The 72,089-nt window shown below is 43.5% G+C and overlaps 1 protein-coding gene and 1 non-coding gene across 2 annotated transcripts; one reads left to right on the forward strand and one right to left on the reverse strand.

Moving 5' to 3' along the window:
* Positions 1-1,591: 1,591 nt before the first annotated feature.
* LOC146185804 (uncharacterized) lies at positions 1,592-59,027 on the reverse strand. Its single transcript, XM_084606740.1, has 4 exons — positions 58,909-59,027; positions 57,486-57,631; positions 32,304-33,295; positions 1,592-3,549 (listed from the first exon to the last, which is right to left on the reverse strand). Exons 2-4 carry the CDS (start codon positions 57,494-57,496, stop codon positions 2,975-2,977), a joined length of 1,578 nt encoding a protein of 525 aa, XP_084462866.1. The 5' UTR covers positions 57,497-57,631; positions 58,909-59,027; the 3' UTR covers positions 1,592-2,974.
* On the forward strand, positions 20,120-20,192 carry TRNAL-CAA (transfer RNA leucine (anticodon CAA)). The gene has a single exon. It is a non-coding gene; the product is annotated as a tRNA-Leu (tRNA).
* Positions 59,028-72,089: the final 13,062 nt, after the last annotated feature.

The raw sequence follows: 72,089 nt of genomic DNA on the forward strand, positions 1-72,089 counted from the left end.
CCGTTCTTTACAGCATGCTCAATTTTCTCCATGTTATACTTCCTTATATCGGCCACCTTGCGCTTATTGATTAGCTTTGATATCTCGGCCAATTCGATCTGGTCTGTTGGATTGGAAGCTTTCATACTCTGGCGTTTCTTAATCAAATCTTTCGTCTCCTTAGACAGCTTGCCGGTATCCTCTCTAACTATCCTACCGCCTACTTCTACCGCGCACTCAGTTATGATATCTCTGAAATAATAACAGTTAATAATCCTCCTTTTGTGCTCCCTCGAATACCACTACCTTCGTTATTTTTGTATTCTTAATCTCAGCTGTTTGAAAATTTACGCTTTTCTATTTGCACTCAAGCGCTGTTGTTGTTTTCTGTTTTGTTTTGTTGTGTAGTACTTCAACAATGGTGTTTGTATTTTTTTCCTCTCTTTTCTGAGCCTGTGATTTAGAACGAGGTATCATCAAAGTGCGTCGTGTGTCCCCACTATGTAATACCCTTCCCTTGGCGCCTTTAGGATATTTGAATAAATAAATAAATTCCCGTAATTCGTATCAGGCTGTTATTCCATGCTTATTACCCCGGAAATACTTGTTCAAATTTTTGTGCATTTCATACACAGCTAAGAGGAAATAGGGCAGTGTATTTTCAGGTTACAATAAATATTTCATTGTAGATAGAAGATCATTGCCTTTACAATACATTATGAAAGCACAATTCTTGAACGCGTCAGAAATAAAGCTTGGTTTAAACCCTTTGTGTAATATAATATAATATGATAATATAACTGGCCGACCTTGTCAGTAATCAAAGTAAGTTCAAACTCTTTTACCCTACACTGAAACTTTAAAACAGCATGCCATATATGGTGATTAATTTGTACTTGATGCTTCATGCAGCAGAATTATTTCCAAGTTCTTATCAGAAAAAGTCAAACTGGTTGTCTTGTTGCAGATTTGTCTAAGAGAGAGGAAGCATTTAGAATTTTCGCTTAGATCAGAGATATGTCCCTTGAAGAGCCATGATACGAATACTCCAAAATGCAAATGCCATTTCTGTGTGCCGACTCAATAGTCGGCTAGTACGTAAATGAAGTGACGCATTTATACCTTAAAGAAACAGATGTCCTCTAGTTCAAAGAGCTTTGTCATTTGACATCAGTTGTAGCAAATAAACAGGTCAGTAACCTTCTTACTGAGCATGTCGAATCGTTCACTGCCAATATTCCTTCCAGCATTCCTTCAAGCCAGGTATGGGCTCAGCGACTAGGTTTAAAATATTGGGGAACATTCGTAATTATAGTGTCACGTGCGCAAAAATAGGAAGAGGAAGAAGAAGAAGCAGTAGTGAAATGGAACCCCGTTTCAGGATAGTAGAGGCACTTCTTAGGTATTGTGTGTGGGATTATTTTGCTCTCTTCGAGCTTACTATACTCGTCAATAGGTACAGGTTATCTTATCGTGTTCTTGGAAGCAGTACACATTGCTCGCTGCTTGCTAGGTTCCAAAGTTGTCGCATATTTTTGTCTTATAACACACATCCCAGCACAAGTATTGCAACGGCTACATGTTCCACAAGTCAAAGCACACACGCAAAGAAAACGTTCTCACTCATGTTTATTGTAAACACACGACATCACATATGCAGCAGTTGCTTTTTGTTTTCAAACACAACCGGTGTGTTTTCATTCAAATCACCTCAGCACGTGCTGTTGTCATTTCACCATGAGACTGCCCGGCCTATTACCTCCTAAAATATCCACGTCACAACACTACGTTTATGCAACATACTCCTCATTTTTTGTGCCTAGTAAACGGATAGTAAGTTTCGGCAGGAATTGTATGCTTACGAACTCATCTATCGAATAGTTGAATCACTCAGTGGTCCATGATATCCAACGTCAAATCTCATGACAAAGCTGAACCCCTGAAAAATAAATACATATCCTGCAAACCAATATTTCCTTCTTTGCTCTGGATGTAGGCCCCTAAATCTCTAAAAAGACGTCAATGACTTTGCAACTTTGCACAGAACCTATGAGCGCTAAACTTGGAAACAGGTTCAGAAGAAAAGACGGTCTCCGCACCCAGAATGTATACGCACGTGTTTCATATTTCTCAGATATTTACCCGGATGGCACACAGACCAGCTGCGTATCCGTTCAACGTCTACAGAACTACGTTCAAAAGTTAAAGCGAAAATATCTGCCATCAGAGGCCTGCAAAGTGCTGCAATGCTTACTCCTAAGGTCCTTTGCGATTGCCTAAAACGGAGATAGCGCGTTTTTAGACAGTGACGAAACTATGGCAGTATACAAGTGTTTCAAGGCCTACAAGTGTTTCAAGGCCAGGACCCACTGCGATTACCTAAAACGGAGATAGCGCTTGTTGTGGCACAGCCTCAACTATGGCAGCATACTGTAATGCCACATCGCCTTTTGGCAAAGAATTAGGTAGATATGGGGCCGATCATATTTTGAAGGTCTCTTCTGAAGCTGCTTTTGGCCTATTTGCCGTAGTTTCTAATGGCTAACAAATGTGTGTTCCAGTAAATGCAGGTTACTAGGGGCGTTAAAACATGAAAATGCCTCGTTCCTGGATAGCACATCGATTAGACCTATAAGTCGATGAATTTCTTATCTTGATGTGTGCAATAGCTGCAACTAAATTAGGTATGTCTCGTTATCTGACGAGCTCTGAATTATTAGAACGCTAAGAGTCAGTTTAAGAATCTAAAGTCGAAATACGCCACCACACAAATAACTTCCGGAAACAAGCAGGGAAAAGTATTTTCTTTTTCAACCCACATTGTTTATCAATGACGATATTAAGGGATGGGGAAGGAAGCAATGCCAAAAATTAGCTACTCGCGAATAAGGCTGTGGCCTACGATGTGCGTCCCAAGTGTTCGCTTTCTACTTTAGATTTTTTACTGGGCACGCAGGACGAAAGATCATCACTTCACGGCATACATTCGACCTAATCACCTGTAGAAACTACACGTCGATGCCCACAACACCCCCAAAAGCGACACAATACTAGACGCTACCGCATGCTGCACGCCTTTGGAAAGTGCGGAGTCCCGATGAAGCCTAGTCGAAGAGGCGGACGTTTCACGGTCGATAGCCTTCCGCTGGCTCAAGATTGGGTCCACGTCGTTCTTTGTAGACGTCGCTTCTTCCCCGTAACCGCCATGTTCGGTGGGGTTGGAGTAAACCTTATCATCGGCGGCAGCACCAAGTTCGTCGTCATCGTACCCGTAGTCATCATCGTCACCACTCTGTGGCGGTAACGAAGAGTCGGGAGGAGTAGGAGTGGCAGTAGTAGTCGTCATTAGGCGTCGCTCGCCAATCGCCGGTAGCTTGTAGTCATCAGCGCACCCTAGCTGTTCTAGAGTCAGCCGGACTACTTTGCTGCCGGCGTTGTTTTCGGTTGCATCTGTGGCTTTTTGAAAGTCGCACTTCACGTGGCGCAGCTCCCGCCTGAACTTGGCGTTACGAGTGACGTTTTCCAGCTGAAGTATCCAGGCCAGCTGGCAGTCGCATTTGAACCTGTTACCTGCGAAGGAGAAGAATAAAGAGTGAAAGAACACTTTTTGTGCAATTGGCAATGTCTATCTCCTGTTGTTCGAAACTAATGATTGAGCTAAAACCTCCTAACAAAAGTATCCGTAATCAAAAATTTTCTCTGGGAAGAAATCGTCTGGATGAGACAACAAGCGCTTCTTCTCATCATAATTGAGAGACCAGGTTTTATAATCTGCTTTATTACGCAGGATGTCCCTTAGGGATGTATATTAGGACCCGTTGTGTTCATGACATACATTAATGACTTCTCTCAGATACCTGAATCACTTGACATAGCAATGTATGCTGACGACACCAATGCGTCTTTACAGCCCTTTCCTTGCCTGCTCTAAAAAAAAGTTATCTTGAAAAGTTGCAATTCTAGCTACCGGCTAAGGTAATTAACTTAAATGTTTCTAAAACGAATTATAATATATTCCGACCAATTAATATTGTCGATCGTAATCTCTTAAATGTGAGATACGAGCGAACACAACAACGCAACTAAAATAAGTCAATAACCATAAATACCTCGTTGTTTGGTTTCATGAAAATCGCTCATTGAACACTCACATTTCCGAACTAGCTGATGGCATCAGCAAAGTTGGCGATTGCCTGTACAAGATCGCTGGTTTAGTATCGGTGTGTGTCAAGCATTTAGTATACTATGCGTTGTTATATTCGCGGCTCACGTTATACATCCTCATTTGCGGCACGATAACCCACTGAAATCTTGAAAGAGTAGTGGTCGTTCAAAACAGGGTCCTGAGAGCGACTGAAAGGTATTATGGTTGACCGCAACATTTGTGAACTGCAGAGTTATTTCTTTGCATAGTACGCTAAAAGCCGATCAGATTTATTACTTTCGCTTGCTACAACGCATACACCGGCACAGGCTGCATAAATCAATGCCAGATCGTAATTCAGTGAGATACGAACTTCGAACCGACAAACACTTACCCCCAAAGTTCGAACAGACAATGGCAAACAAACACTAACCTATCAGGTTCCCACTGTTCTCAACAGGCACAATCTCATTGATGACTTCTTCGTTATCAGCATTACATTCAAACGTAACTTTGAAGCATACCTCATTGCAAATAATATTGAGTTTTCCCCACTCCAATATTTCAAGCTTTCTGTGGATGTATCTTGATCTTAACACGTTGGTTCAATTTTCTTGGTTGAGGCGATTGACTAAATCGCCAATGTTAGCAGCTCTTGACTGGTTGGCCAGTTATGATTTTATTGTATATGTTTGCACCTCGGTTCATTTTTGTTTTCGCTGTGCACTTTTTGTGCTCCTGAGGTTCTCGCGTGTGTAACAAGACTTTTGTGGAATACGCGTTTAATATTGTGTTCGGCTGTGTATGCTTAGATTGACAATGCATTATTTCACTGTTCTGTCAAACTGTACTTGGGTGCCGAGGCCTAGTCGGTTTTCAGCCTTTTGTCTTGGCTGCCCCTTTCTGTAGAAAGAAAAAAAAAATAAATAAGAAAAACACAGCGAGATTCAGGACGCACATATGTTGTGGAAGATAAAGCGTCCACAATGCCAGTTCTTATTGAATAGGACAGGAAATGAAATTTCATCAACATAGGCAATATATCAAATTTCAAAGGCACTTCGCGCAGATGCTTCTTGATTTAATCTTCACTTCTCGTGATCAGAATGTGCCAGCACAGTGCTGTTTCAGTGTCGTCGAAAGGGATTCAATTTTGTTTCAGATTTAACTATTTCAATATTCGCCGAAAGATATAGCATTACATCGACGGGCCATTAGACGATTCGGTAAAGGTTGAGCTTTTTGTGATCTGGTATTTTTGTCACTGGTTTTAATTTATAGTACTGCCAAAATCTACTTCTGCTTTATTGATTATGCGAAAGCGTTTAATTGCGTAGATCACAACAGATTGTGGCAAGCTCTCCAAGAGATGGGAGTTCCAATTCATCTCAACTGTCTGCTCAGGAACCTGTATGAAGGACAAGAGGTCACAGTCAGAACTGAGCATGGTCTTACTGATTGGTTCCCGATCGAGAAAGGAGTGAGACAAGGCTGAATACTGTCGACCTGCCAATTTAACATATATGCTGAGTGCATCATGAGGAAGGCCGGTCTGGACGAGTCTTCAGTTGGAGTGAAGATTGCTGGAAAACTGCAAGGGCGATATTGAACGTGTCATCACGCTCTAGTCTTGAAGACATCTAGGCGGTTGCTCAGGCGCCGGCCTTTGTACTAGCGATGCCCCAAGAACCGCCTGGATCGACTTCGTTCGGGCTACCGGGCGGTACTCCTGCACGCCTGGGAAGTCGGACATGCTTTGCTCGCTGTGCTCGCTTATACCAGGCCAAGTGCGAAGCTACCTTCGGGATTCCACAAAAATGTCTGCTGATATCCGGTACCTTACCTATCTCACTTCTGCACGACGTCTCCTATTTCCGGCACGGAATTTGCCTCATCGTCGTCCCTAGACTGAATGATCAAATTTCAAACAACTGTTCGGATTCTGAATCCAGCAGTGTTCAAAGTTGTCCTGACTGCAGCCAATATGTATATTTAAAAAAATGAGGTGGTGTGCTCATCAGCGCTAGCCATGTCGTCATTGGAGTATACCCATGGCTGTAGCTATTAATGTCACTTTCCGGCACTGCTCGTTTGTCTGCGCTTGGAAAGCACGGGTGTGCGAAACACAGACATTATAAATTTGTTTTCCCAAAAGCCAACTCAAACAAGAAATAATTATAAAAGTATTCACGGTATGAAAAGGCCGGTTTAACAGCGCTTCCCGTCTACACTTAAGACGAAGATTTAAAGAATGTGTTATCAGTCAATAGCTGTCATTGTGAAATCCATGGTCATTTTCGTTTAGACCACTGGAGTAAAATAATTGCACGAAATTTTTTACACAATTGATTTACTTCCGCTCGTTCACGTTTAAATTTTCGCGAAGGTAACATGGTGTAAAAATGCGACACGTGCTGTACCGGGATATTAGATGTTCTAATCACCAAAATGATCTTGAGATTTCTCTAACGTCCTCGCATGGTGCCAGGAATGGGGCATGGTCATAAATAAAGAAAAAATAAACTTCCTGCGTGTGATACGTAAAAAAAAAAATAATTTCTTCACAAGTATCGCCTTTGGAAATCACCATTTCATGAAGAATCCAGTTTTAAATACCTAGATGTAACATTAACTAACAACCTGTCCTGGAATTCACATGTTACAAATATCTGCTCATCCGCATTTCGCAAGCTATGCTTTCTGCGAAACAAAGTTTCGAAAGCTGCAGCTGAATTTAAAAACGCGCCTATAATTCATTAATCAGGCCTAATCTCGAGTATGCATGCGTGGTGTGGGATCCTTATACTAAAACCGATGTTAAAAAACTTTAAAAGAATTCACAGAAAAGTCGCAAGATTTATTTATTCCAAGTTTTCGCCGTTTAATTGATTCCCCATCTGCGCTAATGAATGTGAACAATATCCAACCCCTTGAGACCAGAAGAAAAAAAAGTATCCGCCGAAAATTCCTTTCCCTGCTCATAAATAACAAGTTGGCGCTTGATCCTGCATCCTGCGTATTCTTTTTTAACTACACGCCCTACACGTCATTATCATCCTAGTGCCCTTACTCCATACTTCGCTCGAACTGACACATTAAAATTTTGCTTTTTCCCACGTACCATAGCAGAGTGGAATCTTCCGGCACAATGACTGACAGCACACAGTCATGCTGCATGTTTTATTTTGTTTATTTTGCTCATTTTACTTTGTGCCTTTGTAATTGTATATCTACTTGTGTATTTGTCCTGCTTAAATCTGTACATTGATCTGCAGTATGAAATAAATAAATATATTGCAACAAATAGAAAACGCACCTCCTAAAGCGATGTAAGGAAAGTAAAATATTGCCGCGCGTAATTGAATTTGAAACGTACACACACACAGGTTCCGCGAGACGTGCTAACCTAATATTGCATGGAAAAATCGGCTGAGTTTTAAGGGAAGAAAAAAAAAAAATATCCGTGACACAAACGTACCGAATGCGGTCCCGAGGAATTATACTGGAACCAACATAAGTAGTGTGATGCTGAAACCCTTGCCAAATTAAATTTTCTCCGCAGAGTGCGGTTCACTCGCTTGATTGATTCACTATTTTACCAAACGTTTAACCGGTTTCATTGAGCTTTATTTGATCCATAAAGCACGCTTCCGCAGACTAAGCCCTTCCTGCTTCTAACGCGGGTAACTCAGTTCCAGAAGTATTCAGCCCTTTCTTGCAGAAACTTGAACCGAGTTCAGATTGCAAAAGTACACAGCTTTTGTTCCCTGCTCCTTATAAGACATATATTTGGCATTCTTGAGTGAACGCGTTTAAAATTGATTTGGTTGTAATACAGACTTCTCTTCAGCAAAACTTTCTCTTTCTTTTCCAGCCCCAGCATTATTTTCATGGACCTCTGCACCTTTTTCATCTTACTCATATTCCAACGTTAACGCGGCATTTTTACCCCGACTGAAGCTATCCTGGTAACGAACGATTATAGCTCTTGTTTTTGTTTTTGTTTTCCCGTTTTCTTCCCCCCCCCCCCCTCCTGCTTTTCCTTCTTGGTTTGGTTTCTCTCTCTACGCATGAATGGGCGCTCCGCGCCTCCCCACTCTATCCCCTTTCCTGTGCGTTGGTGTTCGTTTTGTGCATGCCGGGGCTGGTAAAATCTCTGCCTCGCCTGTTTCCTAGTCCTCTTACCCTCCTCTCTGCGAAAGTTGTTTTTGAAAAGAGATGTGTAACCTCCTGCACGTTCATTCTTAACAAATATCGGTCTCCGATCGATACGTTAAAATAAATCCACGATAAATCCACGATGATTCATTTTTACATTTAATAATCAGCTGCAATTCCCTGTTCGTGATATATAATGCATGCATATGTATGTATGTATGTATGTATGTATGTATGTATGTATGTATGTATGTATGTATGTATGTATGTATGTATGTATGTATGTATGTATGTATGTATGTATGTATGTATGTATGTATGTATGTATGTATGTATGTATGTATGTATGTATGTATGTATGTATGTATGTATGTATGTATGTATGTATGTATGTATGTATGTATGTATGTATGTATGTATGTATGTATGTATGTATGTATGTATGTATGTATGTATGTATGTATGTATGTATGTATGTATGTATGTATGTGGGCTTAAGCTCTAGGCTATCTGCTACATAGTTAGAAATGGTTACAAATGGGATGTACACGGACGAGGCTCCCGAAGTGATGAGAGCGCACAAGGGCCATCGGTTAGTCGGCACAACCGGTGAAGATAACAAGTGACATAGCAAACTTTACAAATTCGAAGAAACATAATTTGCGCGAAAGTCTAAGCTTTACGCAACAACTGCTTTACTTCGCAATACATTTCTTGACAGATTGGTTAAAAGGCGTATCTCATAATTCCAATAGCATTTGGCATGTCATGCCAGACAAATTCGAGTGGCTAAGTCAACATTAATCTTTTTGTGGGCAGAAAAACCAATGTGACGGTATTGATCATCGCACAAAACTAGCCCACTAAATTCTTGATTTGTATGAAGTAAAATGTATTTTTAATTTAAATACCTACAGCGACCGTAAGCATTATTGCAGAAGGATGCAAAATAAACACACACACACACACAAAAACACACACACACACACACACACACACACACACACACACACACACACACACACACACACACACACACACACACACACACACACACACACACACACACACACACACACACGCACGCACGCACGCACGCACGCACACGCACACACGCACACGCACACACACACACACACGCACGCACACGCACACACACACACACACGCGCGCACGCACGCATGCACGCACGCACGCCTGCACAAGAAAAGAAGTACCACTGGGTCGTGAAAGTCGAATACTGAATGTGGACCAATGGGGACCAATACATACTGATACACATGCTACATAACAAGGTGCGGAACATAGACTCAGACCTGCACTTGATCTGTTGAGGTAGCCGATTTCACTAGTGAATTACTGAAAAAAAATGCTTTGATAATTGTTAGTTTCGCATTTCATTTCTCTAATTTTCTATCCGTGATCAAGTCAATTTGACTGGAAATGCGGCGAAAGCAAAAAAAAAATGTTTGTTTATTTTTCCGTGATAAATTTTGCTAGCATTTTTAATCCAGTTTGCTCTTCGTGCCAAAAAAAGCACTCACCCGAGCGTTAATTTAATGTTCGTATTACTACTGTTGCAGTCATAATTCTGGACAACAAATCGAGCAGAACAGTTCTGTACACATTTCAAAACGTCAGTCAAATTTAAAGTTCGCAGACGGGAACCAACACTGGCATACTCCAATAGTGGCCTAACATAAGTGAAATATAAAAGCCCTCTAACTTTGAAATGTGCCCGTTCAAAATTCCGTCTAAAAAAATTCAACGTTCTGCAAGCTCTCGAAGCAACGTGGTCGACGGGCTTGATCCATGCTTCCATGCATTTCATGCCGAGGTAGGAGCGGAGCGAAACTTGACTGTAATTGGGGAGGCTTGGCGTGTAGAGGCACCAAAATGAACATATTCAGTGATCCATCAAAGAAGCCATATTTCATATTTTTGCCCCCCCTGAAGACGCTACTCCCCACGCTTCCGAACCACGTGTTCTCCTTTTAAAACGTCTGAAGTGCCGGACGTGGCGTGTGTACCGATGCACTTTCTTTGAGGCCCTCTTGCGGAAGCCAGAGCACTCCAGCCGGAAAAAAATTTTCTTTCGGCCCAAGTGCGCTGCACAGGCATGCGAGCATAAAAGCCTCCGAGCAAAAGGACGCGCCGATGGAGCAGCGACAGAAACAGGATCTTCGTGTCATCTCGTCGCGGCGCCTCACATTCTGCCGAGGCTTGGCATGGCTGGTTACGGCCGCACATTGTGGTCAGCGTTGTGTGCTTCTTTCGTTTCTGTTGCTCCGGCGTCTTTCGAAGCTAAGTCGACTACGCTTGAAGCGCGAACTGTCCTCGTGTATGAGAATACATAGCTGCGTTGCGGAGGACAGCCCATATTTTCGCTTGAGTTTCTTTTCAGGAGTAACGGCTTCTTTCTCTCTGGCGCGATGTGTATGCGTTAGGCACCGTCCAGCCAGCCGTTCCGTTTTGCGAAATATTAGTTTACTGTATCGCCGCTACGCCTGAATAAAGTTCTCGTGTCTCCACAAGCTGAATGCAAAAACTGCATCCAGCGTTCAGGTTTTCGCAAGCCGTGGCCACTTGGCTGAAAGACGCGGGCGGGGGCGACAGAAAGAACAAGGAGTGAGGATAAACGCGAAAGGTAAACTAATCAAAACAGAGTAAGCAGGAACCACGCCCACCTGTTCCTGTGTTTTCATTGCAGGGGAAATTGTTGGATGCAGGGAAGATCGATAACTAGATCCTTTTATCTGGCCGTCCACATACCACGTAGACATCTTCCTGCTATCATTAAAATATACATATTTCTCTAGTCGTGCTAACACCGCTTTTTCGCTGATCATATATGTTCCTTCATTCGTGATCCTTCCATGATTGATTTGTCCAATAAATAAGAGAGGCAGTAACGTGTTCATCAACTTGTTAGCTCGTGCGAATGTTATTGTATTCTGCAGATGAGAATCGGTCTCAGGCTCGACTCCTGACCATTCGGTCGCGTTTCCCAGAAAATGAGGTAAATAGACAAAGTCGAGTTACTGATATGAGCCAGTATCTCATTACTGCGTCCTGCGTCGAAGGCCAGGTCATGCCTTAGCAGATAAGATTCTACATTTTTGCAGGTTACGGTGGCTTTTCAAGACAGCCCTCGTCTTATAATATACCAGCATTACAGGCCTATTTGCACTCGCAGTAGGACAAGTGTTTTGCCTACGTCGCATATCATCGTATACCCTTTCAAGATACGACCTCACTGTCTCCGTAAACTTGCTACTATCCTCTGCCCCCCACCTGACTTTCTGACTTCAACGCTTCCTTCCTACCAGATATAAGAACATTTGTCTATATATACGTTATTTATTTTAGTATACTGTGTACAAAGCTTTATCACTTTATGAGGTTTCAGATCTTTGACGTCGAAAAGTTAGAGTCCATTTCGAGCCTATAGTGCCTCAATTTTCGCTAAACTGAAGTAACATGTGGAAAGTAATTGGGGTGATAGCATTCACTGCGGCACAAACTGTTAAAAAAGACACTTTTACCCTGCAGCACAGATGGAAAAAAAACCCAGAAAAGTGAAGGATACAAGGCAGAAACTGTGTAGGGACTAAGAAGAACGCAGATTGCGTTGACTTTCGGGCTGCTTCCCTCGTACCTTCTGCCACGGGCTCAAACCGTAGCATAAGGTCAGGCCACTCGCTTAGCAAAGAAAATTTTCTTCAAGACAGTGAAGAGAAAGGAAAACGGAGACAGCAGAAGCCTTAACCTTAAGTCGAAGTGAATGCGAGAGTGCGCTTTGTTGTCGGAAAGTGCCAAGAGTCAAAAACAAAGAAATCTCCGAACCTCTTTACGCAAGGCATTGCCTCATTGTTGAATGTTGGCCTCAGTTCTACGCACCGTCGCCGTTACTAAGCCCCGTACGGCATGATACAGACAGCGGGGTTTTATAGAACCCTACATCTGGCATATTTATTGCATCTTTGCATTTTGACGCTGCTCCTTCTCGAACAGACAGCTTAGTAGGAAGTCCTTTACCTTCCCACGGTCTTATTTTTTGCATGCATCGTAGCGCACGGCTATCGTTCAAAGCTGTGCAACTGAAACGCTGAACGGAACTATAACGCGAGAATGCGTATGCATGCGTTTCGTGGGACACATTTCGCGGTAGGAGAGTTTCTCCGGTCGCGTCTCGCGCATTATGCGGTTGGTGTGACGTTTTGTTCTCAACAATGCAGTCATGTTTTTCTTTCTAGGAGGCAACGGCGCTATCGCTTATAGAATCGTGACGAGGCAGAGATAAGGATTTGAATTGCTAATGCCGGGGTAGAGGGCTGCGTTTCAAACGCTTCCATGCGGACGCGGAAAGACCTTCGATACACGTCGAGGTTGGGGACAAAAGGTGGCTCTGCTGTGTGGGCAAAAGGGAGACATTCTATGCACCTATCGCGCAAGTGCATCAAGCTGCATTTGCTTTTCGGCAGATGCCAGCAGCCGACGACGAAGCGCAAATGTATGGGAGAGATGGAAGAGGCCAGACAGGGGCATTTCGTCGCAAGGCTTACGTTCGAAATGCTCTTGCGCAAGTGCTCTATGTTGGAAACTGACTTATACGCTGCTTCCTTTCTTTTTTTTTAATTTTGCATTTTGTTTTTTCTTCTCACTACAGAAGGAATGCTAGAGACTTGGGTCTGTGTCTATATTCACTGTCTTTTAGTCGTGTACAGGGGCTCCATTGTAGTAATGTCATGACCATCGCTCCTCGAGCCCCCACTTGTAAATCTTTGTGGCCGAGGCAGCGACGGCCCCACAATTGAGCCCTTTCTCCCGTGCTTTTTTTGCTGCCGACATAAGGCCACAGAGTTAAAAGCACCGTTCTTCAAAACATCCAGCCTGGGCGTTGTGAGCGAAAAATTCCGGACATAGCCTTGGTAGGTGGTAGTTGGCTGGACACATGGCCTTGCACTGATTGGTCTTCGCATTGTGTGACGTCACGGGAGCTCATGCCATGGCCGTGTTAGCAGGCGCTACCAACTCGGCCTTCGCTTTTGAGATGGGACGTTGAAGTCAGAGTCTAGCTTTCCAACACGTTGTTCCTATACATCACGCAGACATATTCGCGCAGCGGGGGATTCATATTATTTCATGTTATGTTCGGTGTTCATGCACACAATGGTCTGTCTTGGGACTGTATCTGCAAAAGAGTATCTGTCGAATAATTAAGGCCAAATAAATTATTATTGATTAAGTGAGTACTCGTGCGAATGGACGCGAACGGGGATCTGAAAGGGAGCCAGCAAACTGGAGCCATTGAGACTGCCGCCTCACACCCTTTAAGGCGGAGTCTACGAATCCATCAAATTTTTATTGCGAAAGCAATACTACGACAGCCAAAGCGGGACCTCGGGTGACCGCAGCTACGCCGTGAAGAGGCGTAGCTACGGTCTCCTCATAAACAAATCTGCCTGCCATGGCATTTGAATTCACGTTACCCCTGTGCCAAGGGCAGGAGCTGCCAACTCGGGTCGCTCCTTTCATATGGGAGGGTGAGATCAAAATCAGCCTGCCAGAACCATTTGCATTCTCGTTACCCCTACGACACGCAAGCACGTCCACGTGGCTTGGTTGAAGCGTAACTTTATATGGGATCTGGTAGCTTACGCTCTCGCCTCATAACCTTAAAGGATGTGCTTAAGTGTCCCCAATAATCTAGCACCTTACACTGATAGGGCGTGATAGGGGAACAATGTAGCAGGCAAAAGAAGCTTCCGCCGTCGCTTTCGCAATTCAACTAGAGTTAACCAAAGCTAAACGACAACTATTTTTTGTCGATTTAAAATAAATAAAGGTACAAGAACTGTTCCACACAGGCTAGCTATCCGCAGTGTCTTAGGGAGGGGGTGAAGGATACAGCGGAACGAGAAAAAAAGTTCACTCGTATAGGAAGAACGATGTCGTAGGCTCTGAGTTAACCTCGACCGGCTGAGGTTCTCTAACCGGCACTGATGTCGTACAGAATACGGCTGTCCTTTGCCTCATCATCATCATCAGCCGCACTATACTCACTGCATTGCGAAGGCCTCTCCCATACTCCTTCATTTAACCTGGCCCTGTGCTAGCTGCGTTCACTTGACCCCTGCTAGCTTCTTAACCTCATCCGAACACCTAACTTTCGGCCGCCCCTGCTACGCTTTCCTTCTTGTGGTATCCAATCTGTTACCCTAAGCGACCATCAGTTGTCCTCTCTCCACACTACATTCCCTGCCCATGCACGTTTCTTCTGGATTTCTACTAGAATGTCATTAACTCGAGTTATTTCTCTGGCCCCCTCTGCGCGCTTCCTACACCTTAACGTTACACCACCAATTTTCTTTTCATAGCCCTCTGCGTTGTCCTAAACTTAAGTAGAACCCTTTTCGTCAGCCCCCACGGTTCGGACCCATAGGTGAGTACAGATAAGATGCAAATGTCGTATACTTTTCTCTTGAGCGATACCGGTAATCTACTAGTCATAATCTGCAAATACTTCTCAAATGCGCCTCATCCCAATCTCATTCTCCTAGTTATTTCTCTTTCGTGGTCTGGATCTGCAGTTACTACATGTCCTAAGTAGACCTATTCACTTATCCCTTCCTTTGCCTCATAAAATAACATAAAATACACTTCACATGCAAGCATGACCTTACTATAGCTTCATTTATATTATTAGTAGTCGTGCCGAACACAAACTGCAGACTGTCGGTTGGATGCAGTCTTTCACGGCCTATTGCGCGTCCCAAAACACATATGATTCTTAGCTCACTCCCTCATTGTGGTCTACGCTCGCTTCACGATCATGTTTCAGGGCCGCAACATCGAAACATCGCGCAGTCATCCATTTTATATATTAGCCGGAGTTTTAGTCGAACGTTTTTTTTTTTTTTTTTTTTTCATTTTGTTTGGGAAGAGGGGTTTGCGCCGCATATACTGTCACGAGCGGTGTCTTTCATTTTGAAAGGTGACCATAAACGGTTGCTAGTTTGAACATCTTCTGGCAATGCACTACTTTTTTCACTTCCGTTTCTTGGACACAAAAGACTGGTTTTCTGGCATCCATTTAGATTTGTTTGAGTGTGTGACTGAGTCCAGGACATTTCAATAACTTCGTTTTGAATGTATTATACGCTCGAAGCACAGCTCGCAAAATGTCTCCGAGATGCTGGGCGCACGGTGCATGGGGTATGGTCCGTTTTGATCAAATCTAAGTGAGCAATCGATTTCTTGAGATAATAATAGATCACCATGCTGGCAGTTGTAACTGTGGGGAATTTAAATCGCTTTATATGATAGACGGCAACAAGACTCGAGCTTCAATTGACGATGTACCACACAGGCACATATAGTCGGATACCCTCTTTTTGACCAGCTGCCGAATATTTTCTATGAATGCTTGGCTACTCACCGTTTGCCGATACAGACCTTTCATGCATAGAACGAGGGTTGTCAGACCATCGCAAGCAGTAAAGGTGATATGTATTTCCTTTTCGTGGAAGCCGTCTGACAGCATGTACCGTTGCAACGATGATGTAGACAATAGCTCAGGAGAAGGACGGACAGTTTTATAGATAAGTGTGTACAATCTTCTAGATATTTGTCTGTCCGCGGACCGCACCAGTCAGACGTTGCAACAAAAAGTTCGAAGAAGCATGTTACGAGTTTTGACAGATCATCTTTTTCCTTGTTAGAGGCGGGCGACACGCGCGAACCAGAACCTTGTAATACGCTGTGAAGAGGTAAAAAAAAATGGCAAAAAGGAGTCACAGGTAGGGAGCTTCATGAGCGCCGGCTGTGTAACGCTCCGTTCCATCATGGCGCCACCAACGACATGCGGAGTATACGTGCCCGTGACAACAAAGCACAGGACGCACGACTAACAAACGCTTGCGAGGCAGCAGCTGTGACACTCTGGACTACCAGCGGGTGGCTAGCTGCTGATGAATTACAGTCGGCTGCCTTGATAACAAGAAAGATAGAGCCGTGAAAGGCGAGCTAATCAAAATGGAGTACTGCAGCCTGTACTGCACGCGCCTTCTCACTAAGTTAAGGTACCTTAGCGCCTAAAGAGAGACCGTATCCATAACTCAACATCTACAGGCTCAGTAGCATGAAGGGACAGATGAAGGAAGAATTTCTTCTGTAGCAAAGCAACCTCCGCAGTGTATCGAAGGCACGGTGCAAAGAAACGGTCATGCACTCTGTTGCGCTTTCGTTCGCTTCGGCAATTGATAATGTTTTATGGGGTTAACAAGCGAAAGTCTTCATCAGCTTCACCGCCTACAGCTTTATGAGCCGTGTAGTGAAGAAACGGACGTTTTTGTGAAAAGACTCCGTTTCGTTACAAGAAAAAATATAGCACCATGATTCTTCATCCCCTCTTTTACACTCGTCGTCATTTAGGCTACTGTGACGAAGGTATAGAGATCAACACTGTTCTCGCTATCGCTCAATCCACTTACATTCAGTACCGACGGAAGCACCTGCCTTGACCCTTTAATAGCCCTGTCCTCTGACAGCGCGGCCGCACACTACCCTAGTGAATATTCCTGTTTAATTACATCATCGGTTCAATCCTGGCCGCTGCACCTTATTCTCGGTGGAAGCGAAAATCCAGGGGCCATGCACTGGGCTATGTCAGTGTACATTAAAGAATCCAAATGTTTAAACTCTCCGGAGCCCTCCACTGCGGTTCTCTCATAGGTAGATTCACTTTGGAAGGTGAAACTGCACAAACAAAAATAAAATGAACCAATAGTTCGTTGTTGCTGCATTTTGATTCTCCTGGAGCCCATACGACAAAGTGCTAATGCGCAAAATATTAAAAGTAAAATTGAGTAAAATGTAAGGAGCTAGATATGTGGGGCAAAAAATACAAGCGGCTGTGTTGATAAGCCGACTTGTTTCTAGGCCATCAGCTTAGGCGCGCCTGGATCAAAGGGCTTTTTGGTGTTCTAGCGTCGAACTGGTTTTTCAAAAATAAATTATTTCCTTCTGTTTGCATTTGAAGCAAAACACATCGCGGTCATAAAAGTGACTGAGACAGAGACGAATAACAAACATGTTGTTCGTTAGTTGTCTGATTAGAAGTTGTGGTTCAGGTAATTCATAGATGGAAGCAGCCACGTGGCGCACCTCACTGGGCATGAAATAAGAAACGTCGTTTTTTTTTTTGTCATTTCTTTTTCAGAGTATCATGCTATCTCAGAAGGCCGTGACATCTCTGTTTATTTCTAGCACAGAGCGGGGCAGTGCTTTTAATCTTCTTTCTATTGCCATTTAGTCCGCATGTCCGCATTCTCTGTTTCTACATTCGATAGGGGTCGCATATAATTGAAGAGACGGAACGTGTGCATCAGTCTTTGTAATTTTCGTTTTCTTGCGGATCCAGAGGTAATGCTCTCTTTCGAGCTTGTGACTAGAAGATTAACGCTGAAATACGAGAAGGTTTCGAAAAGTTTTGGATCTTTTTATGAAACTATCAGACCTTTAAAACATTTCTTTTTTCCCAGAACATAACCTCCTGTTCACTAATGATCTTCTTCGGCTTAATTTCCTAAAAAAAAAAAAAAAACAAAAAACCTTTTTATATCCAAGACAAAAAAAAATGAAAACCTACTTCTGTTTATCAGACCAATATTTTGTGACAGATTGAAATGAGTTTAGGTCTTCGCAACTTGTTCTCTTCATGCTTGGAAATAACAGTAAAGATGGCTCAGCTCTTAGAAACCGCACTCTCAAATAGCGGCGGCGGCAACGAGAGAACTATAGAGCACTGTCGTGAACGAAAAGGAGGCCGCCTATTACTAGTTCTCGACTTTTCGCCATGATGGCTTCATTCAGTTTTCGTTGAAGGTTTACTATTTCCGTTTTCCTGTCTTACTATTTTCAGGAGCAAGGCAGGAAGAGGAAGTCAGCCCTCTCCCCCACCTCCCACATCTGCCACGGGAAAAGAAAGAAGAAATGTCGCCATCGCTCTTTTATTTCATCTTGGCCGTTGGAAATGTTTTGGAGAGGAGGAAGCCGAATGCATCCTCCCGTGCTCTCTTTCTCGGCCCCACTTGAAACACCACTTCTCATCTCCAATCACAAGCGCGATAAAACATCGAGGTCACTTTAATATAGATGCAAGAACTCTGTTGATGAATGCGCGTGGCCATGTTGATCTTGCTTTAAGGGGCTTCGTGGTACCTGTGCGGCAGAAAGCTTCAAGATATTGAAAATGTAGGGGGTGATAGCGCGACCAATGCTTGCAAAATGAGAAATTCTGGCGGTTCCTCATGACGTTGCCTCCCGCTGAGATTCTATCATCCAAACCGATTCAATTTTCTGAACCGTTCTGCACACGAGTCAGTCTTGCTCGTCTAAATGCCGTGTTTGAACTTCTTGAGGGGACGGGTGATTGTAGCATACGAAGGGCTTTTACTCCCATACGCATATACCAGTCTACTGAGAATTCCTTCTGACGGAACTTCCTTTTTTCGACAAAAACCGCTAAGCGCCGGTACTAAAGGAGAAAATAGTGTGAAGGCACCATTTTTTTACTGCCCCTGCAGGCCGAAAGGAAAAGTAGAAGCTTCATAATAGGATCTTCCTTCTCTCGAAGGATAATCTAAACAAAATGTAGATGGAGATCACTGTCAGACGTTTGGTTTCATCTAAGTTCGAAAAATTCTGATTGCCCCCTAACAAGAACTGGAACAATGTCTTCCGTTGTATCATCATCATCATCATCATCATCAGCCTGATTATACCCACTGCAGGGCGAAGGCCTCTCCCCTATTTCTCCACTTAACCCGGTTCTGTGCTACCTGCATCCACTTGATCCCTGCGAACTTCTTAATCTCATCCGCCCACCTAACTTTCTGCCGCCCCCTGCTACGCTTTCCTTCCCTTGGAATCCAGTTTGTTACCCTCAGCGACCATCGGTTATCCTCTCTTCGCACTACATGTCCTGCCCATGTCCATTTCTTCTTCTTAATTTCCACTAGAATGTCGGTAACTTGAGTTATTTCTCTCACCCACTGTGCACGCTTCCTATCTCTTAATGTTACCCCTACCATTTTTCCGCGCTATACCTTCCGTTGTATACCTTTCTTTTGTTCTTTTGCTTATTTCCATTTTACACGATGCAGAGAGGCCGAGATAAAAGCTGCTATACTGCAGCTTGAGGGGACCTCGACCCCCTTTACACGCGCAATCGCGGCAAAGCACAACATATAAATGCATATAGTGGTACTTCCCCACACAGGTATAACGCAGGCGTAATGGAACAGCACGGGTAACCTGTTCTGCAAAGGTAGTCATACAGGCACACATTAGATAAATGAAGGGGAAATGAGGGTACTCGTTATAATACATGGAGGAAAGAAGCCAACAGTCGGCGAGGCCAAGGAAAGCGTTGGGGATTGTACTTTGTCTTCTTTTTTTTTTTTTACTTCTCATGACGTTTTTCTTAAAAAAACAAAAACAAACAAAAAAAAGCACAATCCCCAATGCTTTCCTTGGCCTCGCCGACTGTTGGCTTCTTTCCTTCATGTATTATAACGAGTACCCTCATTTTCCCTTAATTGATCTGCTTGTAGCTTACGGGGGTCTCGGTTCTGGCAGTCTTGAAGCCATAGGTAGCGTAAGAGGGTTCTAGCACAGCTTTCGCCCTAGCTCTTGATCACGTTCTACGTGACGTTGGCGGTAACACAGGACGTTCCACGTCCACCGCTATGGTTGAGGGCGGCGCTGGCGAACACTCTCAAGGTTCGTATACAGACAACATAAATACCCAAGAAAGTAGCAGGGGGGACAGCGGCCGATGTAGCTCAGTTGGAAGAGCATCGAACGCAATATTCGGAGGTCGTGGGTTCGGTCCCCACCATCGGCACGTTGTTTTTCTTTCTACTTTGTGTTTATCTTTCCCCTCGACAGATTACATTCCTACTTTATGTAATTACAGAAGGAAAAATTTAAAAAAAGACATAAAGTACAATCCCCAATGCTTTCCTTGGCCTCGCCGACTGTTGGCTTCTTTCCTTCAGGCATACATTAGGGATGACAAGAACAATGTCTGTCAGAAAAAACTACACAATCACTCTGAAGTACATGAACTCCAGAAAGTCTTAAAATCTGAGGGGCTCATATTTTTGGTACTGATGCCAATTTCATTAATTGATTAACCGCGGTAAATTGCTCTAAAGCATTTGTTTACTCTAATTTGTCTTATGTGTTGCAGCCTTCCACATATAGCAGCGCCGCGTACTCTAAGCGGGTAGGTCTTCATGCAGATTAGCGATGTCAAGTGATGTAGAATTATGTTTCTGCTAAAATAGAATTCTTGCAGGGTTCGCTATGTGTAAATATCACGCACGTTTTACACGGGATAACTCTCAAAAAGAGATTCACTACGTCCAGCGTAGGATGCATTGTAATGACGCGCAAAGCCCTTTTCTAAACGGGGGAAATATTCTCAAGATTTGATAGAGTTGTCAAGCCCCAAACCAAACAGCAATAATTCATGTGCGAGGCAGACAATGCATACCTTATCTCTTTTGATCGCATGCATTGTTACGATGAGAAGTGAGAAAAACGTTCTAAGTTTCTAATATAAAAGAAGATCCCGCACAATTAACATGTCTGTTGTTTTGCTCTTTCGGCGTCTCTTGCCCGTGCCGGTTTTCTAAAATGATAAATGTCAGACTCCATTTTTGAGCATGTGCGACGGGAAGTGCCAGCTATACAGGATCAATAGAGCCAAGCATGAAATGAAAGCAGTTCAACTGTTAAAAAATGAATAAAGATAATAAGGGATGAAAAGCAGACGATGGCGAGTAATCCAAATGGCACTTGCTTTCTCTTTGAAGGGCACCACACAACCACACATGTCGAGACGCAAAGGAACGTTGGACAGTGTTTTCTTGGGCATACTGAGAAGAGTTTTGTTTTGAGCTAACACACGGATTTACCCATATGTTTCGCGCACGTAGACAACCCAACTGAGGAACATTGTTAACAGCAGCGGGCGACCGTCGACTGTCCGATAAAGCGGCGCCAAGCGAAGTAAAGTGGAAATCGGGAGAGGGAAAGAAAGTGGGATGAAATCATGCTATTTCAGCGAGTGCGATCTGTTTGGCTGTTCTACTCTGTCGAAAGCAACCCCTCTAATCGAGGTTTATATCGGAGTTCTGAGAGCACCTCTATATCTTCTTTGTGCTTGTGGCTTTGATTGGTGCTAATTTGTAACAATCCAAGTTCTACACTTGTGCCCAGTTCCATATTTTGCGTGTACTGTCTCGAGGAGGTTTCTTTGAAATAATTGTGCCGATATTTAATGCCCTCGGCAATGACCTAATAGCTTGCGTTTCATGTGAGGATTTTTTTTTTTTCGATTTTATCATGTCACGTTTTGACCTCGCATTATATGCGGATCCGAGCAAATTTCAGCACAAATTTACATTTTCGGTCTCTTTAGTATTCAGCGCTATCAACATCAGGCTTCCAGCGAGAGGAGGCGCAATCTAGCGGTGGCGTCGATCGACTGTTGCTATAGTTTCAGTTTCCCGACGCTGACCCCGCGAACCACGCGACCATAGAACCACCCCCGCTGCTCGCGATGCGCACGCTACCGGAAGCAGGTCGGTCGCACTTCGAACGATGCAGTAATGGTGAAAGCAGGACTCGGAATTTTGCACGGGTCTCTCACGGGCCTTTCCAGCCGGGCTGGCAGCGCCTTATAGCCGAATCGCGGACGCTTGACCAGCATTCCCGGGGCCCCGCTTTTGAGAAATGCGGGAAATGCAAAACGTCTCGAAGAAGACTTTACACGCAAAAATTTCTCTAGCAAGGGGCTCTCGGCAGACAATACACCAGGCAACGACGATCGCGAAAATACCGAACCAGAAAACATTTCCGGGGTGAAAACGCCGTGCGTCTACGCGCAGTGCTAGTCGCGAACAGGCGCGAGCGCGGCGCATGTTGACCTGCCCTGTTCGCGAGCTACCATTCCGCGTCCCAGCTGGAAGCGGCCTGCTGGTTTGCAACAAGCGGTGGACCATACGTGGCTTCTGCAATTGCCAAGGCGAATTTGAGCTGCACTCCTCCTCACGGTGCATGAATTTCTTTTACCAAGCGTGTCAGTGCGGTGTTTCAGAAGCCCTCCACTACGGCACCTCTTTCTCTCTGTTTTCACTCCCACCTTCGCGATGACGCGATAGCGTAAGCTCCCAGCCAACGTATAAAACCCGCTTCAACCGAGCCGTATGAACGTCCCTGCATGGCTTAGGGATGATGTCAATGCACGGGTTTTGGCAGGCTGATTGCGATATCACCCTCCCATATAAAAGGAAAGGCCCGAGTTGGCAGCTTCTGCCAAAGGTAATATCAGGAAGGCCTACGTCCAGTTAGTGCTCGGACATTGCAGCTGCCAGCTACCGCCTCCCACGTAACGAAAGCGTTACGCACGGACGAACACGATCCGCGAGCATGAGCCATTAAATACTATGGCCTAAAAAACATGCTTCATTCAACATTCAACATAGGTGTATCTCTTATTAGGTTAGAGGGGATTGGACTACCTTAAACAAAAGTACACGCTTATTTAATAAAGCCCGTTATCGCTTGCTTCATTGCGCACGCCCCTTTCGAAGCTATATCTTCCCGAGAAACGCTATTAAAGAGAACAGTGCGTTTGTTTGTTTGTTTGTTTCCTCCTTTCTTTCTTTCTTTCTTTCTTTCTTTCTTTCTTTCTTTCTTTCTTTCTTTCTTTCTTTCTTTCTTTCTTTCTTTCTTTCTTTCTTTCTTTCTTTCTTTCCTTTCTTTCTTTCTTTCTTTCTTTCTTTCTTTCTTTCTTTCTTTCTTTCTTTCTTTCGTTCTTTCTTTCTTTCTTTCTTTCTTTCTTTCTTTCTTTCTTTCTTTCTTTCTTTCTTTCTTTTGCCTCTCAAATCTACCACAAATCAACGCCTTCTCACGTAATGCATTGAGTGGCGAGCTAAGCCTGCAGCCCTTCAAGCGTGAAATCACAGTGTGGCCTCTATAACGGGCTGCGCTTACTTCACTGAAACGGGGGTCTAGTTCCACCTCGTCAGTGAGTGGCTGAAGCTCTAACAGCACAAGTAATTACCACTCGCAGTGTTGTTTCCTTTTTTGTTTTTTGTTTTTTGTTTGAAGGAACCTTCTTTCATTACATTGCCATTGGATGGCCCTTGCGCAAGGATTCGCATCCGTCGAGCGTGACACCCTTTTTGATCGCTAATGACTCTTCTTTCTTCCTTTTATATACTTCTGCGTGCTCTACGTTTACGCTTTTGTATGACAAATTATAATTTCAGTGTTTTCTTTCCTTCACACCTAAGATACATTTCTTTTTGCTTTGGTTGCGTCTACCGACTGAATTAAAAGTTACAATTTCAGTATTTTCTTTCCTTCACACTTGGGATACATTTCTTTTTGCTTTGGTAGCGTCTACCGACTTACTTAACTACCATTCTCTTTACTTGCGGGGTGCTAACTAATGCACATTAAGAGCTCTTGTGAAAGTTGCCGACAAAGGTGCTCATTACAGTGACTAAAGCGGCATGTGATAGCGATAGATGTAACACAGTACGAGCTTCTCTTCGTCTTGACATAGTTGAGTTGAGTTGAGTTGTTGTATGCTACAGGTGCGGTTAGGCTTGCTTATTCTGCCGGAAATTGCTCCACCGTCTTGACATAGACCGCAACGGTGCTCATTACCTGTAACGTGAACGCCAAAGATACCGACTGAAGTATGTTTTTAATCTTGAGCGCAAGCCTGACTAATGAAGCGAAGGATGCAATGAATACGCAGCCAGCCGGTACTCATCAAGAGAGTATGAGGCAAGAGAAAGAGGGAAGGAGAGAACAGCAATCTACACCTGCTGTCGACGTGTTCAAATGACAGCGCAACGCAAGATCCAACAAGTGCGGTGCAAGTGCGTGTCTATGCGACTAGCACCAATTGATTCCTAATTCAGCTGTCCTTATTCCACCTTAAAAACGGCAAAATAAAAACGATTACACCAAAACACCACTTTCTTTTCGCGGCGCACTGGGAGAGGCGTTTCGCCGCGTCAGTATCGCGCCTTTCAACTCGCGCGCACGAAATCTCTGGGACTGAAACGCATGCAGCGGCTCCTGCAGTGTCTGGTGACAGGAGGGCTGGCAGCTGTCAAATGAGCGTCGGCGTAACTTTTGACTGCACCAACCAGCTTCCTGCGGCTGGTGTTTTTTTTTTTTTTTTTTTTTATGTGCGGAAGAACCACTATTATTCATTTTATCCTGCAACAGAGAGATCACTGCGCTTCCGCTGTCATTCTGTGTGAATGCCACTTGTCAAATGTGTGAATGCCTCTGTCTAATAGTACTAACTACAATGATACTAAAACCAAACAACTGCAGTTTAATAAAGACTGATGTTTACGAAACAAAGGCCAAAAAGAAATAGAGGCACTTATGAACAGGTAGAAGGGCTGGTACGATAAAGTTCGCTATGGTCTGACAACGAACGTCAATTATGGCGATTAAGCGACACAATATTAGTTGGTATCCCAAAGCATATTCGCGCACAAGCACCCATGTTGATCGGAAATTTTGCGCCTCAATAAACTGAGATGAAACATTTTGAGGCAGAGCTTTAAAGCAGGCCTTCCAAACCCGAAGAAAAGCGGAAAAAAGAAAAGATTCGAAGCGGCACATTGATTAGTACTTTGTAACACTAACCGAAGAACCACAAAAATTATTTCATGAGATATAAGCACTCATGCTTTTTCATGGCACCAAAGTACTATTATTCATACATTCTTTGTATGCCGACGAAAAAACTACAGAACCGTGTTACAAATAAGACAAAATTTTCCATAGGTCTGCAGTAACGTCAGACGTTTCTGTAATTATGTAGACTTTTTCTACAGAACTTTGTATGTAGTTCTTTAGTTATTTATGTCGTAACTACACAAAATTCAATATTCGTAACTACACAGGTTTATGATCAAAAACTGCACAGAAATTCACTTGGGACAGCAGAATGTTTCTGTAGTTCCTTCCGACCGGGTACGGACCAAACGTTTATTGCTAGGACTGAGTGGCGCAACTTGACTCATTTAAGAAGTTATTTTTTATTCCAAGTGCAATACTGTATCAGAATATCACGAATTGCTATTAAAGGCTACATACTACTGCAAATCCGATAAAGACGTCGTAACGCGAGCAAGATGTGAAAGCTCCGCTATTCCCATTTGTGCCTACAAGGGCAGCTACAGCCCATAAGAAGAGACATGAATAACAATTTTGAATGCATTTCTTCAATATCACACTGCAAGTATACAGTCGTGTCATGGTTAACTAACGCAAAAGAGGGCAGCCCAGAACAAAGTGTGGAAGTGTGCAACGTAGTTTGGAGTCGAGGCACGTTAAAGATAGTACAATATGTCGATCCTCGTATTACCCCAGATTGGGAGGACTGGATGCGAGCGCGGCCAAGTGAAATAAGCTTAAACTGAACATTACTGAATATTTTTTCTCATAATAGTAGTAGTAGTAGTAATAGTAGTAGTAGTAGTAGTAGTAGTAGTAGTAGTAGTAGTAGTAGTAGTAGTAGTAGTAGTAGTAGTCGTAGTAGCAGTAATAGTGGTGGTGGTGGTTGTGGTGGTAGTAGCATTAGTAGTGGCAGTAGTATTAGTAGTATTAGTAGTAATAGTAGTGGCAGTAGTAGTAGTAGTAATAGTAGTAGTAATGACAGTAGTAGTATTGGCAGTAGTAGTATTAGTAGTATTATTAGCAGTGGCAGTAGTAGTAGTAGTAGTAGTAGTAGTAGTAGTAGTAGTAGTAGTAGTAGTGACAGTAGTAGTATTTGTAGTATTAGTTGTAGTAGTAGTAGTAGTAGTAGTAGTAGCAGTAGTAGTAGTAGTAGTAGTAGTAGTAGTAGTAGTAGTAGTAGTAGTAGTAGTAGTAGTAGTGACAGTAGTAGTATTAGTAGTAGTAGTAGTAGTAGTAGTAGTAGTAGTAGTAGTAGTAGTAGTAGTAGTAGTAGTAGTAGTAGTAGTAATAAAGACTTTAAGACTCAGTCGAGCAATAGTTATAGGCCGAGAATGTCCACTGCCTGGGCGTTTCTTAGGGCACCCGTGAAGTTGGTCCTCGGCTAATCGCTGTCGGCCATTTTTAAACCAGCATAAATAGTATGCAACCTCACATCGAAGCTAATATCTCTTCAAAACCTCCGGAGAAAATATTCGCTCTGACTCAGCGCGCATCCCGCCACTAATTATAAGCGATTAATCGGTTGGGCGGCGTTTTCTTCTTTCCAATCGCCCACTCTCCTCGCGTAGTCCGAGATCCTGGGCTGTGCGACGGATTAGCTCGATAATGCACTCGTTCAAGCTATGAATAACGTAGTCATGACAGCATGGCAGGAATTTTTCAAACGGCCTGATAATAGGACCACGCATCGGGTGATGCATACGCTACCCTCCTTCGCCTCCATCCAAGCTTCAACCGCTAGTCATTTGATTTTGTAAGCACAGCGTTGGTCGGCAGTTTGTTTAATGGACAGCCGATAAAATTCAGGAACATTTGTGACCCTAGCTCTTCATGCAAACGCTGATCTGATGTAATGAAAGGTTTCACCGGGTTCATTTGTAAATAACTTCAAGCTTTATGTTTTCCCCACATTTAATCTTTTACAGATGTCAAAGACGCATATGCAGCTTATAGTCTATCTCTACCCCCTAGACTTAGGAAGATTTTAAACTGAATACGATGTTACCTTCCATATTTAGTCACATCCAGTTCCAACATGCCATGCCTGCTCTTCTTACCAAAGCCGATTTCGAAAGCACTGCTATTTTCAAGCTTGAATTAAGGTGATCCGCCCAGGCACACGTGCCATCCCAGCAGCAGCGTCTGTCCTGTCGCGAAGATATCATCAGCGGAAGGCGGCACATGCGTATACCAATCATCAAAGCTGCTTGCAAAGCAACGCTTGGCTGAATGACGTGCCCGTACGCTGGGAAATCGACATCTTTGGCGGGTGTTTGAGGTCATATAAGGCCGTATTAAAATTCGTTGATTACAACAAAAGCATTCGCCTCGCTCTGATTGTGGATGAGGCTTCATTTGCTCGAAAAGCAACCAGCCAGTTCTTTCTACATCATGTCTAGAGTAACATCATTGCTCCTTTATTGTTAAAATTTCTGAGCTCCTTGATGAGATTACTACAGTTAGTAACATGGCATAATTTATGACCTTCACATATCTTCTGTGAAAACTACTCCCGAACACGACGGTATACCTAACTCCTGGTTTCGCAACTTGGAAGTGACAGCTTGAAAGTCCCTGCTTGATGCATTCAACGAATTGTGGCATTCTATTCCGAGAAAACGGAAAGGTTGTGTAGTTGTTCCAATACCTAAATCAGGTCACCTGCCACTTTCTATATCGTCCCTGCAGCTTATTTTCCTCGCGCGTGGAATCTGCAAATATTATGAGCGCATCCTCGCCGCATGTTTGCCGTCGTGGTTGGAAACGAATGCTCATTATCTAGAATTTTGAATCGGTTTCTGCACTCAAATTGGAATGGAGAATGGTCTTATTGTTTTGGCTGCAGGCGTACATTTGTCCCAAAAGTCGTCTGTCCGTGCTGTGATCGGAGCGGACATTAAAAAAACATATAGCAACCTTCATTCTGCAATTTTTAATAGCTTCACGTCCTTACTTTCTCGCATCGATTTCTCCTCTTGATTCCCTCATTCTTAACAAAAAGAACGTGCATTGTACGTTTTCATGGAAAGCTTTTCGTCACCTTCCCTCCAACTGAGGTAGTGTCCCAAGACTCCGCTCTAACTCCCACGTTATGTAACATGACCTTTAGTCCTCTTCCATCTAGAGAACATGCCTTCTGTAAACGTTTTGCACATACCGACCACATAACTTCTTGATTCTGTTACACATATGTGTATGAAAACCAGTCGGCGCTCCAGCACGCGCTGAATGCTTTAACAACTTGACTTCCTCCTTTGAATGTTGAATTAGTTTAATAAATGACGTTCATTCGCAATGTAAACAAATCCCGCTTGGTGGAAGAAGCCCCCTATACCATCACGCTAAATAATTACCTGCTTTCTCAAATTTTAGGGGTTAGTATTATGAGCCTTCTTTTTTATACATCTTAGAATGGTATTCCATGGCTCGACGCTTTCTTTGGTAAATGGGCCTGCCATGGGGCATCGATTACGACTATCGAAAGTGGACCATGAATAATCCCTTCATCGGGAACTTTTGCGAAGTTCTAATCATTCCTTTTTATTTCTGCCACATTCCCTCCATCTTCCTCACTGTGCCTATTGACGAAACTCTCGAATGAAAACAGAAAAAAAGAAGAAGAAAAAGAACTGCCACGGGGATCCGTAGGTAGCTCCCTTTAATATCAGCAACAATCCCAGAAACATGTATTTTAAAGATAGTCCTATAGCTGGTCTCTTGGCGAACATCGCAATATGTTCCTATATTCCTACCTGTTACAGCATAATGTCTGGCTGCGAAAGATGTGAGATCTTTTCCGAGGGGCACTCCCGTTCATATAGGTACTTCACCGTCGCCACGATGAGGAGCTGAGAGGAGGTGAACGAGGGCGGCCGCCGTATTTTTCGAAAGCCGTAATTTCTTTATCGAAGCAGATCTAGACGACAGAGAAATACCGATGCAAATAATGATCTGCTCCTATGAACCCTAGAACAGCCCGAAAACATGGCAAAGCAGCTTCTCGGGGCAAGATTATCGTGATCTAAAGCGCGCAGGGCTGCTAGTTATAAGCTGTGTTCAGAGAGCCGTTTAAAAAACATACACACGGGGAAGCAGCTTTTTTTTTTTTTCGGCACAGCTTTGTTTATCTGTATTTTTTTAAGTGTATATTTATTATAAGGTTGAATCGGGGTCAATGACCAAGAAATATTTCTGGTGCGCGTCAATCACTTCATTTTGATCTGGAGAAAACAGCCTAATATCAGTTGCAGTCATGGGCGGCACAATGTCTCATGTATGAACTATTTGAATTGTGAAAATGCATCTACTAGATAACGTATGCGTGATTAGAGAAATCACGCTGCCCAGGCTTCCCACGGTGATGCCTTTCCCGCTCCAGCGGAAAAGCCAGATAACAAGAATACGGCAAACGAAAAAAAGTGCAGCGCATCTTTGGTAATATGCCCACACCCAAAACATATCAAGGGAAAAAAAAAATCAACGGTCGGAGAATTCTTCAGCGAGAAACAAATTGCGCGACAAACGGTAATAGAAAGCTGCAGCCATGGCGGACCGATGAGAGGACAGGCGGGTTGAGCGTAGACCCCGCTTCTTTCCTCCGTTGTTTATTCTACAACGTATATACCAAGCCCGGCTGCATCACGTCGCGACAGCGGGGGTGTAAACAGCTGCAAGAAGGGGGAGCCGGAGGGGACGGGGGCTCCAGTGTCGATCGGTTTCCCTCATGTGGCGCAGAACCAGTGAAAGGCCGCCGAGTACGCCGAGCAGCTGTACTCGAGAACACGCCTGAATGCGAGCCCTTGCTTTGCGGCGCACTGTCTGGACGTTGTCGTATACGGCATGAACCAATAATGAGACAAAGCGACCATTGCCGAAAGGGAAAGAGTGCATCAAACAAGAAGGGGAGAGGGGAGTATTATCTCTTTTTTTTTTTCCTTTGTCGCGGCGTTCAATCAGTGGTGCGGCACTGTGCCGACCCTTTGGCCCGTTTATACACAAAACATACCGCGACGACAGATATAAAGAAGCGGACTGCAAGCTCTCGTTCACTCACTATATACTTATATTGGCTACCGATTCCTGCTGAAAAGGAGGGGCCGAGCTGTATACCAAAGACAGCGGTCGGTACGGTGCGGCTGTCTCCCATTTTTATTTTAATATTTTTTTCTTTTTTCTCCCTAGCGTTGTTCTGTGCCCAGAAGAAAAGATGTTCCCTGCTCTGGTCGCTGTCCCCTACACAGCGGGAGACTAAAACCGAGGGCAAGCAGCTGGAGGTGTCTATGTGTCGTGAAGGGATAGGCGGCCTTGCTTTGTGTACAAGCGTTTCCCGCACTGCTGCGCAGTAATTCGGCTCGACGAACTGCTACCATGAAGTTTCCTGAACCGCGCTGCTCCCATCTGGGTAGACTGTATCAAGGTCGAGCGAAAAAGACGAGTTCTGTGCGTCAGAAATGCTTGCCAAAATGACCGTGCCTCTTACTATAAATACTGAATATTCCCGACCCTATGTGAGATATTAAAATTTGCATTCTATAGAAACTCGATGAATGCTCGGTCGAGATCGCAGTTCCGCATAAGCTGAGCACAAGCGCATCCACAAGGTTGCAGAGAGTTAACAACTGACACAAATTTTGTCAGATTAAGGAAAATTGCATTGTTGGAACACGAACGAACCTCACTTGTCTTGGGCGGGACACGCCAAAAACCTAAATGAGGAGGACTAGCAGTTGGCAGGGTGAGACCTACTTTAATGACAGCTCGAAGAGGGAACGATATTAGTAGTTCAGAGGTACACAGAAGTTCTAAGAAGTGAAATAGGTTTTTTTTTTTTTTTTTACTAATCACGCTATTTATTGCCTCAGGGCATTAAGGAATATGCAAAAGGAAAACATGTGTATTAAATGAATGAAAAAAAGGTTGGCCGTTCTAATAAAGTCCAAGAGGGAACGATGATGAAGCCCCTGCGTCCTCATGAAGTTCAATCGATCGCAGTGCAGCATTAAGAAAATAGCTATGCATTTTTTCAAACCCGTCAAAATTGAGAGTGAAAATTCGTCCTACTTGGGTATACTTCGTGCTTAAAATCTCGGTTATCATCATTCTTATAAGATTTCCTTAGATTATGTCAATTCCGTCCATGGCAGTTCATTTCAGAGATGTTTAAAAATATTTTTACACTTAAGTTGAAGTTTGCAGGCTAACAAATGGTTCTTAACTACGTTCGGAGAATCAATGTACTCAATAGACGTCCGTGAGCTGAAAACGTAGGAACTATACGCGGTTTGATCCAAGTCAGGGCACGCGCATCTCGGTCACAAGGTTTTTAACTTGAACAAGAGGTTCCATCGAGCGGCCGTGGCAAGAACACTTGGGACCGAATCACGAACTGGAAAAACAAATTACTTCAAACATGCCGGATAAGATGTAAGGTGTACTCTACATTTTTGAAAGCCGTCCTGAGGTCTTTTCGTTATGCCGCCTTTACCAAATGTTAAAGTTGCGCAGCTTCACCATCTCAAGGCCAGAAAGTGGGGCAAGTTACTAATAATACACGGTTGAAAAAGCGCGTAGAAGCAAAACAGACATGTAATTACAAGGACAAAAGCTACCACTGTAGCGCTTTACAAGTGCAGTAAGAAAGATGTGTGATTTTCGTGTACTTCAGCAAAAAAAAAGAATTGTTGAAATATCCAACAAAATATTACTGTCAAACTGAAAAACGTCGCAAAATGCTATCACCTACGTTAGCAAGATGTTCTGTCAGTGTTGTCAATTTTTGATCAATGAAACATTTGCGCACACTGTACGCAAGAAATAAACTATGTTTCCACATGCTGACTGTTTCCATCGATGCATCAATACCGCACAGAGGCTAATCTTGAACTAAAGAGGCTGAGGATCTCATTACGGAGTGCGCGATGGCAGGAAGTCGTAAGATAGACATCACGCCAGTAAGCTCTTTCAGAAACAGTAATACATGACTGAGAAACGACAAGGCGCGGAAGCTTGAGCTCAATAGTCTGCCTGATGTCGATGATAATGAAGGATACTCACGTTCCTCCAGATGTTGCACCACTTTCTCTACGACACTGGGTTCTTAATGACATAAATCTGAATTTTCACTATTCTGTCTCTAGACTGAGTGGTTCACGTAGTCAGAGCTCGTTTTTTGTTTCGCCATTCAATGAAAGACTGTTAAAATGGCAAAGCATAACGGAAAGTCTCTCACCGGTCAGGCTCATGTCGAAGGACTCGGCATCGATCTTGGCCAGATCCTGAACCGTCCTCCAGGTAAGTGCCAAGAGCTTGTTCTGAGAAAGGTCCACGGAGACCAAGTTGGGTGCACCCCGGAACATGTGCGCGGGCAACACATGAAGTAAGTTATATGACATGTATAGCACAGTCAGCTGCGGCAGACCCTCGAAAGCGAGAGGGTCCACTTCAGTCAGGGCGTTATATTTGAGGTCGAGCTCCGCCAGCTCAGGCATGCCGCTGAAGACTCGGGCCTCCAGGCGAGTCAGCTTGTTGCGGAACAGGTCGAGACGCGTGACGTGGGAGAGGCCACGGAAGCTCTGCTCTGTGAGTTTCTCGATGGAGTTGTCACTGAGCTCCAACTCCCTGAGGGAGCGCAGCTCCTCCAAGGCGCCGTCATCGATGGCCTCCAACTGGTTTCGCTCCAGAAAAAGATGCGTCAGCGATGGCAGATTCTTCAGCGATCCTGCTCGAAGTATCCTCAGCTTATTGTCCGCGAGCTCGAGCTTCTTCAGTCGTGGCAGGTTCGCGATTGACTCAGTGTCCAGGCTAGTGATCTCGTTAGAGTCCAAAGACAAGGAGACCAGTCGTGAGAGGTTGTGAAAAGAATGGCGCTTGAGGTCTCCGAGATCAGCCTGTGATATTTTCAACCTCTCAATCTGTGGTGTGTGAAGAAGTGCGGTGGTGGGAACAAAGTCAAGTTTGTATTCGTTGCCGAACGCATTGAAAGAGACGACGGTGATTGCGGGCTGCCGCCTGAAGGATTGGAAGACCACGTGGTTTGGAACTAGCTTGTGGCCAATGTAGCAGGTCACATCTGTCACTTCCTCTGAGAGGTCGCTGCTGTCGCAACGACAGTACATGGGTTGATCGATAAGGTTACAAAGTTCGGGCAAAATATCCTGAGATCCCACATGAATCAAGGAGGTGGACAGCCAGAATGTCGCCAGAAGCGAAAGCCGTGAATACCTGCGATAAAGTAGAACAGAGAGTTTTCAAAATTCAAGCCATCATATACAGTGTTCGTGCAGAAATTAGAACACTGGAAATCATGCCCTAAGTGATATATAAAAAGAGTGACCAGGTTCAGATGGCCAGAAAACACACCAGACAGCTCCTATTGAAGTGAAAGTGAGCGCAAATATTATCTGGCACTGTTCGACGATCAAATGTTTATAACCTGAGCGCACCTAACTAACACTGTTTTCAAGAAACGTTAAATTACACATCCGCTTCTCGAACTATTCAATTCTCTCGCATGCACCAACACTCACTATGCATTACTGCCGTTAACTACCAATAGTAACCTAATAGATGCGATCGTATATTTGAGTTACTCCATACTCATAGAGCGCGAATTCCGATATTTGCCTTGAAGGTAACCTAGACATCTTCACATTTTCAATGCCGTGGATTACTTAAAGGCAGAACTTTCTTTCTTAAAATAGCGTCTGTGGGCAATGAACAGTTTTATTTGGGAATGATGCTGCACTCATACCTGCTCTTCTCTATTATCGAATTTAAAACCGTGTGTTTTGTCACAGTGTACAGCGAGGTATAGTCACCATTTGGAAAAATCCGGACCCTATTGAAAGAAATTACCAGGGAAGTAATTACGCAAGGAAGGGAGAACTGATTGACGAAGAAAAATTCAGGCAAAATGAGGAAGCGAAAAGCCTGACTTTCCACACGCTTAGGGAAGCAAACTGTGCAGCGTCGCAAAATGAGCTAAGAAGGACATCGTTATCCGGCCCGCGCGTCAGTGCTTGCATATTGCACCCCGAAATTGCCGCAAGTTTAGATGCATATCTCCGAAGCGCTGCAGTGATAACGGTTGTCACGGTTTGTCACGTGGAACGTTATAATTGCTTTTTCTCACAAACTTTTCATTTAATAGCGTTCGCTTGATCATTTACTACGGAATAAAGAGCATCTGGATGAATATATTGGAGAGATTTAGCACACCGTGATCCGCGATCCGCTACCGTGATCCGCCACCGCGCGTTCCATTGCGCATGCCCAGATCACTTTCACACCGATAGATGGCGCCACATACTTGATGTCGGCACGTTGACCTGCCGCATCGGAACCAATCAGCTTGTGCGCCCCGCCCACGTGCGGTAGAGGGTTACGGTGGCGGATCGCGGATCACGGTATGCTAAATCTCTCTATTATATCTCCCTTTCAAACCGCATACGCAGCAGACGAAGGGCTTGGCTTCGGGTTAGTCAAATCTGAATAATCTCTGCTTACTCGTAGGATATTCTTACTCGTAGGATGTTTGTCCTTGTGGAACATGGTAAGATTCAGTGGAAAGAAGCTGACTGCTATAATTGCATGGATATAAAATACGTGTTTTGCCTTATATTGTCTAAGTACTGTTAGATTCAAACAAAACGCGACCAAGGTATTTGCAGCACGACGAAAACTAATATTAGCTACTGCAGACAAAAAGACGTGGAATCCTTTGACATTTCTAAGCAGCGACATCAGTTGTATCGAATTACAGACGAAGTGCAAATGCATTTGTCTTCCTTCTAATAAAATATGCTGCTTTTCTTGTAATAGTTGAAACATTCATGTTGTAGTTGGGCGCATATGTGTAACGCGTGAACGCCTGGACGATGCACAACTGTGTACAAATAGTACAAAAGAGCAAGAAATATGAAACACAGATAGCGTGAAAACCCGTCATAAGCTCTCTCTCTCTCTCTCTCTCTCTCTCTCTCTGTCTCCAGATTTAAATGAAACTATTTTCATCCCATAGCATAGCGAGAAAGCCATTTTGAGCGCTAAAATTGACATAACCAGCGTCATAGCGCATATGGGATAAATCATGGCAGCTGAGGACGAGTATGTGGATGCTCTAGGGGCATCGATATAGTTGTAACAAAAATTAAGGCCATCTTAATGCGTTGTCGTACACAAAGCATAGGGTCACTTATAGTGTACCATGGGCTAATGCGTGCAGTTTATAGTTACGAGTGGAAATGTATATTGCGCATTGTGTGATGCCTATTAAAAAAAAAACCCTCCTCTAATTTATCTAATAACTTTAATCAGCTTGATTTATTATTATTATTATTATTATTTTTTTTTACTTTTTCCGGACCTGGCTGCTCAACAAGGAGGTGATTTCTTAGGTTGTAATTTTCGATTCCCTACTCTCGTTTGACGCAGAAACCGCGAAGCATAATAGTTGCTTGGATGACAGGTTGCCACGTTATGTCGGTTAAAACATCGATGGAAAGCATGCCATCCATTTAAAAAATACAAATGCATTGCATATTTCAACGAATAAACCTTTAAACTTAAAGTATAAGACATCATGGTACAAGTTTTAAGGCGAACGTGATGGCGTTTAGAAAACAATTTCGAGAAGAAATACGCTCGTATATCTGAACCGGAAGAAAGAGCTCGAAGCGGGCAAGCGTGTCTGCCGCTTCTTCGAACGAAAATTGCTCTCGACGCGCCCGGGAGGTGCCCGTGAGGAAAATAAATATTTAAACGCGGCCGCCGCGTCGCAAACCGCCAGGAAAGAAACTAGAAATACGTTAAGTGGTAAGCAGTCAGTATTGTATCCTTTCTGATGTAATCTTCGAGACAAGCCGTGTGTCTGCACACGGCAAACCCTCCAACCGCAGAGGCATCTCGGCATAAGCTTCCTTTCTTACTGCTACACACACTCTTAACGTGTACGTTTGTTCTTGCGCAGCGCTTGAAAGGGGACCGCGGGCATTTGTACGTTACTTAAATAACACTCGACAAACTGTAACTACTCTGACCAAAACCGACGCGCCATAGTCGTGAAAGGATCGGGTGCTTTCGCGCTGTAGAAATGTATCCTGAAAAAGGAAATGTGCTGCAAAGCCGGCCTTTTTCTGTGACGCTAACTAAAGGGACAACTGAGAAAAAAGAAACGCTCGCTTGAGGGATGTAGCACAAAAAGTCCCACACAAAAGTCTTTGTCTGGTGTCTGCAAATATACTCGTATTTTAAGTGCGGATCGCTCAAACGGGAGCGGAGTCGTCGGCAAGCGCCGAAACAGTGCACCGCCAACCCTCTGCCGCCGGAATCTCGACCCCTCGCGTGGGCGAGTTGCCACGGGTACGTGACGTCTTCTTTGTCTCTCGGGCTGGCCTGGCTGCTGCAAAGCACTAAAGGGACAATTTAATTAAACAAACTACTTATAACATAATGTATAAATAGAAATAAATAATCGAATAAGGTTTGCTACTAGAAAAATGAATATTCTGACTTCCTGCTATAAAGCTACGGGTGCGCATTCTTATGTTCAGAAAAGCTTGACGTCACTCTTGACTTTAAGAGATGTCAAAACGTAAAGAGGCAAAGGTACTTTTGCTGCCACAGGATCGGCCAAATCTAGTAACAATTTGCGCCTATACATGTGACCTTTCATTATTGGCGACCATACTAATTTTAGCATCCCAAACAATGTATGTATTGAGGGTAGATATTTGGGCTTGTTGATTTATGATTTTCGGACAAAAAAAAAAAGAAAAGTTGCTAACGAAACGGACTGAGAGGACAGAAACAAACAGTTCCATTTTCTTTGATTTATGAGTTTCGGACAAAAAAAAAAAAAAAGTTTCTAACGAAACGGACTGAGAGGACAGAAACAAACATTTTCTCTCTTATCGTTCTTGTCATCAGCACTGTTTATATCGACTTTCGGGCCGCAAAATTAACCTCGTAGCTTTAAAACATGAAACATTACTGCAACGCAATATAATGATGATATACTCTTCTAGTTTTCCAGGTTGCCATCACGTGCAGCGTTGCGTTCAAGACCCGCGGGAATTTCGAATGTTTTTTTTTTTTTCGACGCACTGATTTTCTATGGACGTCTAAAATGGCATCTGTGAGCTCGGAAAACATTTCATATCTCATATTTTGTTGCGATAAGGATAAGTTGGCTATATTCTTGCAAAACCGTCAGGACTCTTTAAATGTCTGAAAATTACTAGTTAGAAAGAAATATTCCCATTGAGATGCACATTAGTGCCTTCTGGCGATTGCTTCTGGCATGCGCTGATCGTTGACTGTACGGAAGAGCTGGGCGTGGGACACATACTTTTAATATCAGATGCAGCCAGTGCTAGAAAAAAAGTTGGAAGAGAATTTTCTGTGTCACAACTAGCTTTTATTTCGCTGCAGGCGCTATTTTCTCAGCTATTTGTCCAGGCGTGGTCATGATTTGTGAATAACAACATTAAGGTGTTCAAACATTTGACCCTGTAATAAAAAAAAATTGCTATTTAGTACTGACAGCATACAACCGTATTTAGCACTAGGATTGTGCTTGTAAACTTGCCGCTCGGCGACAAATGTGCACATCTGAGAAGACAGGATTGCGGCCGGGTGCGAGCACAGATTGAAGCCAAGGATCCAAAGCTTGCTGTCATGATACAGCACAGACTATGCAAACAACTCACAGTGCGTGCGCAATTCCAACTGCAGCCGCCCCACTGCATAATGCGCACTGCGCAAACTAAGTTCAGTCCTCACATTCCGGAAAAGCGCCTTAGAGATGTAGGCCTAAGCGTCACTACGACTCGACAATACTGCAGGCTAAAACTCGGAGAACGCTGGATGCCGTCCCAAGCACTGGCTCCACCTAAGCTGTTCCGAGAAGATAAGCTTGAGGCTGAGAAAATAATGCGGAAGTGACCAGGTTCTCGTCCTCATTTGCTAAATAAAAATATAGAGCGAGGGGGCACATGAGAAGGGCCGCTGGGGGTAAGTCGCTGTCGGAGTCATGGAAATTTGCAGATTAAAATACGTGCCGGACGTGGCGAGGGTTATATATGTTCATAAATGTAGCCAGCCTGAGGTCTCTAAAACTTTCCACCTCCATTCGTACTACCTTGATCGTGCCTTGAATTATTTATAGGCCCAGTCAGAAAAAAACTACAGAACCGCGTTAAAAATGCGGCAAAATATTCAATAGTTCTGTTTTAAACATCAGAATATTCTGCCGTTCTTTAGTACTCGTCAGTGGTACTCTAATCTTTTGTGTGGTACTTTTATGTAGGCTATAGTTGTGTAGTAGGTTTCTTGGTGACATCGGGGTAGACCAGGTGGAAGCCGGAGTTTAAGGTCAGGGTGCAAGGATTTTAAGCGGCAGTTCGCAAACTGGCCAGAATTCCACAAGGCGAGCGTGTGCTTTTGCGTTTAGCGTTACGTGAAGAAACTTCGCTGTGCCGCCTGTGGGTTGGTGTAGCATTCACAAACTCTTATTTTTTTGTGATAGGTATGGCAAATAGCCCTGCATGTGCAAACTGCGGGTGCGCGAAACTATAGGCCACATTATTTGTGAGTGCCCCATGTACAGAGCGGAAAGACAGTGCCTCTACCGTGCGCTGGAGCGTCTAGATGGATGCCTACTGACTGAAATCAATATTCTAGGTCACTAGCCACGGCGATCGTCGGCGGTGAAGGTCTCTCAGGCACTTCTCCGCTTCATGAAAACCACGGGCTTGATCTGTGATTTTGCTGTTATGTGACATAATATGACTGTGACGTGATGTGTCGTGACATGATATGGCTTTGATGTGACTGTACTGACTTCACCCGCCCTCTCTTACCCACCACTTTTATATCCACTCACCCCCTTCCCCCAGTGCAGGGTAGCAAACCAGTTTCTTTTACCGGTTAACCTCCCTGCCTTTCCTCCTCCTCATCTTTCTCCTTTTCCTCCTCTGTGGTAACAACAAAAAATTTTTGATTTGGCATAGAAATTTCTGTTGTCACAAAAGGTTAATTGTAAAACACTGAATCGAATTTCTGTAGCTACAATAGATAATTTTTGGTAGTTTTTGTAATTTTTTCCGACTGGGTAGGAGGCATATTGTTTAGAGATATGCACATGTGTGTCATAGTCATGTAGTTAAGGCAGCCGTTCTAATAACCTTGCAGCCGAAGTTACACTGCCAGACAAGGGTTAGGCAAAAGATGTAAATTATTTTGGTTTATTTACGTTAACCAATAAGTAACTTCCTCAATCTCAAAGGCAAAGCTCTGATTATGAGCAGTACTCTATTACAGGCGTGGCCAGAGTTTTCTAGTATACAGAGGATACCAAACTTTGTAAATGTGCTGCAACGGTGGAGTAAGATATGAGAAAGTTAGCGGGGTGACGCGACACATTGAACGCGTAGCGCTTCTGCAAAGTGTCCCTGACACTGCGTTGTGCCGCAAGACGTCGCAGAGACTCAAACATTGTGACACCCACTTTATTAGGAGTCATGCTATCATTGGCCAACCACATACATGCTAGTTTTTCTGCAGTTTTATAGCAAATCAATATCGCTACACAGCTAAACTACATGACGCGCGTATTGGCACAGTAGTATAAAGTTTCATTCCATGCATCTCCACAGGTATCCCGAGCAATGCGGTGTCAACCCCGCAAAGCGAGCATAATCCTCAGAAGTCGTTGCACATTGGATATTTGGTTCAGCATATGGTGGGCTTTTGTAGGTTGTGTAGACTGTCATTTATATTTTTAGCCAATACATACTAGTCCAGCAATGCCTTGTACTTAACCACTACATCCTGTACCGAGCTTTTATTTACCAGAATGCCAGCAACTTTGCCCACTAAGTGATTTTACTGGCTACTGGCGCGAGTCTGAAGGGGGAGCTCCTCCTTCAGACAACAAATAAAATAGCTTACACAGTATACATCGTTCACGTCACCGCGGTGCCTCAGTGGTTAGGGCGCTCCACTATATTGAGTCAACTCGCCCAACAAAGTATCTTTGTTGTCAAGGGAACCGGGTTCGATTCCGGCAGTGGCGGCCGCGTCGCGATGGAAGCGACGCGTAATGTGCCTATGCATTTCGAGATTCTCGGGCAAGTTAAAGAGTATCAGCTGGTTGGAATTATCCCGAGCTCTCCAGCACGACTATCTTCATACCCTGAGTTGTTTTGGGTCGTGAAAATTACATTAAAAACAAACGCAATCTGCGTTATTTCCCGCAGATTATTCCTTAATTGCCAGCTGCTAAACGCCCTCGTGCGATTTGCCTTGAGACGAAGAAACCGACAGCCTTTCGCTCCTCAAACAGTAATCGCACTGCAAGCAACAATAAAAGTTCTAAAGCCTCGCTCATCAAATCCTTTTCTCCTCGGCACGCTATTCACGAAAACAGCAAATTTGTAACGTCGCAAAGTTTTCCCGCTTCCTCTAATGAAGGATTAAACCTTTATTGCAAGAGCAGCAATAAGCACGCTTGGGCCACCTGCGCCCCTTCTGTGGATATCACCGCATGGACTGGCACGAGTTCGTCTGCGGTGTAAAGGTCGCAGATGAACTCTCCGACCGTGATGCAGATGGCACTGTCTAAGCTTAACGTTTCCGGCGTTATGCTTAATGTTTCTTCAAGACAAAATTGTAAGGAAGGAGCGGAAAGTAGTGAGGAAGGCAGGCGTGGGCAAAATCTGCACAACCCTCGTTAAGAGAGCGGATGTAGTCTCGCACAAATCGTGGTTCGAAAGCTCCAAACTCGTCTGCTTGCTTTCACTTCTCGCTCACTGTGTTTCAGTCTGGGCGGCTCGCCATATAACTTCGATTTGAAGAAACAAAAAAAAAAATGACAAAAACACCAGCGTGGAGAAATATTTTCCCGGTTATCACTATGATAATAAAGGAGCAACTTTAGTGAAACTCAACCAGGCGGGCAATGAAAACTGGCGAAGTCCTTCACAGGAGACGCGAAGAAATCCACCAAAAATAAGCTTTATAAATACAGAACAGCATGGAACTACTACTGTCTATCTCATTATTAGGCTCTCCTGTTTTCATCCTATAAGTAATAGTGCACCACTGGGCAATCTGTCATTATTTTTTTCTAGTGCCAATCGAGATGACAAGCTCATATATTTTTAATGTAGATTTTTATGATGCTTCGAGTTGATAGAAACTAGTTTAAAGATGCGGACGAAGTAGTGATGCTAGCATGCAACATGTATAAAACTTCCGTTCTTAAACAGCAAAGTTCAGCAATGCATATATGATGCAAACTTTAGACGCGTGCTTCAGGAAAATACATTTTTTACAATTGTAGAGGTTCAACTATTCTTGAAACAAGTTTCACAAGCGTTAGCCATCCGCTTCAGCCGCAGTGGCTGCTGTTACTGCTTAGATCTTGACTCGCTTCCGCGCATGGTAAGCTTCTTGGTAACGCGCTAGTCTGGCTTACCGTTTGTTCGATGGTCTCGGCACTCTTTCTTAAGAAAAAAACTATTTAAAAAGCAGTGAATCTCTTAAAAGCGTCGAACGATCACCAGTTCGTACAACTATGCTTTTTTATTCTTTCTTGCCAAGAACTGCGAGAGAATGGAACCACCTGCCCCCTTCCATTTCCCACATCGAAGATCCCACGGCATTCAAAGATGCGATGAAACATCTCCTTTCAGAATAGGCCGGCCACTTTCTTTTTTATGTGTTTTTTATGCATTTCCTTCATGTCTGAATCGTATGCATTTTTGTTCGTGTCTCGCGAAAGATTTTGATGTTGACCCCATGTACCCACATTCTTTGTAACGCCGAAAGGCCTTGAGGATAAATAAATAAATAATTGTTTAAGCGGAGCATATTTGTTTTGCGTCAGGAATGTGTCGATCAGTTTCACCAATGGAACCACTTACAAGACCGCAGCCCGCCTCACTTTCCAACGCGGATGTCTTCAATGCGGTGATGGATCCCGATAATGTTTGTTTCTCGTTTTGGTGCTGCATCTACTTCGCTTGCTCTACCCGTGTTCTTTGGCCGGAGGGGCGCATCGAACGCACGTGTAGAAACGTTAGCTAAGCCCAGCCGTAGGTAGTACATGTGGCGCTTGCTGTTCTGGGCTAGTACAGGAAGGAGTTCAGTGGCAAAGCTCATTATGAAAGATGTGCAGCAAACTGTACTGAACGTGCGCCCGGCACTCTAAATATGGCAGCTGCAAGATCCCATTACAGAGGTTTTCTCCGTATTAAGTGAGCACGAACACTGACTTCAGGGACCAACAGCCCTCATCAGCTATCTGTATTACGCAGAAATTTATTAGGCAGTAGCTAAAAACGTCGGCGTTTTTCGCCCTAGAATTACAAAAAAAAAAGTTTATTGCGTCGCCGGTTGTATTACACATGCTGATATTCAAACATGAATTTGTTATTCCGTGTTTCTCCACCGACGGAGAAAAAGCTGATATCGCGACTGAAAAATATGGTTCGAGAGCCACGACAACGTAAGCATCTAAGAACAGCTACAAAAAAAAAAAAAAAAAAAAAAAAAAAGAAAAGCTCGAAATAAAGGTGGCAGACCCAATAAATAAACTGGACAATTGATATAGTGCTGATATCGGTAACCTTTTCGCTATTTGAAATAATCTCCACCCAGCTTACTGCAGTGATTTTAATTGAGTAAATGCTGTTAACCCGCCAGGGTGGCGCAGTGGTTACGGCGCTCGACTACTGTTCCCAAGGACGCGGGATCGAATCCCGGCCTCGGCGGCAGCTTTTCGATGGAGGCGAAAAGCAAGGCGCCCGTGTGCTGTGCGATGTCAGTGCACGTTAAAGAACCCCAGGTGGTCGAAATTTCCGGAGTCCTCCACTACGGCGTCTCTCATAGCCTGAGTTGCTTTGGGACGTTAAACCCCCCAAACCAAACCAAACCAAACCTAAATGCTGTTAGTTTTGCTATCCTGTAAGACAGCCAACTCTACTAAAGTGCTGGCGGGTTTAGCAGCACAAGGAAGCATGGCAAGGAACAGATACATGACTCATGTTTTGGCAGTCCTAGTCTCCAGAGTTGTCTATAGTGATCAAACTGTAATGCAATTGTCGGCGGGGATATAAGGACCTTGAGCGTGTGACGTTTTGTTAAGCGGTTAAGCTGAAAATTTGACATGATATGTTTATTCCTCTTTTTAGTCTGTTAATTGGCTAGTAAGGTCTTCGTTTCACGCTCTCGAGATCACGAATAGCATGATATTTTGCACCTCTGCAGAAAAGTACTCACAAACAAGGCCTGAAGGTTGCGTTCAAGAGCTAGACACTTCATAAAGAACCCTTGAACCTCGGCGCAAGGTCCTTACCTCCCACCACACACTGCGCGCAAAAGACCTCACATAATAATCCACATAATGCGGCTCTTGCATGGTCCACGGACGGCGCACTTTTTCTGCGCCAGCTAAGAAATTGTTTTCCCGCAAAGCAGCATTGGAAGGCTACGCAGCCCTCTTCGGTGCACTAAATTTTGTAATATTTTACTGGGGCATACAGTAAAGAATTTCCTACGGTTTCAGTGATCAATAGACGTTTGCAATGCGCGTTTTTCGATTAGCTAATGCGTGAAAGCTCACAGAGTGCAATTTATATCGCGATACAAACAAAACGAAAAGGTAGATTTATCTTTTTACTGCGTCGACATGACAGGACGTGCCAGTGTGATTTCACTAGGCTGTCCGGTTGTTCTACTCTATGTGACTATGACATATGAGCTGCATATCTTCACCTTACCCCCTCCCCTTGATAACCGTTTGTCATTTGAAGTAAAGTATTCGTATTTAGAAATAAAAAAATGGGCTGAAAAGTGACACAAGCCCATTGATGTCCTTAAAATGGCTAAGCAAGTTTGGGGTTGAAACTTTGCAGTTCATTCTTTTTACGTCGAATGCAAAACTTGAAGCGAGTTCTGATACAACGCGCTTAGCGCAATCGACAAGCAGTGAAATGAATAGTTGTTTTGGTTGTTGTTTTTTTTACACTGCTTGAAATATATACGCTGTCATATTTGTAGGGGTGAGTAGTAGTAGTGGCATATTAGTACTAAAACGGCTAGTATTCAAGCGAAGCAAACATTCATTCATTCCTATGCCGCACCTGATTAAAAATGCTGTGCCAGCGTAGCAGCAGCCAAGAAAACGTGGTGAGAGCATGGCTACGATGTCGAGTGTATAACAATTGCCGTGTCGACATCCACAGCTTCCCTTCGTTGTTAAGGTAATTGCAAAGATATAAAAGGTTCAAAACTTTTGCCCACTCATAGACAATTAATTTCCGGCTAATAGGCCCATATCTTAACCGTGGTCACCAGTGAGTATTATAGCGTTGCTGTCAAGTATTATACCTACAGCGCTGGCTTTCTGCAGTACGACTCGCATACTACAAAGCGGCTAAAAAATTCCGAGAACAGTTCTTTTCTCATGGCTAGAGTGTTCGGCTAACGTCTTTGCCTCAGCTACAATAGTACGTTGTGAAAACGCCAGTTAAAAAGCTACCGCTGAGAAACAAGCGAGTGACAGCACCGCGGAACAGACACAGTAGCTCGGTGCCACGTTTACTCGTGTCGATGACGACAAGAGTACTCATGAAGGACATGGTTAGTGCGCGCTAAATGTGCATAAGTTCGACAATGCAAAGAAGTAAAAGTGGGACATCATGAACAAAACCTGCAAATTTCACGGCACGTGGTGCTAATGAATATTCTTATGAAATACGCATGCGCATTTGTTTTCCTGCAAGCTTGTTATCAGAAGAAACCTGTAGCAGGCGCCTTTGTCGCGCTATGTAATTGCCTACTCCCGTGCGTGGAGAGAGTAAGTGAATGGCGAAGAATGCGAAAGGGTCTTCCGAAAGGTTGGTAATGAATTTTACGCGTCAGCTATTAAAGCGAGCATCAGAGAAATGTCGTTCACTGCAGGATCTTGGACGCAGCTAGAAATCGTAGAAACGAGTTCTTGCTCTTAGCCCGCATCGAAGTATGGCTGCATGCAGTGGCCGAAGCAGAACCCGTGAACCCTTGCTCAACGGCCAGCCGTCATAACAGCTAAGGCCCTGCGATATGTGGAATAATGCTTCCTCTTTGTGTTTCATAGCACTCCTCTGAAAAATTGCAATCGACTTGGCTAGACACACTTTTGCGCAACTATAGACGCTAAAACCATTGTGCTCGATTACAGAGCCTGATAAAAAGAAACAAAGGTGAAGTATGTCCAGTGAATACAAGCCGCGAGCTCAAAAAAAAAAATTGTGTTTTTTTTTTTTTTATATACTGAATGGTGCGCAGATTAATTGAAACTTTTGAGAACGCGGTTTACAATGGGTGCACAAAAAAGAAAACAGCATTGTTCTTTTTTTTTTAATATCTCGCTAGATGCTGAATTCTTTGCTAATCCACTGAGATATAAATTTTAGACATGCACACACGAGAAGAAATGAATGCCGTTACCGTTAGTAGTCATCATTGCTAGAAATGAGTCGCAACAACTTTAATTACTACATTACTGAGAGCAGCCCTAGTTGTTACAACAGAAAAGTTATATTGCCGCTTAAAAGACGACCTTCATTACTGCAGGTTCGTTTTGCTTTTTCACGTCAGCTGGGATTTGTAACTTGCTTTTAACAATTTCGCATATACAAGAAGTTCGAATGTACGGGGCTCTGAAATTCCATCTCCCCATTTACGCAAAGAAGACGCCGGTTGCGCGCTACACTTTCTAGTGCAATTCTCCTAAACGAAAATTGGTTGGTTGGTTGGTTGGTTGGTTCATAGGAAGGGAAAGGCGCAGTATCTGTCACACTTACTCTGTGGACACCTGAACCACGCCGTAAGGGAAGGGAAAAAAATTTGAATTATGTGACGTCCACAGAAGCATTACTCCCTTATGGCCTTGGGCGACCTCGCCGTCTTGACGGTCACGCTTGGTGTTTCCTGGTTACTGGCTATTTGGTTTGGTTTGTGGGTTTCAACGTCCCAAAGCAACTAAGGCTATGAGAGATGCCGTAGTGGAGGACTCGACCACCTGGGGTTTTTTAACGTGCACTGACATCGCACAGCACACGGGCGCCTTGCTTTCCGCCTCCACCGAAAAGCTGCCGCCGAGGCCGGGATTCGATCCCGCGTTCTTGGGAACAGTAGTCGAGCGCCGTAACCACTGCTCCACCCCGGCGGAGTTGGTTACTGACTATTTTCTGTATGTGTACATATATCTGTATGCATATCTATATGTAAGCCTATGTATGTAGATGTTTCCTCTCATGACATGAGGTTTACACGGCAGATGTGCATATCTACATCTTATAAACATATTTAGTAAAGTGTCCTATTTTATTTTTCCTTTAAACACGCGTGGCCCGTAGCTGATAGTTAAGAAATTACGGAGTCTAATTTCTGGAACTTATGCCATCACGTGGTTCATATGTATCCTCTTCTGATTTGCTATCGGTCTTCGAAGAAGATGACGATGAAAGCGTTTATTGAAAGCCACATTGGCTTAGATTAAGGGTAGGCTGATCGGGTCCCTAGTCCGGGACTTCGTTGGTGTAATTTCGATCGACCACCTGGCGATCATTAATGGGCGCTGACATCGCACAGCACACAGACGCCCCTCCGTTTCACCTCCATCGAAATCGCAGCCGCTGGCGTCGAGTTCAAACCCGGGAACTCCGATACAGTAGTCGGACGTATTAACCACTGCGCCACCGCAGCAGAGCCATTGCTTATTTTCATTTTTTTTCATTTTAGTGCAGATGACTAATAATTGATTTAGAGGGAAAAAAAGGCGCAGTATTTTTACTTTTTTTTCTTGAACTGGACCTTGACATATTGGAAGGAAGGTACGAATGAAAGAGGTGTCGTAGTGGAAGGCTTCGAAGTCATTTAGACCACCTGGGAATCTTTAAAGGGTCAGATGAACAAATACCCTTTGTCTGGACCGCGGTGTCCACGGAGCAAGTGTGACAAATACTGCGCCTTTCCCTTCCTGTGACCCTTATTATTATTATTATTATTATTATTATTATTATTATTATTATTATTATTATTATTATTATTATTATTATTATTATTATTATTATTATTATTATTATTATTATTATTATTATTATTATTATTATTATTATTATTATTAGTGGACCGCGGCGTCAGCGACTGGCGCGCCAGCTCTCTCTTTCACTAGGAGCATCTGACCGCTCTGCCTTTTGAACTGAAACGCGTGAAACGCGCGTAAAATTGTAAATTGGTTTACAGGAAAGAAAACGTGCGATATCTGTCACATTTATGAGACACCTTAACCACACTGTAGGGAAGGGACTCAGATAGGAGTGAAAGCGGAAAGAGGTGCCGTAGTGGAGGGCTGCAGAATAATTTCAACCCCCTGGTTATCTTTAACGACACTGACTAGCTAAAGAAAAACGGCTGATATTTCGATGCAAAAGGCCCAAAGCATTCGAAACTTTGGAAGGCACGAGTTTCGCGATTAACACGCTAACGACTCGCAACCTCGTGTTCGTCTTGATTCTATTACAACTATGGCCACCTTACATGTTAATCTAGCCCGTAGAAAATTGGTACGTGCAACGCCTGAGAAATAATTAAGGATTGCAATGTCTGGGAAATGTTCTATAGCTCATACTGAACAAATGTTGTTCAATAATAATTTGATTGACTCCATTACAGTCATTTACATCCGGAATCTTGTACTTCGGCGTATTTATCATGTGAGTCTGTGCTGCATATGGCGGTAAATATTTCGTTCAGTACTTATCAGTTGCTATTTTCTTACAAGCTACTAGAACTGCTCATAAGTGTGTGTAATTGTGATTAGAGAACAGTTCTAGTCTCTGCGTTTGTGTAAAATCTCTAGGTAGTTAAATTGTTTTACCATATCTTACCCGCTTCTGTTAATTCTGCCTCACTGCTGACCGAAGCGACATATGGGCTGGGAGCTTTGTAAAGCCGGAATTGCGGCTGTTCTACTCTCCTTCTTCGCCATGTCCTTGACATTGAAAGGGAGCTTCGAAACCTTTCAGCTGCATACAGGTTTATACACCTGCATACAATATACACGTTCGGTCGTTTAATATGAAGTCATGAAGTTAATACACTGCTTTTATGTTGTCGGCCTCCTAGCGGATTTCAGTGTTGCCTGGCCTTCAATGAATCAAAGCGAAGAAGGACAACGGATAGAATGATGCAAATGATGCAAGATGACGCCGAAAAACTCGCTCCGAAAATAAGCGAACAGCGCTTTTGTCCGCGTAGTGCCCTTTCATTTTAATGCGTTTTCCTTTTCGCACTGATTCATGAAAGATCGTGGAAGACCAGCTAGCCCAACATTGCCAGTATTGAGTCTTTTCCCAGCGTTATTCATAACACCAAAAGTTATTCAGTAGCCCCGCGCAGATCCGCCACAGCACTCCGCTGCATCGCACAACAAATTTTTCTCAACGAATATTCTCCCCTATTGAGAGTATTTGCAAACGTTTTTGATCTTGTTCTGTCAGTACTTGATTTGTACTTGATTCGGTCTCCAGTAACTATATTCATCCTCGATTCGGCAGCAAATGATCACCATTCGGTTTTGAAAAAAAAAAAGAAAAAGAAAAAACTCTTCGCACCGCACACCCCTTGCTCTCGGACTCTCGGACAAGAGGTGGGACCAGCCCCGAGGCATCTTCCTCTACCCAACATATGGGGCTGTACATATCGAGGATCTCTCCTTGCACGACGGGCTTACTCTTTAGCTGTCCAATGCATCCCCCCCTCCCTTTTACCGTTGCGCAATGCAGGCCATATTTTCCATACGTTCGCCATTTTGCCCAAAAGTTTCAACGAAAATTTCAGCAGAGTACGCCCTTCTCATCCGAACAGCAATGCAACATATGACCATGAAGTCCTGTGAAGGGGTGTTATATGCAGTGCCATTGCAATGAACGCGTCTGTGGACGCTCGGCCGTTTTTCTCTCGTGCATCCTCTAGTAATGGAGTTGTTTTTCATTTCGTTGCCAATAAAGTGCGGCAGAAGCCTCCTAGGCGGTGCAAAACAACCATGACCGGCGACCTTTACCAGGAAAGTGTTGTATAACTCGCAGAGACAAATGGCAACATGAAGCGAGCGTGTTTCTCGGATAGCAAGGCGACAGGGCAACATATCAGCACGCTCGTTCCGCAGTATAGTGAGAGATACCAACTTGGCGGTCGGTTTTATCGCTTGCGTGCAACACGTCTTTACATCTCAGCGGTGACTGCAAATAGAGCCCGCGCCAGACTCTCTCCTGGCGGATGCTGCACGCATACCTTCAAAACACTATGCCGCGTTAGGCTTTGTGCGAAGGGGCTTTGTTGACATCGATTATCATACGCACGCCGACGCGCCGTTCCTGGCGTAGGCCGAAAGGTTTGTGTCTACTATATATGCGGAAAGGTTAAAACCGGATAACGGATGAGTGAAAGAAATACAGTCTTCATGCTGTCACCTCTTTCGTATGTTACTTCCTTGCTTCAGAGGGGAATAAATGATTGAAGTAGAACTTTTGTGACATACTATTTATTATATTTGCATATTGAGGAAAGCGAAATTGCAAAACACATGCTTATGGAGGTTTAGTTTCTTCAAAAAACCTCTGGGCGGCCGAAATTGATTGCAAGCTCTGCACTATGTGCTTCGCCCACAACAAGCACATCAGTGGAAATGTAAAAAAAAAAAAAATAAATAAATGATTGTTTAGAATCGTGAGTGCATTTTAATTATCTAGCTGTTCTTGTCTCTGTTTGAATATTTGGTTAGTTAACGTCCGCCTGTCACGCCAAAGTGGGAACTGCTTCAAATTCACAGCGCCCTGGACGATATACGCTTTATTTTTCATCTTCGGTCCAGCGCACTGTCAATTGTGAGCGAGTGCTGAGTGCACCGCCAAAAGAGCGAGCCAATACGCTGAAGAGCTTCAATTATGTTTCTTAAACGAAATTTTAATTAGGCTGGCCAGTTTTATAGAGCCTTTTACAATCTATACATTGGTGGAGCACTCAATGTCACCTTTGCCGACAGCAGTAAGTTCCGTGGCTTAACATATATGTTAAGTAAGACCGAATCTACGGATTCATGTAAATGCATAGGTGGTGCTTCTCGCGAACTTTTATGCGTTGCGTGTTTCTGATGTCATTAAGGGCATTGCAAGGCGAATAATTATCGTGCCTTCTTTTTCTCTGTTATTACGCAGTAATGTGTGAGAACAAAGCGCCGCCTATGACATTCTAGTATGAGGAACAGAAAGTTGGCAAGTTTGTTATAATGCATGTTACAAAAATCACGTAAGAAGAGAGACTGAAGAAGAATGAAAATGATGATAATTGGAATCATAGCACTGGTTCTTTTAATTCTTCATTTGTTTTATCTTACGCGCTTTTTTCAAGCAAGTGCATTAATGAATTAGCCAATACTATGAGCTGATGCTTTCAACAGCCGGTAAGTGAGAAAATTTGGAAGAGGAGTTAATGAAAGGACGAGAAAGAATGGACGCCGTAACTGCCTTACATTTGGTGGACGCCGGGCCGAAGCTGTGAAGGAAAACAATTAAGAAAGAAGAGGTAAAACATCATCATCATCATCCTCACCAGCCTGACTATACCCACTGCAGGGCGAAGGCCTCTCCCATATCCACTTGACCCCTGCGAACTTCTTAACCTCATCAGCCCACCTAACTATCTGCCGCCCCCTGCTACGCTTTCCTTCCCTTGGAATCCAGTTTGTTACCCTAAGCGACCATCGGTTATCCTCTCTTCGCACTACATGTCCTGCTCATGTCCATTTTTTCTTCTTAATTTCCACTAGAATTTCCACAGGCAGAATCGTAGAGAATCGTAAAGTCATAAGCGTGGCTCTGAAGTGCAAACATCCGGGACCAACAATCTCTTTTTTTTTTTTTTAATCTTACATACCAAATCCACCCCAACCTTACCATCACACGCCATTTTCCAGTTGTTTACTCTCTAGTACACACAAAACATTTGCAAAACTAGTGCCAACACTATGGCTGACGGTTATTTCAATGCATCATTGTCATTTATTGAGTCTTTCCGAAAGTGTTTTCGCAAGCTTATCACCAGAAGGGACGAAGTATTGCGAATAGGCAAGGTTTATTTCTGCAAAGCAATTCCTGGAAGAGTTCTTGCGCGAGGTCCTCAAATAAACGCAAAATGTGCAATAAATATGTCAGCTGTTCCGCGTCTGGGTTAATAAAGTTAATCAACAGAACATACTTGGCAAGTTTTTCCAAGTATTTAAGCCGACGGGGTCACTGCGGCTGCACTGGCTATGTAAAAAGCTCGGAAAGATGTTCGGGTGACCCTGAAATCGTTTAAGCGATTCCCATTCGATTGCCTAGAGCCAACTGAAGAGAGAGCCCTCCGTGTAAACTCAGTTTCAGTGTGGATATATAGACAAGGAAGTCACACGCTACTCCACACATCCATGGTCACGATTTCATTGCTTCCTTGTGAAATATTTCAAACAAGCCTCACGCAGATTCGTAGTGCCAGATGGCAATGAGTTTATTTTTGCTCAAGTCGGCGTCTTTAAGTTGAAAAGTTTACTCCCTCGTACACATGCACGAAGCATGTTGATGGACCACTTAGCAATGCAAGACACAGTTTCAGACAACTTAGAGTGGCCGCGCAATCATAAGACCTGCTTTTAGCCTGACCTCAAGAGATTACCGCGTTAGCCGTCACAAGTGGCGCATGTTTACATAGAGGCCATCTTATCTCCGTTGCTTTCATCCCCATCGTTACACCCGTTACACTATGTCCGTCATCCTCGAAATGTGTTCAATGATCGTAACGACTAGCGACTGCACACCGGCAAGGAAAACTGCCTGATCAGAGATAGCTGCTATTCTGGGCCAAGGTCTAGGAGACGTTAGGTGGCGTATACAAGAGGCGACACTATCTTGGAAAAGATTAATTTGCGATGCAATTCTTATCTGTGTCTTCTCAATTCTTATCTGGGTGAGCAAAGGAGGTGCACGTTCTACAATCCACAGCGTGGACCTTCCCTGTGCAGGTGTGCCAACATCAGCCTGTCGTAGACTAATGGTTTCGTCATAAGTCGGTCACGTCCACAGCTTGCCAAAGGTGCAAGATATAGTTTCTTCCAATGCGTATTGCCAGTCAGAACACAACGCACCAAAGCAGTTCAGTTCAGTTCAGTTCAGTCGTTCAGTCGTGTCCGACTCTTCGTGACCCTATGGACCATGTCACGCCACGCTTTCCGGTCTCTCACTATCTTCCTAACATCACATAACTTCATCTGCAGTGCCTCGAGGATGCCATCTAACCATCGCATTCGCTGCCTACCCCTTCTCCGGCGACCCTCAACCTTTCCCAACATGAAATCTTTCTCCAGGGACTCCTCTCTTCTCATCAGATGACCAAAGTAGCTGAGCTTTAACTTTAGAATTTGACCCTCCAATGAGCAGTCAGGGTTTATGGTCGACAATATTGACTGATTTGATCTTCTGGCAGTCCAAGGAACTCTCAGGAGTCTTCGCCAGCACCACAATTCAAACGCGTCAATTCTTCGGCAGTCAGCCTTTTTCACAGTCCAACTCTCGCATCCATACATCACAACTGGAAAGACCATAGCACGAGTTATACGGATCTTGGTTGGCAGACTAATGTCTCTGCTCTTTACTAGGCGGTCAAGGCTAACCATTGCTCTCTTTCCAAGAAGCAGGCGTCTCCTAATTTCATGGCTGCAGTCTCCTTCCGAGGTAATCTTGGAGCCCAAGAAGAGAAAATCTGTCACAGCTTCCACTTCTTGTCCCTTGATGCTCCAGGACTTGATAGGGCAAGACGTCATGATCTTTGTCTTTTTAATGTTCAGTTTAAGCCCAAACTTCTCACTCTCTTCTTGTACGCGCATCAGAAGTCTCTTGAGTTCCGCTTCACTTTCTGCCATTAAAGTGGTATCATCCGCATATCTAAGGTTGTTGATACGTTTTCCAGCAATCTTCACTCCAGCTGAAGACTCGTCCAGACCGGCCTTCCTCATGATGCACTCTGCATATAGGTTAAATAGGCAGGGCGACAGTATGCAGCCTTGCCTCACTCCTTTCTCAATCGGAAACCAATCAGTAAGACCATGCCCAGTTCTGACTGTGGCCACTTGTCCTTCATACAGGTTCCTGAGGAGACAGATAAGGTGAATTGGAACTCCCATCTCTTGGAGAACTTGCCACAATCTGCTATGATCTACGCAGTCAAACGCTTTCGCATAATCAATAAAGCAGAAGTAGATGGGTTTCTGGAACTCTCTTGCTTTTTCCATGATCCAGCGAAGGTTGGCAACTTGGTCTCTATTTCCTCTGCCCTTGCAAAACCCAGCTTGCACGTCCGGAAGCTCCCGATCCACATACTGCTGCAGCCTACCTTGGAGGATTTTCAACATCACCTTGCTAGCATGCGAAATAAGCGCGATCGTGCGGTAGTTGGAACAATCTTTGGCACTGCCTTTCTTTGGAATGGGGATGTAAACTGACCTCCTCCAATCCTGTGGCCACTGCAGGGTTGTCCAAATCTTCTGACATAATGTATGCAGAATGTTAACAGCATCATGGTTGAGGTTTTGAAGCAACTCAGCTGGAATGCCATCAATTCCGCTAGCTTTGTTCTTAGCAAGGCTGGCTAAGGCCCATTCAACTTCACTCTTCAGGATGCCCGGCTCGAGATCAGTGATCACAACCGTCTTATGTTGGGCTTGCACATACGGGTCCTTCTTGTACAGTTCTTCTGTGTATTCCTGCCACCTCTTCTTTATCTCTGAGGCATCAGTGAGGTCCTTGCCTAGTTTGTCCTTTATCACGCCCAGCTTAGCACAGAAGCTTCCTTTGATATCTTTGATAGTCTTATACAGAGCTCTTGTGTTCCTTAATTGGCTGTTGTCCTCAACTGCTTGGCACTGTATGTTCAGGAAGGCATTCTTATCTCTCCTTGCTATTTTCTGAAAATCCGCATTGAGAACCTTGTATCTTTCTCTTTCCCCCATAACTTTTGCCATCCTCCTTTCCTCAGCTATTTGCAAAGCCTCTTCAGATAACCAGTTTGCTTTCTTGCATTTCTTTTGCTTTGGAACTACCTGAGCAGCAACTTCTTGTATTATATCACGAACATCAGTCCACAACTCTTCGGGCTCTTTGTCTTCTAGATCTAATTCTTCAAATCGATTCCTCACTTCCACAGCATATTCTAATGGAATTTGATCCAGATCATACTTGAAAGGCCTTCTAGTTTTCAGCGTTTTCCTCAATCGAAGCTTAATCTTGGCAACAAGAAGCTGATGATCGGTGCCACAATCGGCCTCAGGCCTTGTTTTTACTGCTTGTATAGCGCTTCTCCATCTCTGCCGGCAAATAATATAATCGATCTGATTCCTGTACAGACCGTCCGGTGAAGTCCATGTGTACAGGCGCCTCTTGTGCTGTTGAAAATGAGTATTCGCTATGGTCAGGTTGTTTTCTTGACAAAACTCTACTAGTCTCTGCCCAGCTTCATTTGGCTCACCAAGACCGAACTTTCCTGTAATTCCGGATATTTCTTCACTCCCTACCTTAGCATTCCAGTCTCCTATGAGAAAAATGACGTCTGATGATGGGGTGCGGTCTAAAAGGCATTGTAGGTCCGCATAAAATCTCACAACGTCAGCTTCTTCAGCAGTAGTGGTCGGTGCATAGACTTGGATAACTGTTATGTTGAAAGGTTGACCTTGGATCCGAAGTGAAATCATTCGGTCGTTCTTGGGGTTGTACCCTAGCACTGCTTTGCCCATTCTTCTGTTTACTATGAGAGCGACCCCATTCCTTCTCTTGGATTCGTGCCCACAATAAAAGACGTAATGGTCGCCGGAGTTAAATTCTCCCATTCCGGTCCACTTGAGCTCGCTTATACCCAAGATATCAATGTTCAATCTGTCCATTTCTCGCTTGACGACATCCAGTTTACCTTGCGTCATAGATCTTACATTCCATGTTGCTATGTGATATACCTCCTTGCAACATCGGACTTTCCGGTCGCTTCCCGACACATCCACAACTGAGCGTCCTTTTGGCTTTAGCCCAGCCGCTTCATTCGTCCTGGAGCTACTAGGAATCGCCCTTTGTTCATCCCCAGTAACATGTGGGACGCCTTCCAACCTGGGGGGCTCATCTTCCGGCGCCATATCATTAATGGTATTGTGACTGGCCATGGGGTTTTCTTGGCAAGAAATACTGGAGTGGGTTGCCATTACCTTCTCCAGTGAATCACATTTTGTCAGAACTCTCTGCCGTGACCTGTCTATCTTGGGTGGCCCTACACAGCAGAGCTCACGACTTAATCGAGTTTCGCAAGCCCCTCCGCCACGACAAGGCAGTGATCCATGAAGGGGCACCAAAGCAGCTATGCTAAAAAAATTTTCGGCTTGGCCGTGTTCGCAATAGATGCGATAGAGACACGTCAACCAATATACAAATTCAAATAGACCCATAACTACACGGGAGAAGGTTCAGAATATCTTTTTTTTTGCACTCCCTGATATTGATCTGCACCGATGCTAAAACGATCGCACGAAAATTGTTGCATTCCAGTACATTTTTGTTTATTTGTTTTGCCATGAGCCAAGTCCGCGGGTACCGCCGAGGCTTTCTCGCCCAGACTGGAGTCCCAAGCGGTGCCAGGCAGTAATAATGGACGGCTTAAAAGACTAGGAGTGCCGTAATCGAGTTAGCCGATCCTAGCGAACCCACCCGCGCGTCAGAGTTTCCTTGAAATATTCAGCCTCAAACCCGGCAGCGTCTTCTTGGTATCAGCTAATCCTCGCTCAAGGGAGGGATCTGCCAAGCTCGCGATTTGCTGGAAAGGGTTGCGCAGAGACGGGAGAGATTCACACTTATGACTGTAGAGTGCGATGACCGTGGCATGAGATGGAAGATAAAGAATACCAGCGAAGTACGACATTCTTTTTTTTTTTGTTCCGCCCTTGTTGCGTTTCTAACCCGTATCATTGCGAACATGCTAGCGCATCACATTTCTAATATACGTGCAATTTCAGGTGCTTAGCTAGCAGAACCCTTTTATTAGGAATTTTGCGATTTCCACCTTACCTTTCTTTTATTTGTCGCCATCACTTTATCTATGAGGTTTTGTTTACGTAGCTTCGGCAGCCAGTTTTTTTCAACTTCCTTGGCAACTATGACAATTGAAACTTGATATCTGATTTAATGGTCCAGCTAGCACAAACGATTCTCCTAAGCGTATTTTTTTTTTTTTTCAATTTGGCTTATTTTAAAGTATGCCCACCCTGAATCGATGTGAACAATGAAGGAGACATCCAACCGCGATAAGCTATATCGGCCATATTGAAGAGTCCTACTGTGTATTGCGAATTAGAATATATTACGAAGTTATTGGCAAATAGAATTTACCTATAACCACAAGCACCCCAAAGGATATCTTCCAAACAAAGGTGACCACTGAGTAAAAATGGTTGGTTGGTTGGTTGGTTTGTGGGGTTTAACGTCCCAAAGCAGCTCAGGCTATGAGAGACGCCGTAGTGGTGGGCTCCGGAAATTTCGACCACCTGGGGTTCTTTAACGTGAGTAAAAATGTTCGTTTAGATTCATTCAATCCAAATGTTACATCTCGAACGCAGTATTTATTACAATATACACCAAGTTGTTTATAAGCGGTAAGGTTCCCGTAAGCTTCACGACAGCCTTTAACGGTTTCAAACTCACTGATAATCCATACAGCCCGCATGTTTTTTGATTCCACGGCTCGGTATAGTGACAGAATTTCAAATTACTGAAGCCTTCACGCAAATCGCTGCTTACGCATGGCTATGGAAGAACAGCGCCCCCTTGCCCCTTCGATTTCTAACGCGAATTAACCAAATTCCTCCAGTGTTAGTCTATCGCGTCATAAACCGAGAATTCGTAGCGTCATGACTTGCTGCCTAATTAGAAAAGTAAAGAGAAAAGCAACAGAAGCTATTCATTCCCATCCGGCCAAACTTGAGATACATCCTCAAGTCTGCTGAGTGCTGCACATAAAGCCCAGAACTACCTCCGGCTTCTCTAAGATAAGATATTTATTCTTATACCCATCTACCAATCTTGTTATATGATATTGTTAAGGATTCCACAGAGGTTTAGGGTCTGATTTTCCCACCTTGACAAGTAGAAAACACCTTAGATTATAAGGAAGAGATAACTGTTAGTGTCTAAGAACATGACATACAGAGGCACTTGCAAATAATCTCTGTAAAGCGATGGCTAAATTATCCGAACAAGCCCCCGTCTCACAGAGTCAATGGGAAAAGTAACTGACTTACATGGTAGTCATGACGTGCAGCGAAGCTACCTTCCAGGGCTTCTTTTTTTTTTTACTTGCAGTCAAACGTAGCCCTTGCACGCACGGGGCAGTGCTGCCGGTCCGGTAATATCGCCGCTCTGCCGCCGCAGCCGAGACTGGCGTATCCTCGAGAGAGAGACGAAAAACGTGGATGTAAGTTCTCGTCTATATTCTGCCGTAGAGAAACGATAATTAAAACTGCGCGAGGATCTCCTCTGAAGACATATCCTTAAAGCAGATGAATTACGCCAGAAGTGTTGGTAAGTGACGCAAACTAGTGTATGCGGACATTTGCGCAGAACAAGGCGGTGAGATGAGAATGGTCCGTTAGCTCCGCACGCACTGCCAAAAACCTCTCGTCTACAAGGCGTGCGCGGCCCGCGATGCTGTCGGCGCACGGTAAGAGGAAAAAGAGGGAGAGTGCGTTTGGCGCGCTGAGCTAACGGGCTTCGTGGTCGCGTGGATGGATGATAGGCGGCCGTTTGGGCATGGTGCCCGAGGGAAAGGAGGGGTCACGGTGTGGTGCGCGGGTGCCGTCCGGTGCAGTTTGCGAGTGAGTGTAACTCGTCGTAGGAGGGGACTGACTGGCCTCCGGCGCGTGCTGGTCCCCCGAATAAGAAAAGCGTTTCTGGGCAGTGACACGTAATTTGGCAGGCAGCGCACTCCTGTAGCGTATAGCGTCCAAGAAAGGTGGGCAGTAAACTTCGTTAGACCATGGTCCAAGACAAAGGTGAATGCGGCCGTAGTGACGATTCGGCGTTCTTGGCGTTAAGAAACGATACCACACGAGGCACTAGAGGGGAGAATTGAAATATGTTTATCTCTCTCTCGTGTAGTGTATGAACTAGTTTCAACAGTGCCTTTGTCGATTTCGTATTATTCGTCGAATGTGACGAGATAGAAATTCAAGAAAAAATGTTTTTTTTTTTTTTTTTTTTTTTTTTTTCATCCTGAGACAGCGAAATCTCGTGGCTGCTAACGCCAGTGAACGCGAGGGTCATACTTATAAATGAGCCCTTAAACTGCTATGAAGCTAGTCTCTTGCGTGCTGTCTTGATAACTGGGGGGTAGGAAGCGAGAATTAAGCCAAATCGATCAAAACACCTTTTCCCAGCCTTAATGACCGAAACACATGGGAAAGCGCGAAGTACACAGGGCCATGTGCGAAGCCCTACCCTACTGACGCCCTGAGGCAATAAATATCGATTTAAAAAAATGTGCGAAGCTCTTAACCCTTTCGAGTTGTTGCCTCGGTAAAATCAAATGTACGCGGCCACTCAGTGAGATCGAATACACTTCTCTAAACATTGCAAGGCGCGTTATGCCTACAGCATAGAGTGCAAAACAATTCAGAACTAACGGCATAAAAATACATTTTAAATGGAATGAAATAAAGTGAATACCTCAGAAAGCAGAATCCAAGGACGTTCAAGATCCAAGTGAAATCCTTCGAATCAACAGACAACCTAAATCAAGTGAACAAAAAGACCTGACTTTACGCCGGTCTCCACGCGTGCTGTTCTTTGATGGTTTCTTTTCTGTCACAGAGACCTCCTATTTATACCCTTCCAAAAGGAAGGCCGAGAATAACTGGCAGATGTCACTCCGAGAGGGATCGATAGCATTGGGATAGCCTTGAAGGAGTACGAAGAGATAACGCATCCTAGAAAAGGCAAGCAGAGGAAATCTCAAACTTTCCGCTTCCGTTTTAACTGCTTCTTGAATGGTATTGCCCTCGTCAAACGTCAGTGTTCAGCCTGATTTCGTATGTCGGTTTCACTTCCGGTTTCCTGTCGTGTCCTGAGTAGGTTGATGTACACGTGAGTGGTGTTGTGAGAGAAGATAAGGGGTGGATGCATGCGTTACCGAAGCGAACTAAAAGAGTTGTCAGTTATGAGGCAATACTGCATTCATAGAGGGGATAGAATCGCGTCTTTTTTAGTGTTTGTACGAAAATAGTAGTATTAACTTTATCTTAAGAGTAACTGATAATCTTTGGAACATCCGTTTGTTTAAATACTCTCAGTGTAAACGTTGCACATTAGAGGATGGTGATAAGGTAAAGGCGAATCGGTTAGGGATGTAGCTCCGGACACAACGGCGGAGTCGGAAATAAGTCGCATTGACGAAAGCCGGACATTGCTTGCAAAAGGACGCTGTCGTTGACAAAGAAGTCTCAAGCTGACGCAGTACCAGGTCTGTTAAGAACAACAAAAGAAACGAATGAAAAATAATATGAAATAACTCAACCAAGGCCCCACGAAAGCCATTTCAAAATACGAGATAGCTGAATAGACGTTAAGGAATATTGAACTATTTTTGCACAAAACAAACCACGGCTTGCCACAGGCTATAGGTAATATTTTTTATGAGGCAACATAACTTTCCATTCTGTATACAGTTTTTCGCTTTCGCTGTTTAAGCTACTTTTCAGATAATGTAGGTATGCGGAGCTGAATGGTTTATTATTATTTTTTTTTAATCGGAGCAGCTATTAATTTGAGCAGGACTTACTGTAGCGTGTAAAAAATACTGCTCCACCTGATCTGCTTAATAACTTCCGTGATACGAACGCGCCTTATGCAAAGTGTGGTGGTATGTACAGACTGAAGTTATAACATGAGCACAATGAATTAAAGATGTGGTGGCAAACACTATGAACGATAAACAATTGCCATCTCACCGAGGAAACAGCGTTATCTTTCCGCATCGACTACCTGAAAGCTTCGCTCTAAGAACTACATGCAGCATTTTCAGCTTACATTCCCCGCGCTTTGCCTTCTTCTGCGGCTCAATGTACCACGCCCGAGCTGCTGCAGCTCAATGTTCCGTGCACCTCAAAGTTTCCAGGCCATTGGCTTTGTAACTCGCACGTGTGGCGGGTGTTTTATGGCATCCCTGAGACTTAAAAGCTCTGATGGGCTGAAGAAGAGGAAAGTTATCTGCATCTTACAGAGCTTTATGGCAGTGAAGATGGCTTACGATCACCACTGTAAAAGGTACACGAACAAAGACGTCAACGCGGGGAAGCCTTGATAGGGACGGAATACGGCGGCAGGGAGAAATGCAAAAGGCTGAAATTTTTTCACACTTCATGCTTTCTATTTAACCTTGTTCTGAAGGTCCGGTCAAAATTCGGCTGGACAGCGACGGCAAAGTTTGTGGCCAGGAGTGCGTTGCAGACCCATGCTCTGCAGCCGTGCGTTTACAGTGTAAGGGTATGCTGCGGTCATAATGGTGTTCACGGTATACTACTACCGACAATGAACTCTGTAAACGCCCCTTCATTATCTGAAGGCATGTTTAAATCGATCATTTCTAGAGGACAGCAAGTCCGTAAGCAGAGTTAACAAATAAGGCTATTGAGATAAATTCCTCTTCCTCAGCCTGTCCAGGTAGACATATCCGGTATTTCTTAACATTGGTTGCATTTTAACATATTTAACAAATTTTTGTCTACAAACTGCGGGGAAATCATCGGCGCTATTTCTGCATCCGCATTATACTCTAAGGGAGTATTATGCGCATAATGAAGCACAATAATTAGATTACGATTCCTTAAAAAAATATTATTTTTTTTATTTATTTATTTAGGGGGCAAGGGACAAGATGAAATTACGAAATTGAAGGCCTCCGACATCGAAGACGAGAGTGTTTTTAAAATTTTTAAATCAACAAAGGGGCTCGATGTATCGACCATCAAAAACACGCATTCTAAAGCTCGCTGAGTTGACATTCACGCATTGCAGGCTAATATAGAGGTTAATATGACTTCTACGAACATACCACACTCCCCTACACCATTTAAATTAATACAATGGAGTAAATCCAACTCAACGAGCTATGCGTATTTTTGGCGCCTGATATTTCGAATCACTGCCAATTAAAAAACGTTGACGGCCTTCGATTTTACAATCTGACCTTGTTTCTTTAACTCGTAAATGAAAAATAATGATAAGTAAATTCTAGTTGATCAATCATCTAGACATCAGTCTGTCACGTGCACAATGTCCGCCTTTCTGTACGGCCAACCTGCACTGGCTGCACCGATGTATCTCGTCCGGTACATTCTAAAATAAAATCTGTAAACGTCAAAGAAATCAAACGCCACCTTAGATTGGTTGCCACAATAAAATTTTTTCGACATTGTTTTTGGCCAGCCCATTTTCATTTCAAAGATTTCTGTAGTGGAGAGTCTAGAGAAAAATAAATAATTTACATCAAAATTTTATGTTTTATTTTATATGCGCAGGAGAAATCGAACATACAAGGTTCAGCTTTCGTCAAAAAGTTTCAGCCCTCAAGGTGCGCTCTTTACCCGTATTATGTAGCACTGATGCTAGGCTAGCAAACCAAAAACCCATGAAATTTTAAGACAGGATGCTCTCATTTCAGAGAAGTTGAAACCTAGAGCATGGCTCAAAACAAATAATTTCGCTAGAGCACTTGTCACCATAGTGCATGTCTTGTGATCAAGAGCGTTAGAGGCTTCCCAAACAAAGCTCGTATAGCAGTTAAAACCTATTTTTGTAGCGAAAAACAATTATGAAGATATGGGCTACTTTATGGTAGCATGAGGAGAACGCAATCACATACGGCCTAAAGAAAATCTACACAAAGAAAGCAACCAAAAATGGCGGAGCGCAGAGTGTCAGAATTAACGCACGCAGTAGGGTATGGCATCACGTAAACAAGTCATAATTGTGTAACCTCATATATATACGTGCCCCTCTCTTAAAGCGGAGATAGGATGGTGGCACCTCTGTAACAGTATGTGCGTAAAACGGGAAGCAAGAGCAGCGAAAGCGTGATGTTTCCATACTTCCCGTGCGCAACGCCTTGTGCTTGTTGACACGACACTGTGTAACATCCATGCAAGAGCTGGTGCAGGAATTTGAAATGCAGGGTCCGTGAACCTACAAACCGGACTAAGGCACAGTTGCTCCGCTTGTGTGAAAACAAGGTCCCGGCTTCGAAATTTTTTATCGCAGCAAATAAAAACTAAGTGCACCTACCTGGCTCAAGGGATTAAAGTAAGACTTGCCCTTTACCGAAGAGATGGCCTTGTGATCAAAGCATCCTCATTGGAAGCACAAGGCACGCCTTTGCAAAATATAATTCTGTCGTCGTGCCGGTACTCTTCTGAGCTGAACGAACATGCAGCCTTGAATTTGTGTTCGAATCAGGCAGGGAGGGTGTGAGCACAGCATTGAGGTTGAGTTGAATTTCAATGGAAAAGTGGCCACCATGTTGGAGTTGAGCATTTTCATTCTAGTTATTTTCAAGTGGAATCAATGTTTTAAATTATTGGGCAGATCCAACCCACGAATCTTCTCTTGCTAAAAAAATCATTATAGCAATGTATTAAATGAACAGTCTTGTGCCGAAGCAATTTTCGGGGGAGCTCAACAGCGTTGCAGCCTATATTTCAACGTTATCTGCAGCACCTACACGTAGAGCGTTCTTTTAGGCAAACAAACGATATTAGATATACGCACGTATTGCAAACTCATACGCATACACTTCTAAGTATTACGCACCAACATTGACAGGTTACAAAGCATAAAGCGACATGGCACAAGAAACTGTAGCAAGGAATATTTGGAGACGAGTGCTTTTTTCCGTAAAATCCTTCTATACACACTCCTCAAGGGCTTCTCAATTTGTACTGTTTGTGAACTGCAGATCAGCAATGTTTTATACAATTTTATTTTTAATAGTTCTTTTAGTTGTAGTACAAGTTTTCAGGATCACATGCGAATTTCTGCTTTCTGTGCCCTCTCATTTCTTTGTAGACAACAAAATTAGTTAGAGCTGTTTGTTTTATTCAGATAAGTGGCGCCCAGCTAACACAACGTATGCCTTTCGTAGAACTTGAGTTCCATATCGGATCTCACCCCCGATATCTTGGTAGCATGTACTGTAGTATACTGCGTGCCCTAAAATATTTGTCAAAGATGCCCATTTACATATTTCAGCTAATGCATTTATGAGCATACATTTCCTGTTTATATGCTCTCGAAAACCCCATTGCAGAAACTACCTAGATTCCCCGAAAGTAGACTGTGACGATGAAGAGCAACCAAAATTCAAGCGCAGAACAATCAGAAAACCTGAATGACACATGCAAAACCTGAAATTTATCTGGTTTTTTTATTTCTAAAAAAAAACAAGTGGCAACAAAGCTTTTTTTGTTTCTTTCGCTCTTGCGTATATTCACTCATCTTTAGTGCGAAGGGATGCTTTGGCATGCGTATCTGATCATCGCTGCTGGACAGGTCGGGTTTTGACAGATTGCCAGATGTCACTGCTTCATCCCAGCCTAATTTGATATCATGACAGCTCTGTTTGTACACTCTGAATATTTCTCCAAACCGGATCGAGTTCAAAATGGAAACAAAGCTATACAGAACAGGCCGTTGTTGACAAGATAACACATTTCCATCAGCCCCAATTGGGAGAAAAACGTCGAAAGAATCCAAGCGTACACATATATTGTTGAGAGCTTCAATCTGCGAGTCACATAAAAAGATGCAAGATTGAGTCATTTGTTTTCCTTGCCATTTTTGTTCTTTTTTGCACAGGCGGATGAGGCTAGGAAGACGACAGAAAAAAATCGCCTTATGAACCGAGGCATCGCTGCCGCTGAATTGTGGCCCGTAGCAAGGTTGATGAAGTGGTTCACTGCCAAATGAGGCTTGTAAAAAGCAGGACGGGAGTGGTTGGGCCACTTCGCGTAACCGATACGCAGTGTCCCTCGTCACACGAGTTCGGGTCCGTGAAATGCATCAAGCCTCCGTAATGATGGATTGACATAATCTTATGCAGTGCTTCTTTGGTAGAATCAAGAGCGGACAGTTGCGACGCCAGGTAACTCGGTTCTTCGTCGCGTCATACATCTTGTCATAGTTCTGGAAGAATGTGGAGTCTGTCACCTTCAACTGTGTTTTCCTTCAAGAAACTTATTACGATGGCAACCTTCACCGTCTTCGCTTATGATGCCTATTTATGTTCGCCATTGTTACCTTTAGGGCAGAAAAAATAGAAAAGTTTTGATAGAAAGGTGCGACTTAGCAATTGGCGAGATTGGGAACTTTACACGTTGTGTTATAAACAAATAAGCATTCTGGATGAAATCTAACGAAACAAAGGCCCCTTAACCGATAAGTGAGCGATTCTTGGCCCTGTGAAGCCACAAAATTAAACAATCTTTTTATTAGATACCTTAACTTTTTTTTTTCATTTCTCCGCACATGCAGGTAACAAACAACGAGTGAGTGATACTGAAAGCCTAATTTATACCAGAAGAATATAAAACCTAAGGGAAGCTATAAAGAATACGTGCAAATAATTTATTTGTGTTTTCAAGACAGTGCGAATTCCAACATGGAGGGGTTGCAGGAAGGTAGGAAGCATGAACGAAACGCTTGAAGGAAATGTTTATGTGCCACAAAACAAAAGACAAAACACGGTTTACATATCAGTGTACAAAGCTTCTTACACCCCAAAGATACAGTTTAAGGTTTCATGCGTAAGATAAGTAAATGTCAGTTTATCTCTCAATACCACAACGCTATACCTAATGCCGAATGAAAAAGTCCAAGGCTTCTGATTGACAGCAATCGCTACAAAATTATGCTTGCTGCGCCTTACCGTCCGGGATATAACAGAATGTGGAGAGTAAGTGGTTTGAGGGGAACTGATACCAATTTTACTGCAGCGGTCAATTCGTTTGAAGCAGCAGTCTTGCCTACGCAAACAACCAACTAGGGCCCTTGAATTCTATATTTAATGGCACACTCATTCCTAATTGTACTCATTATTGAGGCTTCGTAATCTTACTTATTTCTTGTTTATTATTTTTCTTCTCTTTCTTATCAATATGGTTCCCATCCACACCTGGAAAATGAGCCATTTATGTTGAAGTATGAACCTACAATGTTGGAAAACCAATATGAGATTACTGATCCGGAGTTCAATACAGAGCTGGAATGGCACCAAATATTGTTGCCATGTCGCTGCAGGTGGAGAATCAATGTCATTTAATGTTATTTCGCAGAATTGATTATTTTGGTCAACCTCTAACCTCGCCCTATTTCATGGCAATAAATGTGGAAGCCAGGATACAAAGGATTAAGTTTAATTTACTGATTCCTCCCGCAACACCTGAGTGGAGTTCTGAAGTTCTTTTTTCTTCTTCTTATATATGAGACAAGTGGTATTTCAAAATTAACTACCCAAAGCAAGTTAGGCTATGAAGGATGGCGTAGCGGACGGCATCGGATAAATTCCGATACCCCGATAATATTTGCTGTGCCCTCACATCATCTTTCGGAACCCACCACCACCGCGGCCTTATAAAACGCGTAATTTAAACCATTGAATCCGATTAACACTTAAATTAAACTTTTCTGCATATTGCCCTAAACTATGAGGTAGCTAATTATAAGATGCCACTACGCTCATTTAGATGGGAGCGTTGCAACCTTCTCCTGCGTATCAAAATCTTGCTTTTCAGGTTCTTGTGAGCCCGCACCAAGTAGTTCAAATGGCTGTACAAAACGAATTCAGGGCACTTTCAGAATAAAGAGCAAAGATTGTAAGCGCCGCTTGTCACGATTTTGAAAAATACCTTGATTTTAATGATGCAATTTTGTGATATGTAACAAAAGTTGAGTTCATAAACATCTTGCCGACAAAGGGAGACGCTTATTACGAATTTGTGGGTTTATTTTTAGATTCTGATACAAGACGCAAAAGGAAAGGCAGGGTGAAAATTAACTGACATCAGAACGTGAATAAGCTATTTCACGGAACAAACAGCAATCACTACTCTCTAATCACTGTTTCTTTATCATTTTTCGCTATAGCGTGGACCCTGAGTTCGCGTTCATTTGCCGTTATTTGTCTACTGCGCTGTCTGTCTACTGCGCTGTTAGTTCTGGCACCTCTTCGTCCCGCAAGGAGGGAAAGGTGGAGCCAGTGTAAGAGAAAGGTGCCAGCTTTTTCGTTCATAACTGCGTAGACTTCAGAAAATATGTTGAGAGCTTTTCTCCTCGAACAAACGTTAGCTGTAGGGACGCCGTTAGCCAACTTAAGTAAACGTCATTTCTCCTTAGCGCATAAGTTTGCAACATACTTGCACCATCTCTGTTTTTTTTTTTTTATTCTAAGGTCTTCGACCGCTCGTTATAAACACAAGAAGTCTCCCCGTTCACGTACGTGTATTTGCGTTCAATCTTAACAAAAACAGACTAGTATTATAATGTTTCTCGAGAGTGCAACTCACTATAGCTCGCTGAACAGTTTGCAATCTTAGAGTATTTTTAGCGAGCCAGCCCTGAATGCCCTAAATGTTATAGCTTTTACTTTCACTAGCAACTGGCCGTTTTCTGAATGCGCACGTAATGATTTTTTCCTTTATGGGTACTTTATCTTGACTAAAAGCAACATTGCGTCCTTCCCGCTCGCCCGCTTCCAAAAACCTAACAACTAATGCTGTCCCAAAGGTGAAGCGCAGCGGGCCGCTGCATGGAGAGCTGCCGGCTGGGAACACGCGAAAGCTCTTGCGAGTAGTCATCCATCATTCATAGTGCCTTGTGACTGGCTAATATGATTACATACACGCCTGGGAACGCAAGCTGAACAGGTAACTATGACATAATTACTCCAGCAGAAGACTACATAAATAAAGAAATGCGCGTAACAGCTAGTGCATGAAGAACCAAAACAATTGCTCGCGCATTGTTTTAAAAATTCAGATAGCACTCACGTGTAAGAGCAACTTGAGCATTTGACCTCGACCTTTCGGAACTTTCATTGTAGAGAAAGAAAATAAATAGGTAAAGTAAGGGGAAACGACAGTATACGCTTGGGGTAAGAGTTGCCTAGCGAGGTAAATAAGAGCCGTGCATTATCGATTTTTGCGTGGAGCATGCGCAACGTTTAACAAAAACAGATGAGCAATGGGGGCGCACGTTCCTGTCATTTATGGTTATTTGATTTTGCCTGTGGCGCAACGCACGTGAGGCACACTAGACGACCTACGACTCGGGCCATATTTGTCGCATCGGATGATATGAGTGGTACATAATTGATCGACCCTGTGTGCGATGTGACATAACTATAGCACGACGTTACCCCAATGAAACGACCGAGAGTTTATTCCGGTCGATCAGCAGTAATATTGTAAGTAGACAGAAAGCTGCGTCAGCTTCTTAACTAAACTATAGCGTTGCGCTTATAGAGCGAACTGTTTATCGGGCATAAAGTGTGGTCTACATACTTCAAGCTCTAAATGATAAATACGTACTGCACTATAAGAATCGATTCTTTGAGGTTCAAACCATGATAACTTGGTGCAGCGCTGCTGTATAGTAAGATAAAGTCTCTTTGGAGCTTTTCGATTTTTTTCACTCATACAGATCGCAAAATGTTCAAAATGCTGAAATCGAAATCTATTTGCTTAGTAGAGGCTACAGGACCACTCGGTCTCGGTCCCGTAGCCCAAAACATGTAAACATTGCGGGAAATGTTGTATAGGACACCATGGTTGGCGCCTTTTAAACGAACTTGGGTAAAGCGTAATTTGGGTAAAGAAGTCAAAACCTGGAATCGACTGCCGGAAACATTTTGAAACCCCCTTCCTCGCTGACACTTGCGCATTTTGCTGGTTGTCATTCATCAGCGTCACGAGGGAATAAATGCTTTTTTTTTCTGAACAACAGTACTGGATGGCGTTGACCTCACTGTCCTTTTTATGCGCTATGACCTGACCATGGGGCTTGACATAACGCCTAAAGCTGGTAATTGTGAGAAAGAAGTCAACCTCAGCGACGTCATCCAGGGCCTCTTTTTAAAAACAGTGATCTTTTTAGAGGGGTGAGACGTTTCTTAACACTTAACAACAGTAAGGCTTGCCGCAGGCCCGGAACCACAATTCAACTTCATTTTGGTTCAAATTTGAGTCGAGTATGCAATAGCATTTTTTTTTTTATCGAAAAGCAGATTCTTGACGCTCCGTCACAGCAGGCCTATCGTTCTATTTGTTTTATTCAATACACGACAAGTATTGCGAATATACATAAACAACGGAGTGAGGAAAACCATCGAGGTGTGACTTAAATACATATTGCTGCAATAATTTTTAGCATACAAAGACTCCTTCGTTTCCAAAGTTCAAATGCACTTATACCTGGTCTATTTGCTCGGCCTCATTAAAACACATCTGTTAGCCAATACAATCACCTGCATTACTACAAAATGTCTATAGCATCGAATAATTTCCGAACTAATCATTGTGTTTAGCTCACTGCTGAACTTGTAGTCATAAGATTCAAATTGATAAAAACACAAGAACAAATTAACACCACCTCAGCCCTTTAATACCAATATTGTGACGCAACCAAAGAAAAACATATTACAGCACATACATTTCGTAGATTATTGTATCCCCTTTCGAAAGCCAATATTAAAATCCACAAAGACGTTAAAACATTATTTACTCATTATATATTCCTAAGAAGAATTCGCGGACACCGGCTGAGATTGGTACGTTCACGCTCCTTCCTTCCTTTCTTTTTTCCATAGTTTGCTCACAACGAAGTCATTCTGACTCCCAGGGTTAACTGTTTCAAACATGGCTACAAGCTTCGTGTCCAAGCAACACGCAGTAATGAGACCGAAATGTATGTCGCAAATTCGTAGAGTCGTTAAAGCGGCTGCCAACGCCAAAAGCAGGTTAAACATATCTACCCCTTTCAAATTAGAGCCGTCAATGAATGGCAGCCTTTGAGGATCCTCGTTTCTATTTGCTTCTGTAATCTGAGATATGACGATATAGTTTCAAATGATGAGTGCTGAAAGGTGAGTCATGATCCGTCGAGGATTGATGAAAGGCCACTGTCGACGTGCAGTCTGGCATGCTCGAATGAGAGTGCTGTTGGCGAGCCTCGTTAATTAAAGGAGAAGCCATTTGGAACCATTGCATGCTTACGCGATTCAATCTGTTGTGCGCGGCAAAGCAGTGCGAACAGCTCGGCGATAATGAGTTGGCCGAGTGAGTGCTTTCAAGTAACTCAGCTCGTCTCAATCATAAAAATCATGGAACAGTAGCCGCTACTCTGACCCGTTACTGCATTGTAGAAAGGAACACATAGCTCTGTAAGAAACTCTAACGGCTTTCGTGGAAACGTCAAACGTTGCCGTGACAAGAAAAAAAAATGGCCCCTTTCTTATAAGAAGCTTGTGATCAGATTTCAGTTCATTTCATTTGATTACCTTGAAAACCCACTGGGGGTATTACATATGGGGTGAGTACATATATTTGGTGAGAAATGATAACATAACTAAACATGGCTGGTAATGTTATCGGCGAAGTTGGATGAGCACATGACGGGTGCGATGTCGTTGAGTAGGCCGTTCCAGTCTGCTGCAGTATTGAAAATAAATGATGGGTCAAAACTGGTAGAACGGGCGTGTGATCGGGAAACTTGATAAAGATGACAAGTGCGATGCGATATGCTAGCTAGGGGACGATGTAGGGTGCGCGGCATAGTGAACTGTGGAAAAGTTATGAATCAAGCAAAGGCTGGCTATGCGGAAACGAAGACATAAGGACAATAAGTCGGGTTCAGCTTTCAGCGCTGACACACTAATGCTGTAAGAATCTGATGAATGGATGAATCTGTCTTCTCTGTTTTGTACGTATTTGAGTGCATTTATAAGGTAAGTTTTCTGCGGGTTCCAAATGGGTGAGGCATGTTCTAATTTTTCTCTTAGGCGAGATTTGTATGCTAATAACTTTACATGTTTAGGGGCTTGGCGTAGATGACGTGTTAAATATCTAAGTGTTTTATTAGCAGATGAAATGATGCTCATAACGTGTGTGCTCCAGGATAAGTAGCTACACAAGGTAATGCCTGAATACTTGCATAATAGAACCGGGTGTATATAGGACGTTAGCTATTACATATGGGAAATAAAGCGGGTTGCGGTGATGGGTGAAGTAAACTATTTCACATTTATGAGGGTTAAGCTTCATTATCCAATGGGCACACCATTCTTGATTGTGATTAAGGTCGTCCTAAAGAGATGTTCGCTCAGAAGCATAATAACTCGGCGATAAATTACACAACCATAGCCGAACATGGAATTATTACTACATACATGTTTTGGTAATATTAAAACTCATTTGCAGCACGAATAAAACAACGACAGGAAGAAAACACACACGGCAGGACGAATGCTGCGCACACGACAGGACGAATGCTGCCGTGTGTGTTTTCTTCCTGTCGTTGTTTTATTCGTGCTGCGAATGAGTTTTAATATGGATCATTACCAACTGGCCCAAACATCGGTGTTATGTTTTGGTAAATCGTTAATATAAACTGCAAATAAAAGCGGACCGAAGACAGACCCTTGTGGTTCACTTAACGTTACTGGAATACGATTGGAATTGTGGCTGTTAACGGTGACGTACTGTGAGCGGTTAGTCAAGAATTCTTCTTTCCATTGAAAGATATCAGTGGGGAGGTTCAAATGTGAAAACTTTAGTAGTAAGCGTTTAGAGGAACCTTGTCGAACGCTTTCGTATTGTTTATAAAAATAACATCGGTCTGTAGTTTAGAGTCAAGATTAGCATGCAAGTCATGAATAAAAATTGCCAGCTCTGTTTCTCATGAGGATCCTTTTTGAAAATTGTGTTGCGCAGGATGAAAAAAGTTGTCATTAAGAAGCTCATCATACTGTATTAGATGACATGTAGATGACGTGGGGGAAATTGGATGGTAGTTAAGCAGCGGATTTTTTTTTTACCCGATTTTAAGACTGGAGTGACCTTACGGCTCTTCCAGTCGTATGGTAGCGGACCTGATAACAGTGACTGAAAAAAGAAAGCATAAAAATTGGGCACAAATATATTTGGTGTTTTTCAAAAGCTTTGAATCATTATTCTCAATACCAGATAAAGATGAAAGTTTCATGGTTTCAATTAGGGACGAAATGCCAGATGACAATAATACTATAGCTGGCATATAGCATGATTTATAAATGAGGGTGGTGCTGAAAATGATGACGATATTACAGTTTATTTCTTAAATATAGACGGGAAGGTAGAGTTAAACATTGTAGCTAGCGCACTCAGCATCAGTGAAAACTGTGCCTGACTCGTCTGTGAGGGTAATTTCTGGCGCGTGAAGCGGATTAATAGCATGCCAGAACTTTCCAGGGTTACTTGTGAGCACGTTCGGCAAGTTTGAGTGAAAAACGATATGCTTGGCATAATAGAAATAGTGGCGAGATCAGATTTATCAGCTTCATGAAATATTACCCATGCGCTAAGCGTACCGTGAGACGCGGCTGAAAGTTAAAGGCGCTTTTTTCTGTTCAAACGTGTCAATGTTTTAGTAACCCATGGCTTTTGTGAATTAGAGCAGTAACTAATTTGAGGGACGAAACTACTCGTTAGACTTTCTAGTTGGTCTTTGTACTGCAAAATTTTCTTGAACACTGCGGAACTGAAAACGTGACGAAAATACTCGAAAAAAAAACGCATTAAGTTCATTATTTATGGCGTGGTAATTAA

This window comes from Amblyomma maculatum, chromosome 6, assembly GCF_055883805.1.
Source record: "Amblyomma maculatum isolate TAMU_Amacu chromosome 6, ASM5588380v1, whole genome shotgun sequence".
NCBI classification, from domain to species: Eukaryota; Metazoa; Arthropoda; class Arachnida; order Ixodida; family Ixodidae; genus Amblyomma; species Amblyomma maculatum.

What these genes read in the sequence shown, in the direction of transcription:
- LOC146185804 (XM_084606740.1), bottom strand. An exon ending in CTTCGACATGAGCCTGACCG is followed by an intron (nt 3,550 to 32,303) that starts GTGAGAGACTTT and finishes TCTCCTTCGCAG; the next exon opens with GTAACAGGTTCAAATGCGAC.